The sequence below is a fragment of the Dipodomys merriami genome, unplaced genomic scaffold (assembly GCF_024711535.1).
Source record: "Dipodomys merriami isolate MVZ:Mamm:240054 unplaced genomic scaffold, mDipMer1.0.p SCAF_28, whole genome shotgun sequence".
Classification (NCBI taxonomy): Eukaryota; Metazoa; Chordata; class Mammalia; order Rodentia; family Heteromyidae; genus Dipodomys; species Dipodomys merriami.
This window is the reverse complement of record NW_027204270.1, coordinates 12,109,114-12,178,722: the sequence shown is the minus strand read 5'-3', so window position 1 is coordinate 12,178,722 and position 69,609 is coordinate 12,109,114. Positions and strand designations below refer to the sequence as shown.

The following is a 69,609-nucleotide window of genomic DNA, read 5'->3' as shown; positions in this document are numbered from 1 at the left end:
TGACTGGACCCAAAAAAAAAAAATGTAAACATAAAGTATTTTGTTTAAAACAGTAAACCTTCTCTGGGTACCAATGGTTTACACATATATTCTAGCTACTCAGGAGGTTCAGATCTGAGTTTGGCAAATCTAAGAGATACTTATCTCCAATTAGCAAAAAACTAGAACTGGAGATGCTGCTCAACTGGGGGCAAGCCAATCATGAGCAAAAAAGCTGAGCTAAAATAGGAGGCCCTGGGCTTGGAAGGTGGTTCAGTGGTTGAGCGCTTGCCTTGCATGCATGAGGCCCTGGGTTCCATTCCTCAGCACCACATAAGCAGAAGAAAAAAAAAAGCCAGAAGTGGTGCTGTGGCTCAAGTGGTATCGCTGAGGAACAGCGCCCAGGCCCAGAGTTCAGGCCCCAGGACTGGACCCAAAAAACAAAAACAACAACAACAACAAAAAGGGAGGCCCTGAGTTTAATCCCTAGCACACACATACATTAATTAACACCTTCTTGGCATTCAGTAGCTGAGGCAGGAGAATCCCTAGTTCAAGGCAAGCATGAGAGAGACCCTGACTCAAAAGAAAAGAAACTTACGTAAGTAAACTAAAAAAATGCAAAGGCCTTGCCTTTTCTGCTGATACATCTGCACTGTTTTTCTGTATATTTACATACTGAAGAGAATGTAATATATAAATAAATATGAAGAGATTTTGTACATATTGCTTTTTGCCTTGCTGTTTTCAGACAGCGTATTTGAGTAAACACAGCATAAACACCTTATATCTTTTTTTGGGGGGAGGGCCCAATCCTGGGGCTTGAACTAACAGCCTGGGCACTGTCCCTGAACCTCTTTGTGCTCAAGGCTGCTGTACCACTTGAACCACAGCTCCACTCCGGCTTTACTTTTTAGTAGTTTATTGGCCATAAAGTCTAACTGGAGGGGGCGGGGGGGCGAGGAAGGAGGTAGTTGGAAATGTGGCTTCTTGGTAGAGTGCTTGCCTAGCATATATGAAACCCTAGGTTCAATTCCTCTGTACCACATAAACAGAAAAAACCAGAAGTGGTGCTGTGGCTCAAGTGGTAGAGTGCTAGCCTTGAGCAAAAGAAGCTCAAGGACAGTGCACAGGCTCTGAGTTCAAGCCCCAGGACTGGCAAAAAAAAAGTCTCATGGGGACTTTTCTGCTTCAGCTGGCTTTGAACTGTGATTCTCAGAGCTCAGCCTCCTGAGTAGCAAGGATTACAGGTGTGAGCCACCAGTGCCTGGCTAAACACTTTATATTTTATATCTTTAGAGGTAATATTCCAAACCAGGCACCTGTTACAAAAGTGTAGGCCCTAGGGGCTGGGAAGGTGGCTCAGCGGTAGAGTGCTTGCCTTGCATGCATGAGGCCCTGGGTTCGATTCCTCAGCACCACGTAAGCAGAAAAAGCTGGAAGTGGCGCTGTAGCTCAAGTGGTAGAGCTCTAGCCTTGAGCTGAAAAGCTGAGGGACAGTACCCAGGCCCAGAGTTCAGGTCCCACGACTGGCAAAAAAAAAAAAAAAAGTGTAGGCCCTGAGATCAAATTCCAGTATCATATAACTCTCCCAGAATATGGATACCCAAAATCCGTTTAATCCTCTGCTGAGTAAGTGTTTGGTTTATGCCTATGTTTAGAATAATCATAGGGCTGGAAGGTGGCTCAGTAGTAGAGTGCTTGCCTTGAATGCATGAGGCTCTGGGTTCCATTCCTCAGCATCACATAAGCAGAAAAAGCTGGAAGTGGTGCTGTGGCTCAAGTGGTAGAGCACTAGCCTTGAGCTGAAGAGCTCAGGAACAGCACCCAGGCCCAGAATTCAGGCCCCATAACAGACAAAAATAATAATAAGCCGGGCGCCGGTGGCTCACGCCTGTAATCCTAGCTGCTCAGGAGGCTGAGATCTGAGAATCGCGGTTCAAAGCCAGCCCAGGCAGGAAAGACCGTGAGACTCCTATCTCCAATAAACCACTAGAAAACCGGACGTGGCGCTGTAGCTCAAGTGGTAGAGCGCTCGCCTTGAGCTGAAGAGCTGAGGGACAGCGCCCAGGCCCAGAGTTCAAGCCCCATGACCGACAAAAATAATAATAATAATAAATTTTTATAGCATTTATCTTAAGTTACAAATGTACATTCAGTTAAAAAATTAAGAAAATAGGGCTGGGAAGGTGGCTCAGTGGTTAAAGCGCTTGCCTTGCATGCCTGAGGCCCTGGGTTCGATTCCTCAGCACCACATAAGCAAAAAGCCGGAAGTGGCGCTGTGGCTCAAGTGGTAGAGCACTAGCTTTGAGCTGAAGAGCTGAGGGACAGTGCCCAAGCCCAGAGTTCAGGCCCCATGACCGGACCCAAAAAAAAAAAAAAAAATTAAGAAAATATTGGGGCTGGGAAGGTGGCTCAGTAGTAGAGCGCTTGCCTTGCATGCATGAGGCCCTGGGTTCGATTCCTCAGGACCACATAAGCAAAAAAAAAAAAAAAAAAAAAAGCCAGAAGTGGCGCTATGGCTCAAATGGTAGAGCGCTAGCCTTGAGCTGAAGAGCTGAGGGACAGCGCCCAGGCCCAGAGTTCAGGCCCCACAACTGGACCAAAAAAAAAAAAAAAAAAAATTAAGAAAATATTGATAAAAGCAGAAAACCTTGGTAAAAACAATGTCTGCGATATCCTGGCTAGGTAGATGTAGGAATGTGTAAGCTACACACCATGGAGTTCTTACTGTAGCCAGATATCACATTAATTCATGGAATGGAAAGCTGAGGTTTGTCATAACAAGTGTTGCTGTAAGAGCTAGAAAGCGGCCTACCCAGGAGCTGGGCTTAACTTCATCTGGTCCCAGAGCTCTGCTGGCCTTTTACTATTAACACTCTGGTGGATTTCCTTCCAATCTTGTTCTATACAACAGGACACAAATATTTATGTGTAAATATTCATGGTTTTTCCTCTTCCAGACTTAGATCTAAGAGGGCTTGTAAAGGGGGCAGAGGGGAAGGGATAGGCCTTAGCAAAAGCCTATATTGAACGGAAAGAATTTCCTCCCAGCCGCACTCAGGAAAAGCTGCAGCAAAAAGAGAAGTGAGCACTGAGTCTGGTGATCAGGAGTTTGGAGGAGAGAAAGCAAGCTGGGCTGTGGAGAGATGCTCACTTTGAGGAAGACTTAGAAGGATTTTCAGGATCTTGCTGTGAGCTGAGCTGTGTGAGCCCTTTAACATACCCTGCAGAGACCTTTAGTAAAGGCTTTGCTTCCTGTAGTGGTTTTTTGGAGTTAGACTAGCTTCAAGAAGAGAGAAAATGACCAGCTTTATGAGTTTATATACATTTTGAGTATTTTCTTTCATGAAAATTCCACATTGCGCTGGATGCCAGTGGTTCAGTAATCGTAGCTACTGGGAGGCTGAGATCTGAGGATTGTGGTTCAAAGCCAACCCAGGAAGAGTCTCCGTGAGACTCTTTATCTTCCAATTAATGAAGAAAATACCAGACAGGAGGTGTGGCTCATGTGGTAGAGCACTAGCCTTGATCGAAAAAAAGCCAAGTGAGAATGTCAGTCCCTGAGTTCAAGCCCAAAAGAAAGGAAGGGAGGGAGGAAGAAAGGAAGATTGAGAAGAAAGAAAGAAAAAGAGAAAGAGAAAAAAAAAGAGTATCTTCCCTGCTTTGTACACTCCTGAAACACCCAGCCTTTCCTAGCTTTCCTCATTTTCCCATCTTTTCTCCTCCACCTCTGTCCCTCTCCTTCCCTCCCTTCTCTTGCCCCAGCCCCTTTCCACTTCTTCAGAAGAGCCAAACCAGAATCAGTGAGTGGTATGCTGGTGGGCTGCATTAGGTGAACGTTCTACTACTACTATATTTATTTATTTATTTTGCCCTGAGCTTCTAATGTTCAAGGTTAGTCCTCTACCACTTGAGCCACAGGGCCACTTCTAGCTTTTCTTATTGGAGGTAAGAGTCTCATGGACTTATCTGCCCAGGCTGGCTTTGAATCGTGATCCTCAGCTCTCAGACTTCTGAGTAGCTAGGATTACAGGCATGGGCCACCAGTGCCCAGCTTACAATGCCGTTTTCACACTTAACAATATAAATTCCCTAAAATAATTTCATACTAGTATATGTACAAATTCCTTCCTTCCTTCCTTCCTTCCTTCCTTCCATCCTTCCTCCCTCCCTTCCTTCCTCCCTTCCTTCTCTTTCTTTCTTTTTGTGTCAGTACTAGGCTTGAATTCAGGGATTTAGCACTATCCCCAAGCTTTTGTGCTCAAAGCTAGCCCTATACCACTTAAGCTACAGTTCCATTTCCTTCTACCTTTTAGGTAGTTAATTTGAGATACGAGTCTCATAGACTTTCCTGCCCAGGTAGCTTTGAACTGCAATCCTCAGATCTCAGCCTCCTGAGTAGACAGGATTATAGGAATGAGCCACCAGCATCCTGCCAAATTTCTTTTCTTTTCTTTCCCTCCCTCTCCCCCCCCATCTCTCTTTCTTTTTGTCGTTTTATTTCTTTTTGTCAGTCATGGGGCTTGAACTCTGGGCCTGGGTGCTGTCCCTCAGCTTTTCAGCTCAAGGCTAGTGCTCTACCACTTGAGCCACAGCACCACTTCCAGTTTTCTAGTGGTTTATTGGAGATAAGAGTCTCACAGACTTTCCTGCCTGGGCTGGCTTTGAATTGAGATCCTCAGATCTCAGCCTCCTGAGTAGCTAGGATTATAGGCGTGAGCCACCAAGGTTGAACTCAGGGTCTAGGTGCTGTCCCTGAGCCTCATAGTGCTCAAGCCTAGTACTCTACACTTGAGCCATAGCGCTGCTTCCACTTTTTGAGTAATTAATTGGAGATAAGAGTCTCATGAGGACCTTTCTTCTTGGGCTGGCTTCAAACTGCAATCCTTTGATTTCAGCCTCCAGAGTTGCTAGGGTTACAGGCTTAAACAACTGGCCCCCAGCTAGATTTCTTTAATAGTCATTTTTTTCCAATTAGGATTCAAATAAGGTTCACACACTTCATTTGGTCTTCTATTTTGGCAGTTCACACACACGTATGTATAAAATTTATTTTATGGAGCTGGGAAGGTGGCTCAGTGGTAGAGTGCTTGCCTTGCATGCATGAGGCCCTGGGTTCGATTCCTCAGCACCACATAAGTGGAAAAAGTCGGAAGTGGTGCTGTGGCTCAAGTGGTAGTGCGCTAACCTTGAGCTAAAGAGCTGAGGGACAGCGCCCAGGCCCAGAGTTCAAGCCCCATGACCAACAACAACAACAAAAAATTATTTTTACCCCATTTGTCTTGTAAAAGTTTCTATATCCTATGGGGCTGAGAAGGTGGCTCAGTGGTGGAGCGCTTGCCTTGCATGCCTAAGGCCCTGGGTTCGATTCCTCAGCATCACATAAGCAAAAAGAAAAAAGCCAGAATTGGCACTGTGGCTCAAGTGGTAGAGTGCTAGCCTTGAGCTGAAGAGCTGAGGGACAGCGCCCAGGCCCAGAGTTCAGGCCCCATGACCGGACCAAAAAAAAGTTTCTACATCCTACGAGAATTAGCTGGTTGTTTCCTGGTAGTACAGTACAACTTGCTCTTCTGTTCCTTTTATTTCCAGTAAACTTGAAGTTAGATCTAGAGACCTGATTAGACTCATGTTTACTAGCTTTTACAAGAATACCTTATTTGTGGTGGTGATGTGTACTTAGTGTGTACATCATGTCTAAAGGCACATAATGTCTAGCTGAAATAATTTCACTGGTTTATCAGTGAGTTTAATGTTGTCTTCATTATAAAATTCCCCAATAGCCTTTCACCTGTTTTGTTGTTGTTGTTGCTTCTTCTTCTTCTTCTTCTTTTTTTTTTTTTTTGCAATATTTGGATTGGATTTGAATTCAGGTCCTTATTCCTACTGGACAGGCATTTTAATACGTGAGCTTAGCTTCTAGCTCTATCTGTTGGTTAATTTTATCTGTTTATGGCAATACTGGGGTTTGAACTCAGGTGCTTACACTTGCTAGCAAGTGCTCTACCACTTGAGCCACTTTTCTAACCCCCAATCCATTAGTTTTTTGGTGTTTTTGTTTGTTTGCCAGTCATGGGGTTTGAACTCAAGGCCTGGGGGCACTGTCCATGCACTTCTTTTGCTCAAGGCTAGCATTCTACCATTTAAGCCACAGTGCCACTTCTGGCATTTTTGTGTATATGATACTGAGAAATTGAACCCAGGGCTTCATGCATGCTAGGCAAGCACTCTACCACTAAGCCACATTCCTAGCCACCAATCTATTAGTTTTAACATTCACTAATAAGCCATTATGTTATTAGGTAATCAAAAATGGTTGCCTTTCTAACTTTATCATTCTCTTTACATTCATTACCTGGAATTCTTCCACAAAGGACTGTTTCTTATTCATTACTTTATTCTCCTGAAATACAGTTTATATAAGGCAGATTGATTCATTCTTCTCTCTCTTCCTCTTTTCTTTTTTCTTCTTTTCCCCTTTCGTTCCCCTCCCACTTTCCCCTCCCTTCCTCTCCCCTTCCACCTTTCCCTTTCTCTCTCCTCTTTCTGAGGCAAAAAAGGTCTGCCTCTAGCTTGTAGCTCAAGCTGGCCTGGACACTATGCCACCACATTTGGCTTCCTCCTGCCTATTTTTATCATTTGTTTTTTTTAAAAAAAAAGCTCAAGGACAATGCTCAGACTCTGAGTTCAAACCCCAGTACTGACACAAAAATAAAACAACAACCAAAAGAAAAGAATGGGCTGGAAGTGAGGCTCAATGGTAGCGTGCTTGCCAGCATGCATGAAGCCCTGGGTTTGATTCTTCAGTACCACATAAACAGAAAAAGCCTGAAGTGTTGCTGTGGCCCAAGTAGTAGAGTGCTAGCCTTGAGCAAAAGAGGCTCAGGGACCGTGCCCAGGCCCAGAGTTCAAGGCCCAGGACTGGGGGGAAAAAAAGAGTAATGCCAAAAATATCAACATTTTGTATAAACACAGACCTGACCTTACAATTGTATAACTGGACTCTATTGCCCCACTCTATCACGCACTGGTCCTGGAGTTTGAACTCGGGGCTTAAACACTGTTCTTGAGCTTTTTTGCTCAAGACTAGTACTCATTTGATCAATAGCTCCACTTCTAGCTTTTGGGTGGTTAATTGAAGATAAAAGTCTCCCGAACTTGGCTGTTGCCAATGGCTCTTGCCTATAATCCTAGCTATTCATGCAGCTGAGATTTGAGGACCATTGTTCAAAGCCAGCTGGGGAAGGAAACTCTGTAAGACTCTTATCTCTAATAAACAACACAAAGAAACCAGAAGTGTAAGCCAGGCATTGGTGGCTCACGGCTGTAATCCTAGCTACTCAGGAGGCTGAGATCTGAGGATCATGGTTCAAAGCCAGCCCAGGCAGGAAACTCCAGGAAACTCTTACCTCCAACAAACCACTCAGAAAACTGAAGTGGCACTGTGGCTCAAGTGTAGAGTGCTCGCATTTAGCTGAAGAGCTGAGGGATAGTGCCCAGGCCCAGAGTTCAAGCCCCATGACCAACCAAAAAAAAAAAAAAAGAAGAAGCAGCAGCCAGAAGTGGCACTGTGGTTCAAGTGGTAGTGCTCTCCTTGGAGGAAAAAAAAAAAAAAAAGCTGAGGGACAGCATCTAGGCCCAGAGCTCAAGCCCTAGGACTGGCAAAAAATAAAAATAAAGAGTCTCATGGACTTTGCTGCCTGGGCTGGCTTCAAACTTTGATCCTCAGATCTCAGCCTCCTGAGTAGTTAGGATTACAGGCATGAGCTACTGGTGCTTGGCTCACATCTTGGGTCATAAACATGGCCAGCTGGGCCCTCACCCTTACTTGATTCACCTCTGCCACGGGGCCATCAGTTTCTGAATGGGGCTCTATTTAAGATAATCCCAAAGGTCCTTTCAACAGCTAACATCCCTACTTTCCAGTTCTAGCTCCCCAAGTTATTTCATCTGTAAGGTCTGTCTGGGTAAGTCAGGCCATTTTTCTAAGTCACTGTTTTATGGGTCCCTTGGAAATAGGATCATAACCATACTTAACTCAGGATAATTTCTGGGAAGCAGATGTGTGAAGGTTTGTTTGTCTTTGTGGGGATACTTAGCTTTGAGATTAGGGCCTCATGCTTGCTCAGCAGCTGTGCTACCACTTGGTCTTTCTGACAGCCCCTTTTTGCCTGGATTATTTATAGGGGAGGGGCAGCATTGGGGCTTAAATTCACTGCCTCATGTACTCTTTTGGCCTTTTCACTCACTGCTGGCACTCTACTATTTGAGTCATACCTTCAGCCTGGGATTTTGCTTATTTATTGGAGAGCTAGGATTCTCTACCAGAGCTGGCTTTACACCTCAATCCTTAGATCTAGCCTCATAAGTAGGTGGGATTATAGGTGTGAGCCATCAGCACCTGACATATATTGGTTATTTTTTAGTTTAGTTTTATTTTTTGGTTATAGGTCTTGAACTCAGGGGCTGGGCGCTGTCCTTTAACTTTTCTGCTCAAGGCTAGTGCTCTACTACTTTGAGTCACCGCCTCATTCCTTTTTCTTTCTTTTTTCCAGTTATGGGGCTTGAACTCTGGGCTTGGGCGCTGTCCCCCAGCTCTTCAGCTCAAGGTGAGTGCTCTACCGCTTGAGCTACAGCACCACTTCCGGTTTTCTAGTGGTTTATTGGAGGTAAAAGTCTCATGGACTATCCTGCCCGGGCTGGCTTCGAAGCATGATCCTCAGATCTCAGCCTCTTGAGTAGCTAGGATTCTAGGCATGGGCCATCAGCACCCAACTAAATTGTTTTTGTTTTTTGTCAGTATGGGGCTTGAACTCTGGGCCTGGGCGCTGTCCCTCAGCTCTTCAGCTCAAGGTTAGCACTCTACCACTTGAGCCACAGGACCACTTCCAATTTTCTGGTGGTTTATTGGAGATAAGAGTGTCACAGAGTTTCTTGATGGAGCTGGCTTTGAACCACGATCCTCAGATCTCAGCCTCCTTAGTAGCTAGGATTACAGGCGTGAGCCACCGGTACCTGGCTTTAAATTGTTTTTTTTTTGTTGTTGTTGTTTGTTTTTTGTCGGTTGTGGGGCTTGAACTCTGGGCTTGGGCGCTGTCCCTATGCTCTTCAGCACCACTTCCGGTTTTCTAGTGGTTTATTGGAAGTAAGAGTCTCACGGACTTTCCTGCCCGGGCTGGCTTTGAACCGAGATCCTCAGATCTCAGCCTCCTGAGTAGCTAGGATTACAGGTGTGAGCCACCGGCGCCGGGCTAAATTGGTTATTTTTGAGATAGTTCTTTTTTTTTTTTGCCAGTCATGGTGCCTGAACTCTGGGTCTGGGCACTGCCCCTCAGCTCTTCAGCTCAAGGCTAATGCTCTACCACTTGAGCCACAGCACCATTTCCAGCTTTTTTTTGCTTATGTGGTGCTGAGGAATCGAACCCAGGGCCTCATGGATGCAAGGCAAGCACTCTACCACTGAGCCACCTTCCCAGCCCTTGAGATAGTTCTTGCCCTGGATCATGATCCTCCTATTTGTGCTTCCCTGTCTTACCAGGACAGGTGTGTGCCTCCATGCACAGCTATTGATTCATATGGAGTCTCATAAAATATCTGTGTTGACCTTGAACCATGATCCACCATTTCCACTTCACAAGAAACTAGGATTATAGATGTGAACAATCACTCTCAGCTTCTTTTTGTAAAGAGGGAGACACTCCCAGGTGACAGATAGAGAGGTAGCAGGCCTTGATGACAAAGGCAGTGATGTTCCTCTGAAGTCACAGAAGTTGCCCAGATTTGAGGTGTGGGGGAGGGAAAGGCATAATTTTTTCCTTCTAGGAAAAGATTAGATCATCTTGACCCAGAGGCAGGAGGCTGGTCACAGTGACCCAGGCTGCTCTGCTGCCCTAGTAAAGCCTGCAGCCAGGACCATTTCCCTTCCAGGCAAAGGGAACAGAGGAGCAGGGTAAGAGGGGAAGCTAAGCACAGGGACTTGAGCTCACCTGCTTAGCTGACTGTCTCCCTCAATGACAATACCAGTTCCTAGACCAGGGGTGATACAGACACACTTCGTTACTAAAGAGCCAGCAAGTAAATATTTTAGGCTTTTGCAGGCCATATGGTCTGTGTTGCAACTACGCAATTCTGCTGTTGTGGTGAGAAAGCAGCATAGACGATACGTAAACGGAGCATGGCCGTGTTCCAATAAAACTTTATTTATGGATACTGGGACCTGAATTTCACACAACTCTCCCATGTCATGAATACTCTTTTCATTTTTGAGATTATTTTAGCTGGCTGGTCTACAGAACAGTAGGCCAGCTGTGACCGGTTGTCCATTTGCTCCTACCCTAGAGGGCAGGGCTGAATTTCCAGTGCCTAGGATGGTGCCTGGTGCTGGTTCCCAGAATTTGTTGATGACCAGCTGTTCCAGCTTTTACCTTCTTTCCAAACTCCTTCCTCTCCCTCCCCCCTCCCCCGCCCCCGTCTCTTTTTCTCTCTCTTTTTGTGTGCATGTGTCAGTACTGGGGTTTGAACTTAGGGCCTTATGCTCTTGCTTGGCTTTTTTGGCCAAGGTTGCTTTGTTTTACTTGAGGCATGCCTCTACTCTAGTCCTGGCTTTTTGCCCAAGCTAGCTTTGAACCATGACCCTCAGATTTCAGCCTCCTAAGTAGCTAGGATTACAGGGGTGAACCACCAGTGTCTGGTAAGTTTGTCATTTCGATGATCACCTCCTGGGGCTTGAACTCAGGGCGTGGGCATTGTACCTGACTTTCTTTTGCTCAAGGCTAGCATTCTACCACTTGAGCCACAGTGCCACTTCTGGCTTTTTCTGTTTATGTGGTATTAAGGAATCAAACTTAGGGCTTCATGCATGCTAGGCAAGCACTCTATCACTAAGCCATATTACCAGCCACCTTCTGTCTTTTATTAATGGCAGTGAGGAGATAGTGTCTCCTTGCATCTGCCAGGTCAGTGGTACTACCCTAGGGAGGAACCTGCTGGCTGATTTTACTGTTTTGCTCTCCTTGATCAGACTGTAGTGAGGCTCCTGTTCCTGCTCTTCCTCTCTGATCTTTTCTTTGGCCTCTGTCTTTATCACCCGTGTGGTTATAGTCATAGTCCCTCCAAACCGAAGTTTCATCCCTCTTCATCCCACAATAACAACTCTCCATGAACCCAGTCCCAGGCTCGTGCCCTTTGCGGGAAGAATTCAGAAGAAAAGAGTCTTGAATGACTACCACCATTGCTATTGAGCACCTGCCATGTGCTAGGCACTGCACAGATTTTTTGTTTTGGTTTGGTTTTTGGTTTTGATCAGTCATTGGGTTTGAACTCTGGGCCTGGGTGCTGTCCCTGAGCATTTCAGCCCAAGGCAAACGCTCTACCACTTGAGCCACAGTGCCACTTCTGGTTTTCTGGTGGTTAACTGGAGGTAAAAGTCTCATGGACTTTTCTGCCCGGGCTGGCTTTGAACCGAGGTCCTCAGATCTCAGCCTCCTGAGTAGCTAGGATTACAGGCATGAGCCACCAGCGCCCGGCTTTCATGGGGACTTTTCTGTCTAGCTGGCTTGGAACTCCAATCCTCAGATCTTAGTTTCCTGAATAGCTAGAATTATAGGCATGAGCCACCAGTGCCTGGTGCAGTATTTTTTTTTTTTTAATTTCACTTAATACTCATAACCACCCCTAGTTAAAAGGGGTTAGTTAACCTTTCTGATTTTCAGAAAATTTAACTGAAATATTCAGAGTTACACAGCTAAGAGGTAGCCAGTATTGGAACTCAGGTTTAGCCGGGTACCAGTGGCTCAAGCTTGTAATCCTAGCTACAAAAGAGGCTGAGATCTGAGAATTGCAGTTCAAAGCCAGCCTGAAAGGAAAGTCTGTGAGAGTCTTATCTCCAGTTAGCTACCAAAAAGAATGGAGCTGTGGCTCAAGTAGTAAAGTTCCAGCCTTGAGCAAAAAAACAAACAACTCAGGGAGAGCACCCAGGCCCTGAGTCAAGCCCAAGTACTAACCAAAACAACAACAAACAATAGCAACAACAACAAAAACCCTTAGAAGGGGCTGGGAAGGTGGCTCAGTGGTAGAGCGCTTGCCTTGCATGCCTGAGGCCCTGGGTTCGATTCCATTCCTCAGCACCACATAAGCAAAAAGAAAAAAGCCAAAAGTGGCTCTGTGGCTCAAGTGGTAGAGCGTTAGCCTTGAGCTAAAGAGCTGAGGGACAGCGCCCAGGCCCAGAGTTCAGGCCCTACGACTGGACGCCCCCCCAAAAAAGTTAGGGGTTGGGAAGGTGGCTCAGTGGTAGAGTGCTTGCCTTGCATTAACGAGGCACTAGATTCGATTCCTCATCACCACATAAGCAGAAAAAACCAGAAGTGGTGCTGTGGCTCAAGTGGTAGAGCGCTAGACTTGTTCTGAAGAGCTGAGGGACAGCGCCCAGGCCCACAGTTCAGGCCCCACAACCGGACCCCAAAAAAACAAAAAAACAAAAAAACCAACCCTTAGAAGTCAGGTTTGTGTAAATCCATTCACAGGTATATTTTGGAGGCCTGTAATATATCAGGCATATCCAGGTCTATAGCAGTGAGCAAAAGTGATCAGCACTACGTCCCAGAGTTTTATTGTACCAGGAAGCAAACAGCTACAAATGTGCAGTAGGACTGTTAGAGGACAAGCATGCCACAAAAAAAGAACAAGCCTGGTAGCCCCTTGCTGAGTAGTTGTTTTAGACACAGGAAAGTCCTCTGTGGAGGTGACATTGGAGCAGAGGCATGGCAACATGAGGGCCAGAAAGCTGAGACTGAGGAAGAATGTTCTGGGTGGCAGGCACAGCAGGAGCAAGCCCAGGTAAGAGCTTACCTGGCATGTACAGTGAGCAGGAGGGCAGCAGGCCAGGACGAATGGCAGGAGAGGAGGTGCAGAGGGAGCAGGGACCAGTCCTGTGGGGCTTTGCCAGCTTGGCAGAGGCTTTAGGTTTTGTTTGAAGTGCATAATGAGGGAACCATGGGAGGATTTCAAGCCAGGGAAGGACACAATCCTTTCCCTCAGACCTAGAAGTGGTAGTCAAGAGACACCCTCCCCCTCCTCCCTCCCCCTCCCTGAACCTTCATTTTTCTTACCTGGAAAATGACACTAAGTTCTGCCCCATGCAGAACCCTGTGGCTCACACTTGCAATTCCAGCTACTCAGGAAGCTGAGCTCTGAGAATTGTTTGTTTTGTTTTGTTTTGCCAATCTTAGGGCTTGAACTCAGGGCCTGGACACTGTTCCTGAGCTTCTTTTGCTCAAGGCAAGCTTGAATTATAGCTCACTTCTGGCTTTTTCTGTGTATGTGGTACTGAGGAATGGAACCCAGTGCTTCATGCATGCTAGGAAAGTACTCTACCACTATGCCACATTCCCAGCCCCTGAGGAATGTTGTTTGAAGCCATCTTGGGAAGAAAAGTTCATGAGACTTTTTTTTGCCAATTAATCAGTAAAAAGCCCAAAATGGAGTTGTGGCTCAGTAGTAGAACATCAAGCTCTGAGTGAAAAAAGCCAAGAGAAAGCTAGGATCTGAATTAAAAACCCCGGTACACACACACACACACACACACACACACACACACACACACACACGCACGCACGCACGCACGCACGCATCCACGAGCTTCATGGTCTTACTGGAGTCATTAGATGAGCTCTAGCTTGGAAAATAGTCAGCTCTGGCCAGGCCACATGGGGTTGGGGATGCCAGTGGAAGCTAGAGCACTTGCCTTGCCTGCATGAAGCCCTGGATTTACTCTCCAGTGCCTGCCTGTCTGTCTGTCTCAGCCTCTCACATACTCCTCCCAGTAACTCAATAAGGCCTCCTGATTGTGGTGAATATGTAAATGCTTAGCCTTTTCCTGGTGCCTGTAGTCAGTCATTAGAGGTAATTGCTACTAGAAGGGGATATGTGGATCACGTAGTAGAGTGCCAGCCTTGAGTGAAAAAGACAACTGAGAACACGAGGACTGAGTTCAAGACCCAATACTGGCACAAAACACAACAAAAGAGAACTCCCCGCTGGGCGCCAGTGGCTCACGCCTGTAATCCTAGCTACTCAGGAGGCTGAGATCTGAGGGTCATGGTTCAAAGCCAGCCAAGGCAGGAAAGTCCATAAGACTCTTATCTCCAATAAACCACTAGAAAACCGGAAGTGGTGCTGTGGCTCAAGTGGAAGAACGCAGGGACAGCGCCCAAGCCGAGTGCAAGCCCCACGACCAACAAAAAAAAAAAAAAAAAAAGAGAGAGAACTGCCACCATGATTCTTCGCTGTGTTCCACTTGCTACCAGAAGGTGCATACATGAGACCCTCCTCTTCCTAGAGACCAAGAAAGAATAATCCCAGATTGGCTCCCCCAGCAGTGCCCATCCCAGGCTGCAGAGACCCAAAACCAGCTTCGCCAGTCCGTTACTTCAGCCTCTGATCCCTGCCAAAGTAACTTCTTCAATAAGGTACAGCAAACCTTTCTCATTCATGAGTCACTCATTTAACAAACACCTCAGCTCACTGCCCAGAACAGCCTGTTCTAACCCCCGTGTTATTACTATTATTAATATCCAGCACTCCAAGTAGAGCATCTTAAAATATGAGGTTAGTCTGCCTAGGTCTGAATCACAGGTATGTAATGTCACTGCTGGGTGATAGAGGTCATACTGTATTCTGTGTGTGTGTGCCAGGCGGTATATACTAAGCACATATTCTTCCACTGAGGTACATCTCCAGCCTCTAACTTAGCCACTTTGAGTATCTATGTGCCAGGGACACAATGAGGAGCCAAGAAGACCCACTGCTGCCCGCTCAGAGTTCTAATTGAAGAACTAGCTGTTAATCAAATAATCCCATAGATAACAGTGAAAGTCCAATACAGTGCAGTACTGTGGAACAGTGTCTGTTGCTGTATATGTGTGTGTGAGAGAGACAAGGAGATGAGGGAAGATAGCCTGAAAGAAATCATCACAAGCCGGGCACTGGTGGCTCACGCCTGTAATCCTAGCTACTCAGGAGGCTGAGATCTGAGGATCGCGGTTCAAAGCCAGCCCGAGCAGGAGAGACCGTGAGACTCCTACCTCCAATAAACCACCAGAAAACCGGAAATGGCGCTGTGGCTCAAGTGGTAGAGCGCTCGCCTTGAGCTGAAGAGCTGAGGGACAGTGCCCAGGCCCAGAGTTCAAGCCCCACGACCAAAAAAAAAAAAAACAAAAAAAACAAGAAATCATCACAGAGCTGAGCTGCCTTCAAAGAGGAAGAGAAAACCGTCTCCAGTATAAGCAGCAGCATGTGCAAAAGACCTGTGGCAAGAAAAAAGAAGGAAAGTATAGATGGATAGAATCACGTGTGAACTGAGGTAAGCTGCAGCTGCACTGGTGCATTGAGGGCTATGGTTTGCGGGTAGAGCTCTCTGCTGAGTGACTGCTATCCTTTCTCCCCTTATTGGGGACAGGTGAAAGAGAGTGGGTGTGGCCTTGGAGGGACCCTCCTCCTCCTCCTTCTTTTTTGTTGTTGGTCGTGGGGCTTGAACTCTGGGCCTGGGCACTGTCCCTCAGCTCTTCAGCTCAAGGCTAGCACTTGAGCCACAGCACCACTTCCGCTTTTCTGAGTGGTTTATTGGAGATAAGAGTCTCACAGCCTTTCCTGATCTTCAGATCTCAGCCTCCAGAGTAGCTAGGATTACAACCATGCCCAGCTTGGAGATGCTTCACTTATTATCTGTATACTGGGGCCATACCAACACCCGCCTCAAACAGTTGTGAGAATTACATTATATTGGATGCAGAAGTGCTTAGAACAGTGTCTGGTTCACAGTAAATTAAACTGTAATTATTTAATAACATCAGACTGCATACAAACTTCATAACAGCAAGGACCCTGATTCTTCCCATTATCATGTAGAAGACATGACTTACTTTTATGAGTGGGTTTTTTTTAGGGGGGGGTGCCAGTCCTAGGGCTTGAACTCAGGGCCTCAGCTTTTTTTTGCTCAAGGTTGGTGCCCTGCCACTTGAGCCACATCTCCATGTTTGGCTTTTTGGTGGTTAATTGGAGATAAAAGTCTCATGGAGCTGGGCGCTGGTGGCTCATGCTTGTAATCCTAGCTACTGAGGAGGCTGAGATCTGAGGATCACAGTTCAAAGCCAGCCTAGGCAGAAAAGTCCGTGAGACTCTTATCTCCAATTAACCACTAGAAAACCAGAAGTGGTGCTGTGGCTCAAGCAGTAGAGTACTTGCCTTGAGCTGAAGAGCCCAGGGATAGTGCCCAAGCCCAGAGTTCAAGCCCCACCACCGACCAAAAAAAAAAAAAAAAAAAATCTAATGGGCTTACCTTCCCTGGCTGGCTTCAAACCAAGAACCTCAGATCTCAGCCTCCAATTGGGGTAGAGTGCTAGCCTTGAGCAAAAAAAGAAGCTCAGGAACAGTGCCCAGGCCCTGAGTTCAAGCCCCAAGACTGGCAAAAAAAAAAAAAAAAATAAAAATAAAAAAAATATATATATATATATACATACATACATACTGAATTACATGAACTCAGTCCTTACTATATATCTACAAGATTGAGATAATTCCCATTTTGCAGACAGGAACTGAGCTTAAAGGCTTGAGTGTTAAGGAGGTAGCAAAGCTGGGATCCATATCTATATTTGTTGTATTCCAAAGTCCTTTGTACTCAAAACTCAGTTCGGGGTCTGTGGATGTGGTTTAAGTAGTAGAAACCTTATCTTTGCCCACCAAGTGTGGGGATCTGAGTTCAATCCCTAGAACTGCAAAACCAAAATACTCAGCTCAGGTTACAGTTAAAGTCCTTCTTTGGGGAAGTCTTCTTTGATACACACACGTGTGTTCCAGTCCTGAGGCTTGAACTCAGTGCCTAGGCTTCTTTTGCTCAATGCTGGCACTTTACCAGTCGAGCCACAGCTTTACTTCTGGCTTTTTTTTTGGTAGTTTTATTGGAGATAAGAGTCCCACAGACTTTCCTACTGGGGCTGACTTTGAACTACAATCTTCAGATTTCAGCTTCCTGAGTAGCTAGGATAACAGGCATGAGCCACCAGCATCCTGCTCCTTTTATTAAAAAAAAAAAAGAATTGTGTTTGTTTGTTTTTTTTTGGGGGGGGGGCGGTCATGGGACCTGAACTCTGGGCCTGGGCGCTGTCCCTCAGCTCTTCAGCACAAGTCTAGCGCTCTACCACTTGAGCCACAGCACCACTTCTGGCTTTTTCTGCTTATGTGGTGATGAGGAATCGAATCTAGTGCCTCGTTAATGCAAGGCAAGCACTCTACCACTGAGCCACCTTCCCAACCCCTAACTTTTTTGGGGGGGCGTCCAGTCGTAGGGCCTGAACTCTGGGCCTGGGCGCTGTCCCTCAGCTCTTTAGCTCAAGGCTAGCGCTCTACCACTTGAGCCACAGCGCCACTTCTGGCTCTTTTCTTTTTGCTTATGTGGTGCTGGGGAATCGAACCCAGGGCCTCATGCATGCAAGGCAAGAGCTCTACCACCGAGCCACCTTTCCAGTCCACTTTTTTTTTTTTGTAATAAAAAAATAATTTGTTGGGTGCTGGTGGTTCATGCCTATAATCCTAGCTACTTGGGAGGCTGAGATCTAAGGATCACAGTCTGACATCAGCCCAGGAAGGAAAGTCTGTGAAAGACTCTTTTTTTTTTTTTGGTCCTGGGCTCTGTCCCTGAGCCTCTCTTGCTCAAGGCTAGCGCTCTACCACTTGACCCACAGTGCCACTTCCAACCTTTTCTGTTTATGTGGTACTGAAGAATTGAACACAGGGCTTCATACATGCTAGGCAAGCACTCTACCACAAAGCCTCTGTGAGATTCTTTTTTTTTTTTTTTTTTTTCCCAGGGCTGAGGACCAAACCCAGGGCCTTCAGTGTGCCGGCCGGGCGCCCTTCCGCTGGGCTAAACCCCCAGCCCTGTGAGATTCTTTATTTCCAATTAACCACCAAAAAGCCAGAAGAGGAGCTGTGGCTCAAGTGGTAGAGGACTGGCCCTGAGCACAAATGCTCCAGGGACAGCACCTAGGCCCCGAGTTCAAGCCCCAGGATGAACACCAAAAACAAAAAATATTTTATTTTCTTTTTTCCTGAGAAAAGGCTTTGCTATGTATCCTAGGCTGGCCTTGACTTCCTGATCATCCTGCTTTTGACTCCTGAGTTAAATCTATTTTTATTTGCATTTATTTATTGGCACTCAGGATTAAACCAAGGACCCCACACATGCTAAGCAAGTGCTTTTTTTTTTTTTGCCGGTCATGGGACCTGAACTCTGGCCTAGGCACTGTCCCTCAACTCTTCAGCTCAAGGCTAGTGCTCTAGCTCTAGAGCCACAGTGCCATTTCCAGCTTTTTCTGCTTATGTGGTGCTGAGTAAATGAACCCAGGGCCTCAAGCATGCAAGACAAGCACTCTACCACTACTGAGCCACCTTCCCAGCCCCAGAAAGTGCTCTTTTATTGAGCCTAAGCCCCCAAGCTTAATTAAGCCCCTATTATAATCCCCCCCCTTCTGGGGCTTGAACTCAGGGTCTAGGCACTGTCCCTGAGCTTCTTTTGCTCAAGGTTAGCACTTTTCCACTTGACCCACAGCACCACTTCTGGCTTTTTCTGTGTAGGTGGTACTGAGGAATGGAACCCAGGGCTTCATGCATGCTAGGCAAGCACTAAGCCACATTCCCAGCCCTCATTATGATTTTCTTTTAAGGTCCTGCTGTGTGACCTTGGGTAAGTCACTTTATCGTTCAGATCCTGTTTTATGATTTGTAAATTAGGTAGTGGTAAGGATTCAAGGAATTGACTTGGATAGAGGGTGTAGCTCTGGGCTGCAAACAATTCTTAGGAAGCAAAGGCCTTGGATTCCATGCCTAGCATCAAAACAAAAACAAAACAAAACAAAAAAGGAAATCCGCACGCATGTTGGTGGCGCCCAGTTTACAGGAGGCTTTGGATAAATATTCCTTCCCATCCTCCTCCTTAGAGCAGCTTTGTAAAGAACTGACCAGTCTGCGTGAAACCAGCAAGCTCCCTCTCCTGAGCCCTTACCTGCGAAGAAATCCCACCACACCTGGACCCCTGACCTCTTTAAGTGGAGGCTGAGTGTCGTCAGGGGGAACCCCTCTCCTCGGCCGTTTACTCCAAATCCCAGCAAGTCTGGAGAAGCCATGATCCTGCAGTCCTCACTACCACAGGAGTGCTGGGCCCATCGCTCAGGGGATTCCAGACCTGGCTTGAAAAGAGGGCCCTCCAAAGCCAGGCACAGCACACAGGGCGCAGAATGTGTGCTAAGAAATCACCCCGGGGGCGGTGTGGGTCGGGACGGCGGTGGGACCGGGGCGTGATCACCTGGGGAGCCCAGTGAGGGCTTCGCCGCTGGGCAGGAGCCGGTAGAAGGGATCTCCAGGGAGGCGAAGACTTGGGGACCGCAGGGCCCGGGTTCCTCCCAAGCCTGCGCCGGGATCTGACCCAGGCCACCCTGCGTGCTTGTAGGCGGGCTGGGAAGCCTCTCCCGCGGGAGGGAGAAGGAACGTTCGGGTTGGAATTCCAAGGGAGCCTAGAACTGAAGGAGGGCGGCTCCGGCGTGACCCGCGCCCGGGGACCCCCGCCAGAGAGGTGTGGGCCAGCGGGGGCTCCGCGGGCGGGGCCGGGCGCGGGCGAGGGGGCTCGCGGTGGAGGCGGGCCCGGGCCCCGGACGCGGCGGGGGGCGGGGGTCCGCGCCGGGAATGCCGCGCCGCGGGGGCTGGGGGCGGGGCTTCCGCGGCCCCGCCCCCAGCCCAGGTAGCCAATGGGTGCGGCGGCGCGGGGTGACGGAGGGAGCCGGAGTGCGAGTGCCGCGGAGGCTGCGGCGGCGGACGGCCCAGCTTGAGCTCGAGGGTCTTGGGGGCGCGCCGGGATCGGGGTGCAGAGCCTGGGAGTCCCCCGAGCCGGGAGGCAGCGCAGCCGAGGCCGCCGGAGGAGTGCGGGCGGCCCGGCGGCGGCGCGATGCCGCTCGCCCAGCTCAAGGAGCCCTGGCCGCATATGGAGCTGGTGCCGCTGGACCCGGAGGTGAGTGCGCGGGGCGGGGGGGACGGGCGCCCGCGGCCGGCGAGCCCGGATCCGCACAGGGGCGGGGCGGCGCGGGCGCGCCGCGGCAGCCCTGCGAGTGCCCTCGGTGCTCCTGCCACACTGCCCGGCTCCACCCCCCTGTGCTCCGGGTGTGCGTGTGCACGGGACAGTTCCGCCCAGCCCCGAGTACCTCCGTGCCCGTGCCGGGAGAGGGGACCCCACCGGACGCCGAGATCCGGCCCCTTCACTCCACACCTTTAGGACCTGACTCGCCTGGCATCTTTTGGGAGCTGTCATAGATCCTCCATCCGTGCAGACAGGCCAGGCTTGGCTCAGATGTCTGGAATTCTAGTAGGGACAAGGATCATAGGACACCCTCCCACGCTGTCCCAGCCCTCTGCGCCCCCCCCCCCCGAGATAACCTCGTTTCCTCACTGCTGACCCTTAGCGGAGGCTGCCCCTCTGGATCCCTGGCAGTTGTGGAACGTGAGATGACACCACCCCTGTGGAGCTAAAACTCCTAGTTTCCTTTGCCCTACCTATGGCTAGCGCTAGAGGACACCTAGTATCCCCTGCCCCAGGCTATGCTGAAGAGAGTGGCCCCAAAGCCTGCAGACATTTTGAAGATTAGTTCTGGTGGGGGGACACCTTGTGTTTGCCTCCCTCTCTGTCTCCCCTCCTATAGTGAGGGCTGGACCCCTGGGGAGTGTGGCCTCTGCCACTTCATTTCTCCCAGAGGCAGCTCCTGTCTTCCTCTGGGGATTCTGTAGTGAAAGGCCCTGAGCCTATGGAAGGTCAGTTTTTCCAGTGCCCTGTGACCCCAGGGTCAAGGTCAAGTCATGAATTGGCAGGTTGAAAACTTTCCCCAGGCCTCATCCTGGGAAGGTAGCTGGTGAACCTATCCCGAAGGGAAGCTGTTGGGGGCAAGGGGAGTAGAAAGAGGTGGGCACCTCGTTGACCCTGGTGCCTAGGTGATGTTTCTCCTGCTTGAGCTCCTGGCCTTTGCCTCTGTCCCCTCTTCTGTTCTGCCACAGGTGGAGATGGGTGGCATGAATACCTAGTTTGCCAGCACCTGGGGTGTGCTGCCCCTTTAAAGGGATGGCCAACACTGGCTATTGTAGGGTGGGCGCGGCAGGATTAGGTAACCAACCTGAAGGCACAATTTGGAGTAAATTGCTCTGGGATTCTTGCCATGGGGTTTTTACAGGCCCTACATGACTGCTCAGAGGTTCTCTCGCTGACTCACCCTTTTAGGTGAGGAACACTGCCCTCCGCAGCCCCTCCTCACCACCCCCCTCCCCAGCACATATACACCAAGACTGGGTGCAAGGCCTGGGGGTGGTGGCAGGAGGCTCAGAAGTGTCTTCCTTTGCCCAGGCATGCTTCTGCGACCTAGGCTTCGAGAAGAGCCTAGGGATGAGAATGTCTAGGGAGGGATTTTGCTCTGTGCTTCCCCTCGGTTTCACTAGTAATAAGAGTAGACAGACACCCAGAAGCGCCTTCATTCTCCGGGACACTACTTCCTGCTTCCCTTTGTGAAATCCTGAGGGGCCAGCCTTACCAGGGGCCAGGTTAAACCGGAAACTCATCCCAGTTTGAGTAGAGGACACCTGAATTCTGTAAGAAGAGACTGGTGAGTTCCAGAGTAGGGGGAAGATTTTTCTAGGAGCTTTACTTGGGAAGTGCTGTGTGATCCTTAGGCAGTCCTCAGCCTGTCTGGGCTTGTACTAACTTTTAGTTCTGTTCCTTGGGCCTGGGAGGGTGCTGAACTTGGGTCCTGCTGTCTATGTCCCTTCCTCCCTTCTGTGGAGGTGCCAGGGACTGGGTGGTATTGTTTGGGTAACAGGAGACTTGGGGCAGCCAGGGCTCCGGTTGGGCTGTTCTCACTGGAAAACAGGGCCTTGCTGTTCTTAGCCCAGGTGACATGTAAGTGATACAGCAGCCTGACCTGCAGGTACAGGCGCCATCGCCGGAGGCTCCTGGCTAGGAAGGAGGCAGGTGAGGTACTGGCAAGGACATTTGGCAGAGGCCTGGGATCTGTACTCCTCTGTACTGCGATGTTACTGAAAATAGGCTGCTGGGAGGCAGGGCCTGGCCTAGGGTGTGGCCAAGGTGAAGTAAACCCATTGCAAGTGTGGGTGAGGATTCTGCTTCTACCTAGGCTTTCCCTGGCCTTGTCCCCAGGCTTGGTCCTGTCACACAGCTCTACTGTCTGCCACCTCACTACACCTTCACCTATTGACGTGTGTGTGTGTGTGTGTGTGTGTGTGTGTGTGTGTATGCGCGCCTGCACATGCGCCTATGCAATGCACTGGGTCTTGAACTCAGGGTTGGGCATTCATTATTCCTTTTTTTTTTTGCTCAAGGGTGGCACTTTACCACTTGAGCCACAGCTGTACTTCTGCCTTTTTGGATCATTGGAGTTATAAGAGTCTCAATTTGCTAGGCTCGGGTGGCTCATGCCTATAATCCTAGCTACTTAGGAGGCTGAGATCTGAGAATTGAGGTTCAAAGCCAGCCTGGGCAATGTCCATGAGACTATCTCCAGTTAACTACCAGAAAACCAGAAGTGGCGCTGTGGCTCAAGTGGTAGAGTGCTCACCTTGAGCTGAAGAGCTGAGGGACAGCATCTAGGCCCAGAGTTCAAGCCTCATGACTGGAAAAAAAAAAAAAAAAAGAGTCTCAAATTTGTCTGCCTATTCTTGATTCAAATCTTGATCCTCAGATCTCAGACTCTTGGATAGCCAGGATTATAGATTTGAGCCAACAGCACCTAGCTCTGTTACTTTAATTTTCACAACAACTTCTAAAGATAGGGATTATTACTACATTTTCAGATGGGAAAATTCAACTTAGAGAACTGGCATGTGCATTCATATCAGAGCCAGGATTAGAACCTGTATTTCTTACTATCTTCCACCCAAACAAGGAAGCTCCCGGATGGGCATAGACTAGGTTCAAATTGGTCCAGGTGGAAGGCACTCCAAGTGCAGCTCCGGATGTTGGCAGACTCTTCATCTTGCAGGGCTCTTGTCCAGCCTTTGCTGAGGGCTGGCAGTGCCCTGGCACCAGGCCCCCAGCCGGGCACAGGGCTGCCAGTGCTGGGCTTAGAACCCAGGTCCTGGGGCTGCATCCTGCCTGTGTGACACGTGCTGCCTTTCTCCATCTGCTCTGCTGCTTAGCTTTTGCAGCCACTGTCCTGGACCCTTCTTCTCAACATGGAGCTAACCCACAAAAAGGGGGACAGCAGTTTCAGGGGTCCTGGGAAGCTGTCCTCATGAGTAGTACTGTATCAGGTTTTTTAGTTTTTGCCAGTCTAAGGATTGAACACAGGGCTTTGCATTGCATACTTAGGCTTGTACTCTACCTCCGAGCTATATCTTAAGCTATGTCCACAGCCCTAAACATTTTTTTTTTTTTTTGCAGGGGGGGGTGTTGGTCGTGGGGCCTGAACTCTGGGCCTGGGTGCTATCCCTCAGGTCTTTAGCTCAAGGCTAGTGCTCTACCACTTGAAGCCACAGTGTCACTTCTGGCCTTTTCTACTTATGTGGTGCTGAGGAATTGAACCCAGGGCCTCATACATGCAAGGCAAGCAGTACCACTGAGCTACCTTCCCAGCCCCAGCCCTAAACATTTTTAGAAAAGGACTTCATTCTGCAAGGCCAGCACTTCTGACCCATTCATTTATTCATTCCTTCACTCAACACTTACTGGATGAATATTATTCTAAGCAATACAGTGCAGCTGCTAGGAAGACAGACTTGCCCTTATAGTTCCAGAGAGGAAACTGAGGCTCTGCAGTGTAATGTGACAGACTCAAGGCCAAAGCAAATGCCTGGCAGAGCCTCAGTAGCTGTGTCTTTATGGTTGCACCCTCAAATATGAGTTCTTCCTTCCATTAAACCTGAAGGAAATATGACTCTTAACCTCTTGGTACTCAGGCTCTTCTGTAGTCCTCTCTGTTCCCTTCCGTCCTTTCTCCATGCTGCCCACTCTCCTCATAAGAGAGTTGGTACAGGGCTGGGAAGGTGGCTCAGTGGTAGAGCGCTTGCCTTGCATACCTGAGGCCCTGGGTTCGATTCCTCAGCACCACATAAGCACAAAGAAAAAGCCGGAAGTGGCGCTATGGCTCAAGTGGTAGAGCGCTAGCCTTGAGCTGAAGAGCTGAGGGACAGCGCCCAGGCCCAGAGTTCAGGCCCCAAGACCGGACCCAAAAAAAAAAAAAAAAAAGGGAGTTGGTACATCAGCTGTTAGAGGTATGGAGCTCTGTGAAGATGGCACCCAGGCCAGTGATCCTGCCAAACAGGAACTGGGGCAGGGACCCCTGAATCATCCAGGCTCAAGAGACAGGCACCTCTGGGTACACACACCTCTTCCTTTCCCTCAACAGGGATCTAAGCTTGCAGCCACATGACTAGTTATGCTCCCATGGCTGTTACCTGCTAGCTCAGGGACCTTAGGTGACTCCCTTAAGTGAAGATGGGAGGGAGTAACAGAATATGCGCTGTCCTTCTGGCGGTCTTTGCTGGGTTGACGTTTTACTTTACTTTACTTTTTATTTTATTTTATTTTATTGGTCATGGGGCTTGAACTCTGGGCTTGGGTGCTTCCTTGAGCTCTTTAGCTCAAAGCGAGCACTGTAGCACTTGAGCTACAGTGTCACTCTGGTTTTCTGGTGGTTTATTGGAGGTAAGAATCTCATGGACTTTCCTGCCCTGGCTGACTTTGAACCTTGATCCTTAGATCTCAGCCTCCTGAGTAGTTAGGATTGATTACAGGTGTGAGCCACTGGCTCCCAGCTTTTTTTTTTTTTTTTTTCATGCCAGTCCTCAGGGAACGCAGGGCCTGGGCACTGTCCCTGAGCTGTTTTTTTTGTACTCTACTACTTGAGCCACAGTACCACTTCTGGCTTTTTTTGTGTATGTGGTACTGAGGAATCGAATCTAGGGCTTCATGCATGCTAGGCAAGCACTCTACCACTGAGCCACATTCTCAGCCATGGCAAGGCTCTTGTTTAAGTCACTTTGGGGTGTGAAACAAATGGCTCTAATCAAGGCCTCAGTTCAGTAAGTTTAGCTAAAAAACCAGGACCCAGTAACAATAATGGCTACTATTTGTAGACCAGTTAGAGTCCTTATGTTTATAGGCATTCTTTAGTTTACTCTAGCAGCCATTTCATGCATACATCACTTTTTCATTTTCATTTCATTTTATTTTTTGTCTGTTGTGGGGCTTGAACTCTGGGCCTGGGCGCTGTCCCTCTGCAATTCAGCTCAAGGCTAGTGTTCTACCACTGAAGCCACAGTGCCACTTCCAGCTTTCTGAGTGGTTTACTGGAGATAAGAGTCTCATGGACTTTCCTGCCCCGGCTGGCTTTGAACCAGGATCCTCAGATCTCAGCCTCCTGAGTAGCTATGATTACAGGTGTGAGCCATCGGTGCCTGGCTTTTTTTTTTTTTTTTTGGGTCCGGTTGTGGGGCCTGAACCCTGGACCTGGGTGCTGTCCCTCAGCTCTTCAGCTCAAGGCTAGCGCTCTACCACTTGAGCCACAGCGCCACTTCCGGCTTTTTTTCTTTTTTTGCTTATGTGGTGCTGGGGAATCGAACCCAGGGCCTCATGCATTGCTAGGCAAGCGCTCTACCACTGAGCCACCTTCCCAGCCCGTCGGTGCCTGGCTTTTATTTATTTATTTTTGGTGCCAATTCTGGGGCTTGAACTCAGCTCTTGCCTAGCTTTTTCACTCAAGGCTGGTTGATACATTACTACTTGAGTTACACCTTCACTTGTAGCTTTTTCCTGATTAACTGGGCTAACTTTGAACTGCAGTCCTCAGGTTTCAGCTTCCTGACTAGCTAGGATTACAGATGTGAGCCACTGGTGCTCGGGCTCCATTGAGGCTCTTAATACATATTGAGTGTGGAGTAGAGTATAACAGACACTCTTGATTTGTAGAAGGATTAGGGTTGGGAGTGGGAAGAGACCGATGGATAGTCTGTGATCATTGTTTGGAACAGTTCCCATGTCAAGAGTCTAGAATGGCTGGGTGCTAGTGGCTCACGCCTGTAATCCTGGCTACTCAGGAGGCTGAGATCTGAGGATCGAGGTTCAAAGCCAGCCCCAGCAGGAAAGTCCATGAGACTCTTATCTCCAATAAACCACCAGAAAACCAGAAGTGGCACTGTGGCTCAAGTGGTAGAGTGCTTGCCTTGAGCTGAAGAGCTGAAGAGCTGAGGACAGCACCCAAGCCCAGAGTTCAAGCCCCACGACCAACCAAAAAAAAAAAAAAAAAAAAGTCTAGAATGCTAGGTGGACTGGAACTCAGTTTACAAAAGCATTCCTGACCAACCTATCTGTTCACCCCAGGCTGCTGAGACATAGCTCTGTGTGTGTGTGTGTGTGTGTGTGTGTGTGTGTGTGTGTGTGTGTGTGTGTGTGTGTGTGTGTGTGTGTGTGTGTGTGTTGTCTGAAGAGATCCACAGAAGACTTGGCTCTTGGGGAGAATTAGTGGCATTGAAGGGACTCAGGGGGACAGGAAGGATGTTCTGGAGTAACAATGGGGAGCTGCCCAGGGGCAGGGAGATTATGTAATAGGCAGAGCACAGCTGTGCCTACTGCTGCCAAGCAAGGCCACAGCTGCCCTGTGGACCCAGCTCGTGGCTCCAAAGTCCTGTCCTGCCCTGGGCTGGGTCTTCTAACTGTTGGAAACCTTCTTTTTGTCTTACCACACACTCCATGCCAGGAGGCTTTGTGATAGTTACTCATCATTCTGGCACACAGGAACAGATAATCTAGGTTTGGTACACCCCTGGATTTTAGTTCCTACCTGGGTTGAAATCTGGAAGAAACAGGATTACTGGGAGAGGGCTGCAGTGCCTGCCTCTCCCTGCAGGTAGCTCTCTGGCTGGGATGAGGGCGTTCCCAAGCAGAACTTCAATGAGCACTCCTTGGATTTTGGACCACTTTGAATTCCCATTTTTCAGTTGTATGATCTTAGGTACCATCACTGCTCACCTCTGAGCCTTAGTTTCCTTCTCTGCCAATGGGGCCAAGACCTATCCCCACCCTCCCCACCCCCAGGGTTGATATGAGGATTAAATGATGCCACAGGTATGAGGCTCTGAGCCCAACTTGGCATGCAGCAGAGGCTCAGAAGAGAAGCTGTTAGCACCAAGCCCTCGTCTCTGCCCTCACGGGACTCCCCGTTTATTGGGAAGGGTAGAACTGTGTGTAAATAGTCCCTTCAGTAAGGCAAGTGGTACAGTAAAGCAACGCTGAGATCCAGTAGAGGCCACCATCACCACCGGACAAAGGGAGGGAAGAGGTCCCAGAGTGAGGCAAAACCAGGGCAGCCATTGTCTCTGGGCTGGACAGGCCAAGACTTTGAATCCTTCTGCCTTTGTTAGAAACTCTGTGGGAGTCAAATTAACCACCCCTATGTTACAGATTGGTAAATTGAGGCCTCTCATAATTGGTTAATTTGCAAAAGAGTTGCCCAGTCTGTCTTGTTATACTTTACTTATTCTTTCTTTATTTGTTTACTTGTTTTTTGGTGTGAGTCTTAGGGCTTGAACTCTAGGCTTGGGCACTGTCCCTGCGCTCTTCAGCTCAAGGCAAGCGCTCTACCTCTTGAGCCACAGTGTCACTTCCGCTTTTCTAGTGGTTTATTGGAGATCAGAGACTTACAGACTTTTCTGCCTGAGCTGGCTTTGAACTGTGATCCTCAGAGCTCAGCCTCCTGAGTAGCTAGGATTACAGGAGTGAGCCACCGGTGCCCGGCTTCTTCTTCTTCTTCTTCTTTTTTTTTTTTTTTTTTTAATTTATTGGAGATGAAGAGTTTCATGGACTTACCTGCCTGGTCTGGCTTTGAACCTCGATCTTCAGATCTCAGTTTCCTGAGTAGCTAGGATTATAGATAGGTGTGAGTCACCAGCACCCAGCTGTCTTAGTTCTTTCAAGATGAGGCAGTTCTTTGTGCTAGGCAGAAAGTAAGAAGGGGAGAAGGTTGGTCATGGGACTGTTCTGCCTGATTTGTGAGCAGTTACCAGAGGTCTTGGTACTGCACCCTCACTGTGAAAGCAGAGGTGGGGAGAGGGGACCCAACTAGAACTCCTGATCCTACCTTGGAAACAGCCAAGGAGGGGTGTCCCCGCTATACAACTTTCCCCAGGTTGGTAAGTTCTTTCTATTTTCCTTTCCAGAATGGACAGGCATCAGGAGAAGAAGCTGGACTTCAGCCATCCAAGGTGAGGATCAAGGCCAGGTTCCTGGGCTAGTGATATGGAGGTACTGTTTGCATGACCTTGGTGGAGAAAGGCCTGTCCTTGCTCCACCTGGACACAGAGACCCTGGCCTCTCATCTCTGTGTACAGCTCAGCCTTCCTGCTCTGATTCCACCTAATCCTAGTGGCATCTGTGGGCATAGAACCCAATTGTTCCATTCTTCCCATTTCATGGGCTAGAGACCAGGGGTCTGGAGCAGGGTCCAGGCTGGAATTCTGGCTACTTGTCACCCACACTGGTACAGACACTTCCTAGATTTACTTACTCATGGGGTTTGGGTAGCTCTTAAGAGAGGGCCTCCATTAAGCTTCTTGGAGGATTGGGCATGACAAAGGCCTTAGAAGCATCTGGACCCATGAGCTGGAATGCTAGTGCGAGGGGAACCTACCAGCTTCTGTAGTCTAACCAGGCCCAGTCCCTGGCAAGTGGCTCATAGGATGAGGAACAACCCCTCTCCCTCTTTCTCTGCTTCCCCCAGGTCTTTCCTACAGCCTCTCAGACCATGTTGCTGGTTTTATGTGTTACTAAAAGCACCCAAGGCTAGGTGACAGTTGTATGTATGACCTTAGATGAATCCCCTGTTCTCTCTGGGCCTTGGCTTTCTCATCTCTGTTACTGGAAACCACTGGGCAGAAGCCAAACGTGGGCAAACCTGGGTTTAAGTCCTGGCTCCATCTCCATCATTTGCCCAGAAGCTCTTCTCCTTTCTGAGTCTTTGTCCTTCTCTGTCAGTTGAGAAAAGATAGTCCACAGGGGTGATGCGAAGGACAAATGAGATGGTAATTCCTTTGCACACGGTGGCTTCAGCACCAGCAGGGTGATTGCATGTACAGTACATTGCTCAGCTCTACTTCCTGCCACCAGCCCTGCCTTCTCGCTAGAGCCTGCCGAGCCCAGACTCACCACAGCTTGACCTTTGAGATGGAATCTGGGTGGGTCCTTCTGTTTACCTTGACTCAACTTCCTAAGATAAGGTAACTGGGCTGAGTGGGGTGGGACAAGGTAGGAAATAGAGCTTTCCCATCCCCTCTTCTGCTGGTTACCTTGGCAACAGAGCCATGGGTATGGGGTCAGTAAACCATGTAGCCTGGACCCCTTGGTTTATTCCTGTCCATGTCTGGAGACTCATTTCTCCATGTACATGCCCTTGGCTTGTTTCCTTCCTTCCTTCCTTCCTTCCTTCCTTCCTTCCTTCCTTCCTTCCTTCCTTCCTTCCTTCCTTCCTTCCCATCATGGGGCTTGAACTCTGGGCCTGGGCACTGTCTCTGAGCTCTTCAGCTCAAGGTGAGTACTTTACTACTTGTGCCACAGCCCCACTTCCGGTTTTCTGGTGGTTAATTGGAGATAAGAGCCTCATAGACTTTCCTGCCATGACTGGCTTTGAACCATGATCCTCAGATCTCAGTCTCCTGAGTAGCTAAGATTACAGGTGTGAGCCACCAGTGCCTGGTACCCTTGGTTTTCTAGTAATAAAGTAAAGGGGTTGTGGGTCCTAGTAAAGAGCCAGGGGTTCAGATCTTTGGGCTGTTGTTTTGAAGGTTATAGAGGAGTTGATAGCTTTTGAGGAGCTGGTGGTGAGTGTAACTTCTCACTGCCGGCCTCAGAGAGGCTTTCCAGTTCCTGGGAGAGGGCAGGAGCGTGCCCAGCCTGGGAACCTCCGCTCACTGCCCAGGTTATGGCTCCTGTCCTGGAGCAAAAGATCCTTGAGTAGGAAGGGAGACAAGGCTGGAAATGGTAAGGCAGCAAGAATCTGCCACAAAGGAAGAAAGGGGAACTCTCACCTAGCACCATACCACAAGCTTTGCATTTAGTTCCCACTATGCCCACATTCTTTCCTGAAGAGGAGGATCATGGCTACTATGACTTGAAGTTCCAGCCCCTGGCACCAACCAGCTCATTCATCTCTTGCACCAGACCAGTATCCCTCAGTTCTCACTTCTGGGCTTAATACACCAGGGGGCGCTCAGGATCTCATAGCTGTGTATTGGCATGAGCTAGCATTTTACCCTTCATTAGACGTTCAATGCACTTTGTTGTGGAACTGAGGGACCCTTACATGAAGTCAACATTCCCTAGCTATAGGGAACCCTCATTCTTGGAGGGAAGGTGGAAATAGGAAAGCCATGTGGCAAGTATTATGGCAAGAGAAAAACATAGTCCTGGGCATATAGAACCTCTGTTCTGGGCAGAGATATGTACCAACTTCTAGGTGCCCACGTTTCTCTCAGTTGCATGATGAGATTAGCACATCCAAGTCCCAGCTGGTGGCATCTGAGCACCAGGCTGAGCATGGACCAGACAGATGGTCACTGCTGTGTGTGGCAGAAGAGTTGGGTAGCTGTTGGGCCCCTGACTATCCGCCCTGCAGGGCTAGCAGTTGGCTGGCATTTGGATGGTTGGATTTGGGTAGCAGGAAAAAGAGAAGGTAGCTTTTCAGGTGGAGAGGAGATGGGGCGGGGGGTGGGGGGTGGGGGTGGTGCTGGGGAGGGCAGCATCCTGAGTTTAAAAGCTTTCCTCTTTGTCTTATTTGCTTCTAACCTGGGGTAAGTAATTGTGTCTCCAAGCTCAGACTCTTCCTATAAAAGAAGACTAGAACTTACCTCTTAGAGCCACCTGGAAGACATATAAGATATGTATACATTAAAAGTTTCCAACAATGCCGGGCGCTGGTGGCTCACGCCTGTAATCCTAGCTACTCAGGAGGCTGAGATCTGAGGATCGCGGTTCAAAGCCAGCCCGCGCAGGAGAGACCGTGAGACTCCTATCTCCAATAAACCACCAGAAAACCGGAAGTGGCGCTGTAGCTCAAGTGGTAGAGCACTCGCCTTGAGCTGAAGAGCTGAGGGACAGCGCCCAGGCCCAGAGTTCAAGCCCCACGACCGACAAAAAAAAAAGTTTCCAACAAGGTTTATGGCACAGTATTGTTTAATGCTTGTTTATTTTGTCCATTTCAAGCAAAAAGGGGGCTCGGGGTTTTGGCAACTATAGCGTAGACAGCCAGTGCAGCGCAAGCGCTCCTGGGATGCCATCCACACCTGGGCATTCCTGGTATCTTCAGGCACACTGGAGCTCCACACAGCCTCCCTCCCTTCCTGGGAGTGGACTGGGCATCCCGGGCCCCCTCTTCCAGCTATCTCCGGAGCTGGACCCCTTTGAAGCGCCTTCAGGTCTATTTTGAGAGCAGAGCGTCTCCCCCCTCCCCTCCTCTCTTCCTGTTTATGAAACCCTGATCCCTCTCAGATCCCTCATGCTCCCCTGGCCCGAGCTCAGGCAGGATGTGACTGTGGACTTTGGGGAACCTCAGGTATTAGGAGAAACTTCCCTTGAACGGCAGAGTAGGTTAGCCTACCCTTCCAGTACCTGGGACCTTTGCCTGTGCTTTGGCCTCTCAGCCTGTCCAGAGGAGACCCTGTGGCAGGGAGAAGGTCTGTATATAATGCCTCTTTGTCTCCATGGCATACTTTGCTCCTAAAAACAATCTTCTGTGGGTGGAGCATGTAGTTTGAACCTTCATTTTACTGAGAAGGAAACTAAGGTTCAGATAGGGAGAGAGATTTGTCCAGAAGCATCCAGCTGGTGAAGACCAGGCACATAAGCCTTGAGCCCCTTGCTCACTGGTCCTTCTTTGTTTGGACTGTTTTTCCTGTTTCTGCCTGGTCAGTATCTATGTATTCTCAGGACCCCAGCTGACTGCCTCCTGCCCAGGTTTCTCCAGGTCTCTCTTGCTGGATAGTCTCTCCTTCTCCTTCCCCTTCTCTTTCTCCTTCTCCTTCTTCTTCTCTTTTTGTTTTTTTTTTTGTCAGTTGTGAGGCTTGAACTCAGGGCCTTGGCGCTGTCCCCCAGCTCTTCAGCTCAAGGCAAGTGCTCTACCACTTGAGCCACAGCACCGCTTCCAGTTTTCTGGTAGTTTATTGGAGAAAAGAGTCTCACAGACTTCCTTGCCTGGGCTGGGTTTGAACTGCGATTCTCAGATCTCAGCCTCCTGAGTAGCTAGGATTACAGGCGTGAGCCACTGGTGCCAGCTGATAGTCATCACTTCTGGGCAGCCATAGCACCTTGATTACAGCGTCATTCTGTCCCAGAACAGTTGTGTTATCAAGTATTTACTTTCGGTGCTACCGGAAGTCAAATCCTGCTTTGGCTTGGCTATACCAGGGGCAGGAGCTGTCAGGGATGTCCAGTGGAAAGGCATGACGCTGGTGTCTAATGTGGGCAGAGAGGCCTTGCAGGAAGCCATGATGAACCAGATGAGTGTCGGCATGGAAAGCAGTCAGACTCCAGCTTTGCTCTTAGCACTCCCACTTGTTCCTTGTGGCCTCGGGCAAGTCACTTTGTCTCTGAGGCGAGTTTTCTCATCTCTGAAATGGGGATTGTCACATCTCTCCTTGGAGCTGAAACACAGGCTCCTCATCCCAATGCCAAGCACAGGCCTGGTGGACCGCAGTGCATCAGTGCCTGACCATGTGCACTAAATGCCCATTCAGCCCAAGGCATAGTTTTCATTATTGCTCCACGCCAGGCCTGACTCAGGAACTGTCAATCTGGCCTCACTGCTCAGAGGCATGCTGGGAGATGCACCTAGAGACAACCCTTGGGAAGGCCCACATACTGCCATCTAGGGAAGGGACGGCTGGTGTCTATTAGGGCCAAAGGCTGTCAGATGGGCTTGACCACAGCTGGAAGAGGGGAGCCCACAGTGGGGATTCTTAAGAGCAATGTTGTGGGGCCCTGGGCTTCTGTCCCAGCTGTGGGAGGAAGTAAATAAAGAGGAAGTATCTGTGGGGTGAACTGGGCAGGGACTCAGGGATGTGGGCTAGTAGCCGTCCTTCTCCCTCCTGCTACCAGAGCCTCAGGCCCCCACACCCTTCAGCGAAGGCAGTTCTGAGACTGTTTCCTTCCTCTTGTCACTTCTGGTAGCCTGCTAGCCACAGCCGTTCTTCCCTTGCTTCTGAGGGACTAAGAGGTTGGGGAGAGAGCTGGCACTGGTGCTCACCCAGAGAGCTTTGGGCTCCTGGGGCAGCTGCCCCTGCCCAAGAAAGCCACAGGAGCCTCAGTCTAAGGGAGACACCTTTCCCAGCCTCTGTAGGCCATGCTACCGATAGCTGTCATAAGCCCTGCAAAGGACAGGACGTCCTTGTGTACATGGAGGCGTGTTATTTCTGCACAGGATTGTCTAAGGAAAAGGTTTCCGATGATCAGAGCACGTGTCAGTTCCTGTGGGTAAGGGGGTGGAGGGATGCGGCCACATGGAAGGGGGAAGGGCCTGGCTAACCTCTCCCTTCAGCAGCCGTGCCTTCTCTTGGACCTTCTACCCTCTTGCCCACCCCAGGCACTGAGACTGGCTTCTTCAGGGAAGACATTGAGAGGGGGCAAGCCTGGATTTGATCCACTTGACTGCCATTCTTGGGAGCCCACAGCCATGGCAGGGATGCTGTCAGGAAAGGCGTGGCTGAGCTCCACTTCATCATCGTACAGCTTCTGTGTTCCTTAGAGACAGGGCAGGAGGGGAGGGGGTTGTTTGCTGTCCCTGGGTCATAGGCTTGGGTATCTGTAGTATCCCCTCTTCAGCAAGGCAGCCTGTACCATCTTCAGTCCCTCCCTGCTGAGGGGGAAGTGAGAAGGAGGGGGCCAGGGACCAAGAAAGCTAAAAAAAAAGCAGAAGTATGAGGAGTAACGGGGCCCTCTGGCCACTAGCTTGAGCCCCACCATGCAGACCCCGGCAGAGTTCCCCAGAGTTGAGAGAGACCCAGTCTCCTGTCTCAGAAAGGTGAGCCAAAGAATGACCTGCCTCCAGCAGTGTCCGTCACAAGACTCTGGGCAAGTTATAGATGGGGGGATGGGGGGGTGGGAAGGGTGGCTCTGTCCTCTGGGGTTTCCGGGTGGCTGCATCTGTCTCCAGGGAGTTTTCTGTCCGAGGCAGGCAAGACAAGCAGAGTTGCAGATCTTGGGGTAGTCTGGGCAGGGATTGCTGTGTGGCTTTAAACTATCTCAGTCTCTCTGAGCCATCATTTCTGTCTGTCTAGAAAGTTACACATCAGCCAGGGATCTAATTTGCCTGTTTTTTTGTTATTTCATGGGGCTGCTAAACCTAATCCCCTATTGTCAGAGAGAGTCTCCTGAAGGCAGAGTTGTCTCTGAGGGTCAAGCTCTGGAGTGGGAAGTTCCATACTGGTCTTAGGACTTAGGGAAAGGATGGCTTGGGTAGACAGGAAGGGAGGGGCTTACCCTTCCCTGGCACTATGAGTCTTAGCTCCAGCCAGGCAGGGTCCAGAGGAGGAACTTGGCTCAAGTTGTTTCATCGATTGGTTGGCTTTGGACGGTGCTATTCTCTGTGCCTCAGTTTTCTGTTCCCCAAAAGGGGTTAACAGGGTTTTTTTAAAATCAGAGTCAAAATCATCAAAATGCTAGCAGAGATGGTACTCTTGAGCAGTACTGGAGCCCTAGACCCCGTTTAGGTAAAACCCAGGGAAACAGAAGACCTTAGAGATGGGTTGGCCACAAACACCGGAGTGCTGAGGGCTGACAGCCGCGTTCCCTCGTGCCTCTCCACAGCCCTGCTATACCAACAAGAATGCGCAGAGCTGCCCTTCACTCTTTTCCCGGCGATCTCTGTCCTGTCACCTGCCCGTGTCTGCTCTGGCATTTGTCAGTCTGCGCAGACCTCACTTACTCTGGTTGTGTTGCTGCCTACCTCTCTGCGTTGTTGAGTTTCAGATCCTGTCTCTCTTTGATAAGTGCCTGTTGTCACTTATTGAGTACATGCCACATGTTAGGCACCCATTGGTACCTAATTGTCTTTGCCTTCTGTCTTTGCCTGTTGGGTTGGTATTTCCATCTGTTGCTACCTGATATGTTCATATCCCTTCTGTCTACATGTTGGGACAAGGGTCTTGTCTACCTCGGTTAGACCTGAGTTTCCATCTCTCTCTGCTGTTAAGTGAAGATCTCCATCTATCTCTGCCTGTTGGGCATAAGTCCTTTTACTTCCCTTCTGTTGGAGGCATATATATTTGTATTTGTGTATGTGTATATATATATATATATATATATATATATATACATATACATATATACACATATATATATATACTTACAAGTGATGTGTATCTCCCTCGTCCTGCCTGTTGGATGCTTATCTTTTTATATCTCTACCTGTTGAATGCCTGCCTCTGCCTGTTGGTGTCCCCTTCTCTGCCTATACGCACTAGGCACCTGTTTCTGCCTGCTGGGTACCAATCTACTCAGCAGCTGGGTCCGCCTGAGGTTTTCCCTCTGTAAGCCCACAGGAGGATGGGGGGAGGGCCAGAGGGTAGCCTCTTCAGGCACTGGGGAGGTGGGGTGGAGAGAAGGGAGCAGGCTGAGGGTGGAGGCCTGGAGCTAGGAAACCACAGGCCCTGAATGATTGGTTGCCCTGGGCCGGGCCCAGCCCCTGTGCCCTCACCCTGCACATCCGCCTTGGGCCTGGCCACCTCCGCAGCAGCCCTTGACACTGCCTGCTCCTGCCATGGTGCTGGCCCTGCTGGGCGGATGGAGCAGGATCCCAAGCCGCCCCGTCTGCGGCTCTGGGCCCTGCTCCCCTGGCTACCCAGGAAGCAGCGGCCCAGGATCGTTCAGTCCTCTCTGCCTGCCCCTGGCCCTGGTTCTGGCCCTCAGCGGGACTCGGTGAGTGTGCCCGGATGTCTGGTCCTAGTCTGGCATAGCCCTTGGAAACAGGTGCCTGAGTAGCCACTAGGGCTTAATCTGGCTTTGGACTCTCCTAGCCCATGTCTGGCCCTGCGGGGTGGTTGGACCCTGCTCAGGCTTGCTTCCTGGGGAAATGAGGTGGTGACACCTCAGGGTATCAGGGCAAGGCTGACAGATTGGGGAGGGGCAGAAAGCCCCTAGAACAGCTGGGACCTGACCAAGGGTTTCCAAGAGAAGTTTGGGCAGGTGAGCCATGGAGTTTCTGGCGTTAACTCCCACCGAGCTCAGGCTGATACTTAGTGGGTTGAAGGGGGGTGTCTGGGTGACACTTAAGCTTCTGTGTACCTTAACTCTCTCCATATACCCAGAGCGAACTCCCCATCTCATCCTTACCAGCAACAAAGGCCAATTCTACCTCCCCATTGTGAGCTCAAATGTTACTTCCTATTGTAGCAAAACCAAAACAGCAGGGGGAGGGGAGTCCTACTGGCAAACCTTATAGGTCCCTGCACCTCAGCCAGAGTCTAGGGTCAGCTCTTCCTGGCCATGCTGGGCCATCCCTTGGGGCCTGACTAGGTCAGAGCCCGCAGGGTGACCAGAGCCGGGCCTTTCCTGAACCAGCACCTTGGTGATTTGGCATTGCAGCCTTTGAAGCCCCATTGGGACCCATGAGTCTTAGAGCCGGCCCATCAGGAACATGGTCTGTTGGGTCTGCTAAGGTCTGGTGGTACGGCTTGGATGGGCGCCATCCCCTGCTCTCTGAGCAGGGCCCTGTGCCTACCACCAGCTCTGCTCCTCTGTCCAGGATGAGGGCGTCCTCAAGGAGATCTCCATCACGCACCATGTCAAGGCAGGCTCCGAGAAAGCAGATCCATCTCATTTCGAGCTCCTCAAGGTTCTGGGCCAAGGATCCTTTGGCAAAGTGAGTCATGAGTCCGGGCTGGGAGGATAGCACCAGTCATGTCCAAGGTGGGGGCTAGGTGTCTTGACCAGAGAGTCAGAGGGCAAAGGTGAGAAGTTCATCTTGGGGCTCAGGGAAGCCAGACTCAACAGAGACCATGGAAGATGAGAGCCATTCGGCTCAGCCTCCTCCCAGCTCCTCCCTGGAGTTTTCTGCCTCTACTTTCTCAGGTCTTCCTGGTGCGGAAGGTCACCCGGCCTGACAATGGGCATCTGTATGCCATGAAGGTACTGAAGAAGGCAACATTGAAAGGTGAGTCTGGGCACCTTCCTGGGCAGAACTCACTCTGGGCCCGGGGTTAAGGGAGAAGCCCAGGTCTCACAGGTCTTGGGGCTGATGAAAGAAGTGGCTCTATCTTCAGGAGCACCTAGTATGGAGGTGGAAAACAGACCTATACCCAATCTCCCCTCTCCCCTTCCTCGTTCTCAAAGAGGCTGGCCATGACTGGCTGAAGGTGAATATTTGGAATGAGGTAGTGGGGAGAATGCAATGTACTTCGGCAAAATGATTCAAGTCAGTAATCCTAGCTACTTGGGAGGCAGAGATAGGAAGATAATGGTTCAAGGCTAGACTGGGCATAAATGTTGCAAGACTCTATCTCAATCAATGGCTGGGCATCTGTCATCCCAAGCACCTGGCTGGGCATAGTGGCATGGACCTGTCATTTCAGTGACAAAGAAAAACACAAAATAGGAGGATTGCAGTTCAGGCCAATCCATACATAAAGTGAGACCCGCCGGGCGCTGGTGGCTCACGCCTGTAATCCTAGCTACTCAGGAGGCTGAGATCTGAGGATTGCGGTTCAAAGCCAACCCCGGGCAGGAGAGACCGTGAGATTCCTATCTCCAATAAAACCACCAGAAAACCTGAAGTGGCGCTGTAGCTCAAGTGGTAGAGCGCTCCCCTTGAGCTGAAGAGCTGAGGGACAGAGCCCAGGACAAGCCCCATGACCGACAAAAAAAAAAAAAAAAAAAGAAAAGAAAAGAAAGTGAGACCCTATCTTGAAAGTAGCCTGCACAAAAAGGAACTGACTGGCTCATGTGGTAGAGCACCTGTTTAGCAAGCATGAGGCCCTGAGTTCAAACCCTAGTACTGCAAAAAAAAAAAACAAAAAAAACCAAAAAAAACACCAAACTGGTATCTGGTCAGCAGAGTTGTTTTATAACGCTAGCAGAATCTGAGGGAAGCAGGGTGCTGGTGGCTCACACTTGCAATCCTAGCTACTCAGGAGGCTGAGATCTGAGGATCTCAGTTCAAAGCCAGCCTGGGCAAGAAAGTCCATTAGGGGGCTGGGAAGGTGGCTCAGTGGTAGAGCGCTTGCCTTGCAGCATGAGGCCCTGAGTTCGATTCCTCAGCACCACATAAGCAAAAAGAAAAAAGCCGGAAGTGGCACTGTGGCTCAAGTGGTAGAGTGCTAGCCTTGAGCTGAAGAGCTGAGGGACAGCGCCCAGGCCCAGAGTTCAGGCCCCACGACCGGACCAAAAAAAAAAAAAAGTCCATTAGACTCTTATCTCCAATTAACTACTTGAAAACTGGAGGTGGCACTGTGGCTCAAGGGCTAGAGCACTTGTCTTGAGCTGAAGAGCTCAGAGTTCAAGCCCCACGACTGATTTTAAAAAAAGGGCGGGGGGGGGGTGGCTGGGAAGGTGGCTCAGTGGTAGAGCGCTTGCCTTGCATGCATGAGGCTCTGGGTTCAATTCCTTAGCACCACATAAGCAAAAAGAAAAAAAGCCAAAGTGGTGCTGTGGCTCAAGTGGTAGAGCACTAGCCTTGAGCTGAAGAGCTGAGAGACAGTGCCCAGGCCCAGAGTTCAGGCCCACTGAGGGACAGTGAGCTCACAGGCCCAGAGTTCAGACCCCACGACTGGACCCAAAACAAACAAACAAACAAAAAGAATCTGAGGGAGATTTCTCTGGCTCTAGGGTACAGAAGAGTGTGAAAGAAGTGGAGGGGGGGGTAGATTGGCTTAGAGGGTGGGTGGAGACAGGGCTACAGAGGTGAGTGGAAGAGAGGTTCTGAAGGAGGAGGATCTAAGCCAAGGTCTGAAATTCTAGGAACTTAAAAAGGATGTGAAGGTAGTGGATTCAGGGTCAGATGTTGACTGTGACTGGCCTGCAAAGTCAGTGTGTCCACTGATCATATGCAGTCTAAGCCAAGCCTTGATTGGAGTGTAGGGGAAGTGGGAAAGTTCAGCCTTAGGAATGGATGGCTTCTATGGCCCATGAGGGATCTGCAAGGTGAAGGTAGTTTTTGTGCAGCCTGATGGACAGGGGTCACTCCCCAGAGCCATAGAGAGTGATGAAAAGACATCTCATATGAACAGGTCTCACAGGCTGGATGCAAGAGGCTATCTATAGGGCTGGGAAGGTGGCTCAATGGTACAGTGCTTGCCTTGCATACATGAGGCCCTGGGTTCGATTCCTCAGCACCACATAAGCAACATAAGCCAGAAGTGTTGCTGTAGCTCAAGTGGTAGAGTGCTAGCCTTCAGCTGAAGAGCTGAGGAACAGCACCCAGGCCCAGAGTTTAGGCCTTATAACGGACCAAAAAAAGGTTATCTATACATGCCCTGCAAATGCCATGCAATGGTCCTGTGATGCTTGTGTATGGCTGTCTTAAGACTGTGGAACACTGTGGGCTGAGATGCAGCCTTTCAGAAACTGCTGAGAGGTCACGGATACATCTGAAGAGAAGCCGATACGCCTTGAGGAATGGATTAGGAGTTATCTTGACCAAGGTGATAGAGAAAGGGCATCTGGGAAGGAGGAGCTGTTTGCCTGAGGTGGTTGGAAATATAAGGTGTGTTGGAAACAGCTGGGGTAGTTAATTACCTCCTACCACCTGCTGCATCTGGTAAGGGGAATACAAGAATTGAAGCAAAGAAAAAGTGCTCTGGAGGGGAAGCCCAGCACTGGGAACCCGGAAGTCCCCATCCAAGGGTTCAAGGGCAAAGCGGCCTCCAGTGGGGAAGAAAGCCAGACCTGAATCACATCAGCCAAGAGCCTGCTGATAGAATTACTGGGCAATGTTTTTTCTTCCTTTTTGTTAAGCGCTTTTGTTTGTTTTGTTTAGTTTTTTTGGTCTGGGGCTTGGGCGCTGTCCCTCAGCTCTTCAGCTCAAGGGTAGCACTTTACCACTTGAGCCACAGTGCCCCTTCTGGTTTTCTGAGTGATTTATTGGAGGTAAGAGTCTCACGGACTTTCCTACCCAGGCTGGCTTTGAACTCTGAGTAGCTAGGATTACAGGCGTGAGCCACCGGCGCCCAGCAATACTAGGGAATTTTTATGTCTGATGAAGAGGAGGCTGTTAAAGGTACATAGAGTCAAAGTCTAAGGACCTCAGAAAATAGGGCACAGTGGAGTTCTAGTTGCTCAGTGGCTCTTGATATGAGATACGGTGGGAGAGAGGGCTGGAGTTCTGGGTGAAGTACTGAGTCCTGACATTGGGCTTTGCCATGAGAGGCAGAAGTAGAGGTCAGGCCCAGAACTGAGAAAGCCAGAATGGTCTGGGGAGGAAGAAGGAAATTGATTATCCGCAGGGCTGTGGTTGGGAGAATCTGAGAAGCACAGGCTTGGAGGAATAACTGAAAAGGGAGCCTGTAGTTGGGCTGGGAGAGTGGCTATGTTGGTGACTTCCTTTCTCTTCTGGCCAGTGCGTGACCGCGTTCGGACCAAGATGGAGAGAGACATCCTGGCTGATGTCAACCATCCATTTGTGGTGAAGCTACATTATGGTGAGACACAGATCCCGCCCAGGAATCCCACAGATTCCTGTCCCTCTCAGCTTCGACCCTTTCCCATGGTCTGCTGCCTTCTCTGTACCTTGTCCTACTTCCCACCTGTCTGGCCAAAGGGCCAGAGCTGGAGGAACAGTTCACAACTCAGGTGACACCAGCATGGATCTTCCCCTTTCTCAGCCTTCCAGACAGAGGGCAAGCTCTATCTCATTCTGGACTTCCTACGTGGTGGTGACCTCTTCACTCGGCTCTCAAAAGAGGTGAGCTGACATTCATCCTGCCAGAGGGTCCCAGGATGGAGCTGGGGACACAACAGTCTTCTATTCCAGGGCCTTGTGAAGAATATATCTGATGTGGCCTGGTGCTATGACTAACTGTCCAGCCCGTCCTGGCGGCCTCTGACCCTGGAAACGTCACCTGCCCTAGTACAGAGGCCAACCCTAGAAAGCCTCTAGATCTGATGCCACCTTGATTTTGCAGAGCTAAGGGTGCCCCGTACCACATCCATGCTGCCAGTGCTGTGCTAAGCAGGACATGAGCACAGGGGAGAAGTCCAAATGTCCCCAGAAAGCTATAGACTAGCGTTCTTGTCCTGCATGTTATACAAAAATAGTTGAACTACGCTCGGCATCGGTGGCTCACCCTTGTAATCCTAGCTACTCAGGAAGCTAAGATCTGAGGATTGCAGTTCAAAGCCAGCCTGGGCAGGAAAGTCTGTGAGACTCTTATCTCCAACAAACCACTCAGAAAACCAGAAGTGGCACTGTGGCTCAAGTGGTAGAGTACTCATCTTGAGCACTGAGGGACAGCACTCAGGCCCAGAGTTCAGGCCCCACGACCAACAACAACAACAACAAAAAGACTTCCAGGGGCTGGGAATGTGCCTTAGTGGTAGATGGCAGAGGGCTTGCCTAGCATGCATGAGGCCCTGGGTTTGATTCTTCAGTACCACATAAACAATAAATAAATAAGTAAAACAGTAAAAATTATTTTTAAAAAATCTTCAAGGTGGGCTGGGAAGGTGGCTCAGTGGTAGAGTGCTTGCCTTGCATGCCTGAGGCCCTGGGTTCGATTCCTCAGTACCACATAAGCAAAAAGAAAAAAGCCGGAAGTGGCGCTGTGACTCAAGTAGAGCGCTAGCCTTGAGCTGAAGAGCTGAGGGACAGTGCCCAGGCCCAGAGTTCAGGCCCCACGACTGGACCCCCCCCCAAAAAAAATCTTCAAGGCGGGATGCTGGTAGTTCACACTCTTCAGGAGGCTAAGGTGTGACAATGGTGGTTCGAAGCCAGCTTGAGCCAGAAAGTCCATAAGACTTTTAACTCCAAATTAATCACCAAAAAAAAAAAACCCAATAATTTTGTTTTTTGCTCAAGCACTAGTCTTGAGTGAAAAAGCTCAGGTACAGCACCCAGGCCCTAAGTTCAAGCCCCAGGACTGTCACATACACACAAAAAAGCAGTCTTCCTCTTTTTTCATCTCATTCCCTTCTATCTCCCTACCTCTAGGTAAAGCATTTCCACTGGTTTCTTTCACATTGGTTTCCCATGTGCCTTTTGCAAATAATGTTCTGAATCTTTACCTCCACCTTCTTGGGTAAAATGTATCATTCTGTATATACTGTGTCCCATTACCCCCTTCACTCCCCGCCCCCCCACACCTGCTTTTTAGTGCCAGTCCTGGGTCATGAACTCGGCCTGGACATTATCCCTGATCTTCCTTTGCTCAAGGCTACTATTCTACTACTTGAGCCACTTCTGGAATTTTCTAAGTGGTTTGTTGGAGATAGAAGTCTCATATACTTTCTGTCTGGGCTGGCTCTGAACTGAGATTCTCAGATCTCAAAGACTCCTAAATAGCTAGGATTACAGGCATGAGCCCCATGCCTTTTTAAGACTGTCATAAATCACTCCATATAAGAACTAAATTTGTTCTAGTTTATGTCTGCAGAGCCCTCCGTTATGTGGAGAGAGTCTGGTTTATTCTAGTTCTCTACTCCTTTTGTTATTACCAAACAATGCCACAGTGAGTGGCTTGGATGTTAGTCACTTCCTACTTCACACCCCTTTGGTGTCTGGTGCCTAGAGTGGACCCCTAGAAGCTGCTGACTGCCTAGTGGCCCAGCTCCAGAGAAAGAGGGTGTTCCAGCTAGAGGCGCCTCCTCACTTTGGCCCCTGGCCCATTGCAGGTTATGTTCACGGAAGAGGATGTGAAGTTTTACCTGGCAGAGCTGGCTCTGGGCCTGGACCACTTGCACAGCCTGGGCATCATTTACAGAGACCTCAAGCCTGAGAAGTGAGTAGAGCTCTGCCCTCCCTGCCCTGCCTCCTTAGTGAACTAAGTGCCCCAGGCCTCTTCTAGAATACAGCTACCTGATGGAGGTTGGGTGCTGTTCTTTCCAGGAGCTGCCCCCTTCTGGGGCTCTCTGAAAAATGGGCAGGGTTGAACAGGGTGACAGCAGCCTGCTACCTTTGGTGATTAGAGGCTACCTAATCACCTTGCTGCCATTACCAAGACCTGATACCTTCCAGGTAGCTGTGTTGTCCACTTTTGATTGCTAAGTCAACATGACACCTGAGATTCTACCATTAAAGATCATCCCTTGAGGGGCTTGGAATGTGGCTTAGTGGCAGAGTGCTTGCCTCCCATGTATGAAGCCCTGGGTTCGATTCCTCAGTACCACATAAACAGAAAAAGCTGAAAGTAGCACTGTGGCTCAAGTGGTAGAGTTTTAGCCTTGAGCAAAAGAAGCTCAAGCCAGATGCCAGTGGCTTACAGCTGTAATCCTAGCTACTCAGGAGGCTGAGATCTGAGGATCGCAGTTCAAAGCCAGCCTGGATAGGAAAGTCCATGAAACTTTTTTTTTTTTTTTTTTTTTGGTTGGTCATGGGGCCTGAACTCTGGGCCTGGGCGCTGTCCCTCAGCTCTTCAGCTCAAGGCTTACACTCTACCACTTGAGCCACAGCACCACTTCCAGCTTTTTCTGCTTATGTGGTGCTGAGGAATCAAACCCAGGGCCTCAGGCATGCAAGGCAAGCACTCTACCCCTGAGCCACTTTCCTAGCCCTGCATGAAACTTTTGTCTCCAATAAACCACCAGAAAACTGGAAGTTGGCATTGTGGCTCAAGTGGTAGAGCACTCTCGCCTTGAGCTGAAGAGTTGAGGGACAGCACCCAGGACCAGAGTTCAAGCCCCACAAACAAACAAAGAAAAAAGAAAAAGAAGAAGGAGCTCAAGCAGGGCACCAGTGGCCCACGCCTGTAATCCTAGCTACTCAGGAGGCTGAGATCTGAGGATCATGGTATAAAGCCAGCTCTGCCAGGAAAGTCTGCACTGTGGCTCAAATGATAGAGCACTCACCTTGCGCTGAAGTGCTCAGGGACAGCAACCAGGCCCAGAGTTCAAACCCCAGAACCAGCAAAAATAAATAGTGAGGTACATCTGAATTTAAATTCTGTCTCCAACAGCTACTAGCTTTGAGACTATGGAGAGATGCTTATTAACTTTCCTGAATTGTAGTTTCAGGAAATTTATGAAATGGGGCTGTAATAGGCCTTTCCTCACAGTTGTTGCAAGAATTAGCAGAAAAGGTAGACCCACCTGCATGGCATTGCTGGGACCCTGCTCCACCACCCATTTCTCCAGTCTGGGTGCAGTACCTCATATGGGCAGGCCCAAGTTCCTCTGCCCCATGGTGCCAGCAGAACTCAGAGTTTTTTGCCTGGGCACCTGCCACTGAGGGACCCTGACTCCTCTGACTCCTGTTTCTTCACTCTTAGTATCCTTCTGGATGAGGAGGGCCACATCAAACTCACTGGTGAGTGGTGGGGCCCAGCCCCCTAGGGCTACAGGGGAAGATGGAAGGAGCTTCTGAGAGGTCTCAGCTGAGGTCTGGGGGCTCATTTTTCCTAAGAGATGGTACCAAGCTGGGTGCTGGTGGCTCACGCCTGTAATCCTAGCTATTCAGGAAGCTGAGATCTGAGGATTGAGGTTCAAAGCCAGGCCAGGCAGGAAAGTCTGTGAAACCGTTATCTTCAATTAACCGCCAGAAAACTGGAAGTGGCACTGTGGCTCAAGTGGTAGAGCACTAGCCTTGAGCTGAAGAGCTGAGGGACAGCGCCCAGGCCAAGAGCTCAAGACCCACAACCAAAGAAAAAAAAAAAAAGAGAGAGAGAGATGGTACCAGCTACTCAAAAGGGTCAGATCCCTGGCAGGCTCCAGACTTGGAACATCCCAGTCTTGGAATCCTTGTTCTTCCATCTGTAACCTTGGGCAGGTCACCTAACCTCTCTGAGCTTCAGCTTCCTACTAAGTATCATGGAAGTGATGCCCTCCGGCCTCTCGAGTGGGCAGTTGAGTAAGGGGTGGCAGCAAGGAGAGCCAGGGTTCGAAAGATGTGACCTCTGCCCCCTCCTGGCTGCAGACTTTGGCCTGAGCAAGGAGGCCATTGATCATGAGAAGAAAGCCTACTCGTTCTGCGGGACCGTGGAATACATGGCTCCGGAGGTTGTCAACCGCCAGGGCCACACCCACAGTGCAGATTGGTGGTCCTATGGCGTGTTAATGGTGAGTGCCCAGGAAGGGGTGAAGAATCCTTGGACTCTGACCTCAGTGTCCCCCTCTGGACAGCACGGGAGTTGGCTTATCTCAAAGCTTTCCTCTTGTCTTCTCACAGCCTGGCTCTCCTGCATTCTGTCACAATTTCCTTCCTTGGAAAGCTCCCAGGATCGGCCCCACCTGAGGGACCCCCTTCCCCACTTCCAAACCTGGCTCAGGGCCTTTCCTTGGTTTCTGGCACCTAACGCTGTCACTGGAGGTTTGGGTTGGCAGAGGGGAGAGGTGGACTTGGAGCTGGAATTCTGGCGTTGGAGCAGGGTGGCTGGAGGAGGAGGAGGAAGGGGGGCGTGGCAGATGGAGCAAAGCCTAAATGAACTTGTCCTCTGCAGTTTGAGATGCTGACGGGCTCCCTGCCCTTCCAGGGGAAGGACCGAAAGGAAACCATGACCTTGATTTTGAAGTAAGCACCAGTCTCATGCTGGGCCCTCAGGAACTCCCCCAACAACACCCAGGTTTGGAGGCCTGCCCTCATTGCCTCCATGATCCTTTTTTTTTTTCTTCTTCTTCTTCTTCCAGGGCTTGTGGGAGGGATCCTTGAAGTCCTTGGGAGGTGAGGTAGTGGCCAGCTTGTCTTGACTGAGCTGGGAACAAGCCTTGGAAGAGGGGGAGGAGAGCTTGGGCTCCTGGGGCAGGATTCAGCCCTGATGAGATGTGGGGGCTGTTTCAGGGCGAAGCTAGGCATGCCCCAGTTTCTGAGCACGGAAGCCCAGAGCCTCCTGCGGGCCCTGTTCAAGAGGAACCCTGCCAACCGGCTCGGTAAGCAGCCACAGCACAGAGGAAGGGACTTGGTGGTAGGGAGCAGGGTACAGCTGCAACTTAGGCCATGGGGTCACATCTGGGGCTGAAAGGGACCGTTGTCCTTTGTGTGAGCAGACAATGCCACGGGCCGCTCTGTTTTCTGCTCCATGTGTGGTGTTGGAGGGGGGTGATGACCTGTGTGTAGGGGGGAAGGCAGGAACTGAGTCATCTCCACTCTGAGGACAAGGACAGAGGCCCCCACATAGTTTCCCTGCCAAGGTTGCTGGCTCAAGAGCAGGCCCATGAGCTCAGGAATGACAAGGCTCAGGCCCAGCCCCAGCGGTGTCAGTCCCCACTGCCTGGCTCACGGCAGACCTTCGTAAATATTTGCTGAATGAATAAGTACCATGTATGAGCCATGTGACCATGGCAGGTGACCTCACCTCTCCGAGCTCTGAGTTTCTTGTCTCAGTGGAGCTGAGGATCCCAGGCTGGCACAGGGCTCTGCCAATTAAGTGAAGTCTCATGGATGTGCCTGACACGTAGTAGGTGTTCAATAGGTGTCTGCTTCCTTGGCTCGTGGGTTCACCTGGTTCCATGATCAGCTTCTTAAGGTGTCATCGATGCTGAGAAGGGCACTAGGATAAGAGGAGCAGAGATGGGGTGTGGCTCAGGAGGGTGTAAGGGGCCTCTGTCCCTCCCAGAATAAATCCAGCTTCCGTCCTGACTGTGTGACTTTGACAAGGTCTTGGACATCTCTGGGCCTCCTCCTTCTGTGTATACATTGCCGCTTGATCATCAAAAGCTCCATAAAGTAGAAAAGACGAAGTGGTCAACAGTCTTAGGCACATTCAGAGCAGCGTGAGCCTATCCCCTGCTCCCTGTCCTAGCATCTGGTCACAGAGCTCTGTGCAGCTCCTTGGCTGATGGGTTGGTTGCCTGGGGTTGGGCCTTCTGGAGCAAACCCTTCATTTGGGCTCTTTTAGGTTCTGGCCCCGACGGGGCAGAAGAAATCAAGCGGCACATCTTCTACTCCACCATTGACTGGAACGTGAGTGGCCATCCATGCCTGGCTCCCCCAGGGCCGGCCATAGGAAGGGGATGGAGTGCAGGGGAGGGGGGGAGAAGGGGGCATGGGAGGGGGCTCTGAGGACGGTGGCCACAGAAGTAGCAGTAGAGGATGATGACCGGTCTTGAAGACTTCAGCGTAGGGCCAGCCTCCCTCAGGCAAGCAGTCCTGCTGTTGTCTGCTGGGCATTGGGACCTCTGCTCCTAGCTGGGGCTCCCAGTGGGCAGTGGGAGTACCGTGGTGATCAGAAACCGCACCCCCCATCTTGTAGAAGCTCTACCGTCGCGAGATCAAGCCACCCTTCAAGCCCGCTGTAGCTCAGCCCGATGACACCTTCTACTTTGACACTGAGTTCACCTCCCGCACGCCAAGAGGTACATCCCTTGTCTGATTTTGTCTGTCCAGGGCTGGTACAAGAGCAAAACAGGGAGACTGGGGCACCTGGGGACACAGGGATGGTCAGGAACTCTGGCAGGCCGGGCCTGAGTGTGTGGGTAGACAGGCGGTGAGTGTCTGGCCTGTGTCAGGCTGCTTGATTCTCTTACTCTGGGGCTCTGTGGGCTTCTTTGTGTCTGGGTGAGAGGGTGAGGTGTGTGGGTGGATTGGGCCACAATGGGAGAGTCAGGACCCCTGCTGTGGGCGTCACCCAGCCCACTGGGAAGACTAAACACAGCAGGCCTGTAGTCAGGTCAGGACTAAGGAATCTGACCCAGCAAAACCACGGTAGAGAGAGTCTGGTAGAGCAGGGTTGACAGTATTCATAGGTCAAGAGCAAGCGTGGGAATCTGTCTTTGGGGCTTTCTAACTGCTGGGCCCTCAGTGTACTCATCTGGAACATGGGCACAGCCACTGTCCCACTCACTCCTAGGAGTTACTTCAAGAAGCCAATGGGAGGGGCTGGGAAGGTGGCCCAGTGGTAGAGTGTTTGCCTTGCATGCATGAGGCCCTGGGTTCGATTCCTCAGCACCACAGAAGCAGAAAAAGCTGGAAGTGGCGCTGTGGCGCAAGTGGTAGAGTGCTAGCCTTGAGCTCAAGAGCTGAGGGACAGCGCCCAGGCCAAGTTCACGACCAACAAAAAATAAAAATAAAAGGAAGTCAATGAAGGCCTTCTGGGCGGAAGCTTGGTAATTCCAAACATTTTGGCTAGGTTTTTGCCTGTGGGTGGCGAGTAGCATGTTAGGACTGAGATGCCTCTGGAGAGGCACATGTTAGCAAAGCATGTGCTTTGCTCACTGTATCCTGCACACCTCTGGTGACTGAGCGTTCAGCACTTTATGAACAATCTGTCTACACCTTATTTATCAGCTAACTACATACCAAGTCACTATTGTGTCCCAGCCATAAGGGGCAATAATGGTTAATAAGATGGTCCCTTGGGGACTGGGAATGTGGCTTAGTGGTAGAGTGCTTGTCTAGTATGCATGAAGCCCTGGGTTTGATTTCTCAGTACCACAAAAACAGAAAAGGTCAGAGGGGCTGGGAAGGTGGCTCAGTGGTAGAGTGCTTGCTTTGCATGCATGAGGTGCTAGGTTCGATTCCTCAGCACCACATAAACAGAAAAAGCCGGAAGTAGCGTTGTGGCTCAAGTGGTAGAGCACTAGCCTTGAGCTGAAGAGCTGAGGGACAGCGCCCAGGCCCAGAGTTCAGGCCCTACAACGACAAAAAAAAAAAAAAGAAAAAAGAAAAAAGAAAAAGCCAGAAATGGAGCTGTGGCTCAAATGGTAGAGTGCTAGCCTTGAGCAAAGAATCTCAGGGAAGCCAGGCGCCAGTGGCTCACACCTATAATCGTAGGAGGCCAAGAGCTGAGGGTCCTGATTCAAAGCCAGCCCAGGCAAAGTCCAATAGACTCATTTCCAATCAAACACCAGAAAACCAGAAGTAGCTCTGTGGCTCAAAGTAGTAGAGCGCTAGCCTTGAGTGAAAAAGCTTAGGGACAGTGCCCAGGCCTCGAGTTCAAGCCCCATGACTGACAACAACAAAGCTGGGCCCCAGTGACTCACACCTATAATCCTAGCTACTCAGGAAGCTGAGATCTGAGGATCGTGGTTCAAAGCCAGGCCAGGCAGGAAAGTCCATGAGACTCTGATCTCCAATTAACCTCCAGAAAACTGGAAGTGGTGTTGTGACTCAAGCAGTAGAGCACTAACTTTGAGCTGAAATGCTCAGGGACAGCGCCCAAGCCCAGAGTTCAAACCCCACAACTGACAAAAAAAAAAAAACAACAAGGTCCTGAAGAGTCACTCCTGAGTCAGGGAGGCCAGGGAGAAAGTAGGACTCTTAGTCTGAATGGAACTTGGACTGGAAACCAAATGTGGGAATTGAGCATTCTTCATGTGGCAGGGCTGGGTTGATCTAAACATGTAGGAGCAGATAGGCGAAGGCCTAGAATAGAGGCCCCACTGTGGTCAGATGCTGAGGCAGGCTGGGACCTCCTGGGTCCTCTTTGCTGGGCTGTGTGGGGATGAAGGGCACCTCTCCAGGCTCATGTCACCTCCTGTCCCTACAGATTCCCCAGGCATCCCCCCCAGCGCTGGAGCCCATCAGCTATTCCGTGGCTTCAGCTTCGTGGCCACTGGCCTCATGGAGGATGATGGGAAGCCTCGGACCACACAGGCGCCCTTGAATTCAGTGGTACAGGTGAGTGAGGCAGGGCACTGCTGCTCACTTATACTTTTCCACCCGGAAGCCTCAAGGCGAAACAAAGAAGAACACAGGCTCTAGAGGCAGATGGGCCTTGGATAAACCCTAAGGGAGCCTCCAAGCTCCTGGACCCTCACCTATCCCATGCATAAAGCGGGATGATGCCTGTCTCACCCCTGACGACTAGATGAGAATAAAGGTGTAAACTCCCTGGAACAGAGCCAGGGTGTGTGTAAATGCCAGTGAATGCTCAGGAGGTAGAGTGAGGGAGTGGCTGCCCAGTCAGGAGTGGGTGGCGGAAGACTATAAGTTCTCACATTCGTCCCTTGTTTGTATACTGCCGTGCTCCAAGGAAAGTTTAGAGAGGAGAGGCAAGAATGTAGGCTGGGAAGGTGGCTCAGTGGTAGAGCGCTTGCCTTGCATGCTCGAGGCCCTGGGTTCAATTCCTCAGCACCACATAAGCAAAAAGAAAAAAGCCGGAAGTGGCGCTGTGGCTCAAAAGTGGTAGAGCACTAGCCTTGAGCTGAAGAGCTGAGGGACAGCGCCCAGGCCCAGAGTTCAGGCCCCACGACCGACCCCCCCCCCCCCAAAAAAAAGAATGTAGACTCCAGAGCTTGTTGCCTGGGTTTAGAGCTCCCAGGGTAAAAGTGACTTTGGATAAGACACCTTCCCTGTGCCTCAGTTTCCTTATCTGCAAATTAGGATCATGATAACCTCTATAGAGTTGTGAGGGTTATCTGAGTTACTATGATTATAGCTAAGGTGATTATGTAATTTGTTGTCCCAACTGGGCCATCTTTGTCCAGGACAAATATTAAACCAGACTAAAGCCAGGCGCCGGTGGCTCATGCCTGAAATCCTAGCTACTCAGGAGGCTAAGATCTGAGGATCTCAGTTCAAAGCCATCCCGGCAGGAAAGTCTGTGAGACTCTTGTCTCCAATTAACTACCAGAAAACCAGAAGTGACACTGTAGCTGAAGTGGTAGAGGGCTAGGCTTGAGCTGAAGAGCTGAGGGATAGCGCCCAGGCCCAGAGTTCAGGCCCCATGACAATAACAACAACAACAAAAACAGACTAGATGCAAGGACAATAGACAATAGTCACAAACCAAATTGACATGTGGCCACCTTACAGAAGTGCTTAAATGTATGCCTCATCCTGCTCACACTAAGCACCCTATGAGCATCTTCATAGTTAATCTCAGAACCTTGAGACACCCCATAAAGGGCAAGTAGTCAGGGGTCCTGCATCTCTCTGAGATTTGCCCAGGCTTCTCAGAACCATACTTGTAATCCTAGCTACTCAGAAGGCTGAGATCTGAGGATCACTGTTTGAAGCCATCATGGACAAGAAAGTTCATGGGATTCTTTTTTTTTTTTTTTTGGGGGGGGGTCTGGTCATGGGGCCTGAACTCTGGGCCTGGGCACTGTCCCTCAGCTCTTCAGCTCAAGGCTAGCGCTCTACCACTTGAGCCACAGCGCCACTTCTGGCTTTTTTCTTTTGTGGTGCTGAGGAATCGAACCCAGGGCCTCATGCATGCAAGGCAAGCACTCTACCACTGAGCCACCTTCCCAGCCCCTGTTCATGGGATTCTTTTTTTTTTTTTTTTTTCCCGGGTCCGGTCATGGGGCCTGAACTCTGGGCCTGGGTGCTGTCCCTCAGCTCTTCAGCTCAAGGCTAGCGCTCTACCACTTGAGCCACAGCGCCACTTCCGGCTTTTTTCTTTTTGATTATGTGGTGCTGAGGAATCGAACCCAGGGCCTCAGACATGTGAGGCAAGCGCTCTACCACTGAGCCACCTTCCCAGCCCCACGGGATTCTTATGTTCAGTTAACCACAAAAAAATTTGGAGGTGGAGCTGTGGCTCAAGTGGTAGAGCACCAGCCTTGAGCAAAAAGAGCCAAGTGAGGAAGCCCTAATACTGGCACAAAGAGAAAAAAATGTAGGGGCTGGGAAGATGGCTCAGTGGTAGAGCGCTTGCCTTGCATGCAGGAGGCCCTGGGTTCGATTCCTCAACACCACATTAGCAAAACGAAAAAAGCCGGAAGTGGCGCTATGGCTCAAGTGGTAGAACTCTAGCCTTGAGCTGAAGAGCTGAGGGACAGTGCCCAGGCCCAGAGTTCAGGCCCCACGACCGGACCCGAAAAAAAGAAAAAGTGTAATGCACCCTCTGACCAGCAGACTGCAGCCCAGGCCAGCAGGGAACTAGTGAATGTGCTGGTGATATTGAGTAGAAAATCGAGATTCAGAGAGGGGCTGGTTCTTGCCTGGGGTCACACAGCCATCACTATCCAGGCTTCCTGACTCTTTCCCAGCACCATCTCCATTGAGTTGAGGTTCTGGGGATGACGGCTGGCACTTGTGTGCCCACAGTAAACCCCATTTCTCGGTCTCCTGTAGCAACTCCATGGGAAGAACCTGGTGTTTAGTGATGGCTACGTGGTAAAGGAGACGATCGGTGTAGGCTCCTACTCTGTGTGCAAGCGCTGTGTCCACAAGGCCACCAACATGGAGTACGCTGTCAAGGTGGGCCCCCCGACCATGGCTTGGCAAAGCCTGTTGGGCCGTGGGTGAGGCTGATTAGTGTGGCCCTTTGGTGGGGAGGGCTGGGGCCCGAGGCTCTGTAGATGGTGAGAGGGATGTGTCTGAGACTCCCAGGGCCTGCAGTACGGGCTCTATGGCAGCAAAGGACCTGGAGTCCCCAGCGCTGCTCTGTGCACCCACTTTCTTCAGGTCATCGACAAGAGCAAGCGGGATCCTTCAGAAGAGATTGAGATTCTTCTGCGGTATGGGCAGCACCCCAACATCATCACCCTGAAAGATGTGAGTGGGCGGGTCCTGGAGACCAGGACTGAGGCAGGCTCCCAACTCTAGTCTTAAGCCATGTCTTTAACTTCTGAGTGCTTGAGTGGAGGAACGCACCCTGGGTTCCCCCTGCCCTGGACACACCTTAGCTTCTCCCCTTCAGACTCAGGCCTTCTCCAAGAGCTCCTCTGCCTGTGGGGGATCACGACAGTTCCCTTGTGCAGGAAGACAGGAGCCCGGTTGGGTGATGGCCCAGCCCAGGGCCACTAAAGCACAGAGCAGGAAATAGACCTGAGGCTCATGGGGAGGCTGGTTGGTAACTGAGGTCCAGGCCTGACAGCGAGGTTGCCGGCAGGTGTACGATGATGGCAAACACGTGTACCTGGTGACAGAACTGATGCGGGGCGGGGAGCTGCTAGACAAGATCCTGCGGCAGAAGTTCTTCTCGGAGCGGGAGGCCAGCTTCGTCCTGCACACCATCAGCAAGACTGTGGAGTATCTGCACTCACAGGGGGTAAGTCCAGGTTAGGAGAAGGGGCAGGATGTGCCCAAGGTCATGCCATCTGCCCCAAGGGAGGACTGTGAGCTGGCCCAGGTGTGGCAGTTTTCAGACAAGGAACATTCAGGGCAGGTGAGTGGGTAAAGGTAGATGGAGTGATGGTCGTGGAGGGAAGGAAGGGAAGGAGGAAGAAAAAGGTGATACAAACGAGAAAGGAGTGTTTATTCAGTGCCTACTGTGTGCCGGGTTTATTTATTTAGTGCCAGTATTGGGGCTTGAATGCGGGGCCCTGGGAGCTTTAGATTTTTCCCCTCAAGGATGGTACTTTACCACTTGAGCCACAGCTCCACTTCTGGCTTTTTGCTAGTTAATGGTGGTAAGTCTTAGACTTTTCTGCTCAGGCAGACACCTCAGCCTCCTGAGTAGCTAGATTATAGACGTAAGTTACCAACACCTGGCCCATGCTTGGTCCTTACATTATCTAAATTGAGTTTCACATCAACCCTGAGTTGGGTGCTGTGAGAAAGCCTACTTTATAAGTAAGAAGAGTAAAACGGGGGCTGGGAATGTGACTTAGTGGTAGAGTGCTTGCCCAGCCACTTCTGGTTTTCTCGTGGTTAATTGGAGTGTTATGGACTTTTCTGCCACAGCTGACTTCAAACCACGATCCTCAGATCTTAGTCTCCTGAGTAGCTAAAATTACAGGTATGAGCCACTGGTGCCCAGCCACAAGTGTATTTTTATAACTGATTTTTTTTTTTTTTGCCAGTCCTAGAGCTTGAACTCTCAGAGCCTGCCACTGTCCCTGAGCTTCTTTTGCTCAAGGCTAGCACTCTACCACTTGAGCCAGTGCCACTTCTTTTTTTGTTTATGTGGAGGAATTTTGTTTATGAGGAATTGAACCCAGAGCTTCATGAATGCTAAGCAGGCACTCTACCACTAAGCCACATTTCCAGTCTCTATAGCTGATTTATTACAATCATAATCTCTGCAAAGTCCACACATTTATTTCATCCATTATTATGTCTCAGAGGTTTTTGTTGTTGTTCTTCAGACAGAATCGTGCTATGTTTCTCAGGCTGGTCTTGAACTTCCAGATTCATGTGATCCTCCTACTTCAGCCTCCTGAGTATCTAAGACTGCCTCACACCTGGCTTAATTAGGTCTGTTGGTGGTAGTGGTGGTAGTAGTGGTTTTTGGAGGTGGCAGGTTCTTAACTATATAGCCCAGGTTGGCCTGGAACTCACTGTGTAGTCCAGGCTGGCCTAAAGCTCATGATCCTTCTCTCTCTACCTCCCAAGCGCTGGGGTGCATAGGGGTGTTCTACCACACACAGCCTTTTCTTTTTAACCTGAAATAGAATTTGCATAGAAATGTTCTGTATACACCCATGTCACCTCCACAGTGAGCCCCTCTGCCTTGGGGAAGAGGTCAGGTGTTCTGTGGAATGTCCCACATTCTGAGTTTGTCTCTACATTTCCGGGCAACATGATTTGCATTCTTTTTTTTTGGGTCCGGTCGTGGGGTCTGAACTCTGGGCCTGGGCACTGTCCTTCAGCTCTTCAGCTCAAGGCTAGCACTCTACCACCTGAGCCACAGCGTCACTTCTGGCTTTTTCTTTTTGCTTATGTGGTGCTGAGGAATCGAACCCAGGGCCTCAGGCATGCAAGGCAAGTGCTCTACCACTGAGCCACCTTCCCAGCCCGATTTGCATTATTTTCTATTGCCCCTATTTCCTGTAAAGTGCAAGGTGCTCTAAAGTCTTTGTTAGATTCAGCTTCAAATTTGTCCTTATCCTGTCTATAGAGGACTGAGGAAGACTCTAGAAAAAGGGCTCATTGGCTGGGTGTTAGTGGCTCACATCTGTAACTCTACCTACTTAGAACACAGATCTGAGGATCAAGGTTTGAAGCCAGCCCTAGCAAGCTTCAAATTCTTATTTCCAATTAACCAGCAAAAAGCTGTTAGTGGAGCACCTGGCTCAAGTGGTAGAGCTCCTCCCCTGAGCAAAAAAAGCTAAAAGACAGTGCCCAGGCTCTGAGTTTAAGCCCTAATATAACAGCACAAAGAGGAGCTGGGGACCGGGGAGGGGGGAGGGGGGAGGTCAGCTCATTGTGACCCTGTCTGACCACTGGCACCTTATTTGGCGTATTGCTGGGGCGGGGGTGGGGAAATCATGATATCATTCCTGGTCCACAGCGGAGGCAGCTTCTCTCCCAGATGTAGAGTTCATGCACTTGTAGGATCTTAAAGTATTTACTTAGAGAAATTAGATCTCTGATTTGTACTTATACAGTAGCTCTACTTTTGCACAACCAATAGTTGTAATTATGTTCAGTGTTGGGCATTCTGCTACTAAACAATAAAAGAGGATATGACAAAACAAAGAAAAAAGAAAGAAAAAAGAAAATGTCAAGTTCCTCCACCCACAATGTCATTTCATCCTGCCTCACATCTGCAGTCCCTGCTTCCTGTTCTGCATTAGATGGTACCAGGCCCCTCTCCTTATTTATTTTATTTTTACTTTTTTGTCAGTTGTGGGGCTTGAACTCTGGGTCTGGACACGGTCGCTGAGCTCTTCAGCTCAAGGCAAGCACTCCACTATTTGAGTCATAGTGCCGTCTCCTTATTTTGAAGACTGTTATCTAGCTGGGTACTGTGCTCATGCCTGTCATACTAGCTACTCAGGTGGCTGAAATCTGAGAATTGTGGTTCAAAGCCATCCAGGAAAGAAAAAATCCATGAGACTCTTATCTCTGATAAGCCATCAAAAAGCCAGAAGTGGAACTGTGCCTTAAATGATAGACTCCAGCCTTGAATGAAAAATCCAAGCACGAGCATAAGGCCCTAAATTCAAGCTCCAGTACTAGCACATACACAAAAAGACCTTCACCTAATAATTTCATCCTGTCAGGATCTTTCGCTCAATTATTTTATTAGAGGCAATGTCTGATTTCATCTAATTTATTAAGGATTATTCTTTTATGAAGAAGAACTTTACCCCTTAGCTGAAGGTTCACTTTGGTTACCACATGTGTTTTTAATGGTCATGTTTCAAGTGCCTTAGGTTTCTGAAGTGGCCAATGCAAACAGACTAATATTTAAACATGTCAGATCAGAGAGCAAATGTGTTTCCTTTTCCTGTTTTGTTCTCAAGTGAGTACTAGTTAAAGTTACTCCTAAGGGATATGACGTCATACCAGAACATTTGTCCAGTATCTGAAAGGTGCTGGGGTCCATCCCTAATACTGGGGAAAAAAAAAAAAAAAAAGAGCCAGACATGGTGGGGGACACCTATAATCCCAGTCCTAATGAGACTGAAGTAGAGTCAGGCAATGGTGGCTCACATCTGTAATCCTAGCTAATCAGGAAGTTGAGATCTGAGGATCACAGTTCAAAGCCAGCCGGGAAGGAACCTCTGTGAGACTCTTCAATAAACCACCAGAAAACCAGAAGTGGCACTGTGACTCAAGTGTTAGAGCACTCGCCTTGAGCTGAAGAGCTCAGCAACAGTGCCCAGACCCAGAGTTCAAGCCCCACAACCGAGAAGACACAGCAGAGTTACTTGAGTTACCAGTGAGTTACCCAAGGCTTAGAGTAAGGAAGAACTTTCTAGAATAGGGAGCTCTCTGCAAAAGTAGTGAGCCCCTCCACAAGGTTGTACAAGCTCAGATGCAGACAGCCACTTGAAGAAAGCCATAAGTTCATACATCACTCATCTTTCTGGCTCTTTCCAAATATCAGGGTCAGTGAGGAGGACATGGGAGCTGCTTGTGGCGGCATGTGGAAGGATTCTCTGGGCTTTCATTCGTGGCACATAGCTATTGTCTATAACCTAGGGATCCAGTAGAAGCTAAGGGCCAGATCCATTGCTCACCCCATTTGTTTCAGTAACATCACAGAATTGGCTTTTAGATCACTAAATGCAGTGTTTCCAGTACCCCAAATTTCCTCTGTCAGGAGAGCCATTAGAAGCTTTTCCCCTTTCCCTTTTTTTTTTTTTTTTTTTTGTGGGGTAGGGGAGTGGGGGGGGTAGTTGTAGGGCTTGAACTCAAGGCCTGGGTGCTTTTCCCTGAGCTCCTTTGCTGAGGGCTAATGCTCTATCACTTTGAGCTACAGCTCCACTTATAGTATTTTGGTGGTTAATTGGAGATAAGAGTCTAATGGGGGCTGGGAATGTAGCTTATTGGTAGAGTGTTTGCCTAGCATGCATGAAGCCCTGGGTTTGATTCCTCAGTACCACATAAACAGAAAAAGCCAGAAGTGGCAGTGTGGCTCAAGTGGTAGAGTGCTAGCCTTGAGCAAAAGAAGCTCAGTGTCAGCACCCAGGCCCTGAGTTCAAGGCCCAGGACTGGCAAAAGAGAGAGAGACAGAGACAGAGAAAGAAAGAAAGAAAGAGAGAGAGAGAGAGAGAAAGAAAGAAAGGGAAAGAGAGAGAGAGAGAGAGAGAGAGAGAGAGAGAGAGAGAGAGAGAGAAAGGGAAAGAAAGAAAGGGAAAGAAAGAGAAAAGAAAAGAAAGTCTCATAGACTTCCTGCCTGGGCTGACTTTGAACTGCAATCCTCAGATCTCAGCTTCCTGAATAGTTAAAATTACAGGCATAAGCCACCAGCACCTTGCTCCTTTTTTTCGTTTAGTAATTTAACAGGTGTGTGTGTGTGTGTGTGTGTGTGTGTGTGTGTGTGTGTGTGTCTGTGTGTCTGTCTGTGTGTCTGTGTGTGTGTGTGTGTCTGTGTGTGTGTGTGTGTGTACTGGGTCTTGCTTGAGATTTCACTTATTTTTTTGCTCAAGGCTGGTGCTCTACCATTTGAGTCACAACTCTCACAGCTCCACTTTTGGCTTTTTGGTGTTAATTGGAGATGAGTTTCATGGACTTTTCTGCCTGGGTTGGCATTGAACCATGATCCTCAGATCTCAGCCTTCTGTGTAGCTAGGACTACAGATGTGAGTCACTAGAGCTGGGCTGGTCACTGTATCTCAACATGCAGTGCTGCACGGGCTTCAGCCCAGGCAGTTGCTGAGACGAGTTGCTATTTCCCAAGCCCTGTGCTGAGTATGTCTGTTCTTTCCTACAACCCTGGGCATTAAGCACAGTTATGAGCCCCTTTTCCAGGTAAGAAGACAGAGGCTTGGAAAGTCATAAAGCCAGGCTCACACTCTAGTCTGGTCTTCTGTGGCTGACATCATAGCTGAGTCAGAGGGCACAGCTTGGTGTGTCTGGTTGCTTTTGGCCTGAGCACCTATTTTGTTTGGCCTGTGAGAGGTGGGGTGTTTTTGTCATGTTGAGTTTAGTTTAATAAAGGTTTGGTGATTTGGTGTTTTTAAAACACCAGGCCTAAGTTGCAGCCTTGTAGCTGTCACCAAGGAGCTTTTGCCCCTTTTAGATTGTTCCCACCCAGCCTGGCTTCACTCTCAGGTGGCCAGCCTGTTGTAACTTTCCATGCAGTGAGTGTGGCAGGTGTGACATCACATCCCCATAACACAGCTGCAGGTCAGGCAGCACCCACACCTGTGCAGCTTTCCTAAGCGGCATCCCTCGCCCATCCCAGGGGTCACGGTTCCCTTCGTCATTAGTCATTTCTCGATGCAGCGTAAGATTGCCACCTTCTCTATCCTTGCTTCCTGCAAGTGTCATCTGTGCCTCAGCAAAGTAGAAAGAATTATTATTATTATAATTTGATACATTGTATATTTAGTGTATAATAATATCAACTCAGTAATAAGCATTTCCATATTAATATGGAATTATGAGCAGTATAAATCCTTTTTTTTTTTTTTCTTGGTTGGTCATGGGGCTTGAACTCGGGGCCTGCGCCTGACCCTGAGCTCTTTTCTTCAAGGTTAGCACTGTACTACGTTAGCCACAGTGACACTTCTGGTTTTCTGGTGGTTAATTGGAGATAAGAGTCTCATGGGGGCTGAGAAGGTGGCTCATGGTAGAGTGCTTGCCTTGCATGCATGAGGCCCTGGGTTCGATTCCTCAGCACCACATAAGCAGAAAAAAACAAAAAACAAAAAACCAACACCAAGGTTGATTATCATTAAATGTTTCAAATTAAAAAAAAAAAAAGTCTCATGGACTTTTCTGTCTAGGCTGGCTTTGGAATAGGATTCTCAGATCTCAGCCTCCTGAGTAGCTAGGATCACAGGCGTGAGTCACTAGTGCCCAGTTTAATCATTTTTATGTGTTGGGAATTTCTTACCTTTCTAGTCATTTTTAGAATATAGTGTTATCCAGGATTACAGGCATGAGCCTCTGGGGCCCAGCCTCTCATACATTGTTTTTAACCAATGGTTATCCTACTGTAGGAAAAAAAAAAAAAACTGAACTAATTCATCCTCCCTAACTGGGCTTTGGTGTCCCTAACTGAATCTTCCCTTCTTAGTCCCCACTTTTTTTTTCTTTCTTTTTGAGATGGAGTTACACTTACTGCCCAGGCTGGCCTTGGAACTTCTGGGCTCAAGTGATCCTCCTGCCAAAGCCTCCAAAGTAGCTGGCACTGTAGGTGCATTCTAACCACCACACCTCACTAGGACTTTCTTCTGAAGAGTGGAAACCGTGGGGGTTTTTAAGCTTGGACAGTATGGCCCGATTTCTAACAGGCTTGCTCTAGCATCTGTTGAGACAAGCTATTGGAGGTGGGAGGGGAAGTAGGAAGACTAATGAGGATAATGGGGACTCAAGAGTTATTGGACTCTGAATATACTTTTAATAGTACACCAACGGAGTTTATTGATAGATTGAGGAAAATGAGAATAAGAAAACAGACCATGCTCCAATGGCTTATGCCTGTAATCCTAGCTACTCAGGCTGAGATCTGAGAATCATAGTTTAAAGCCAGCCCAGGCAGGAAAGTCTGTGAGACTCTTATCTCCAATTAACCAGTAAAAAAAGCTAGAAGTGGAGGTTGTGATTCAAGTGGTAGAGCACCAGCTTTGAGTAGGAAAGGACAGTGCCCAGGCCCTGAGTTCAAGCCCCAGGTCTGGCATGAGGGGGAGGGGTGTGGGAGAGAGAAAGAGAGAACATGGAAAAATAGACCTAAGAAGGATGGAGTTACCTTAGATGAGATTTCACATGACTAGACTGAAGGGAGAAACTAGGAGTTCAGTGTTGGGCAGATTGAGTTAGAGCTACTTAGTAGACACCTACATGGAGATTTCTAGAAGGCTCTATTCGCAGTTGCCTAGCCCCCATTTTAGCCCTTTCTCCTCTGGGATTCCAGGGCTTTCCTCCTCTCTGGGCTTGTCTCATCCCTGACGGTTAGTGGACCTGGCTCCAGCCCCCCTGTCACGGCCTGACCCCAGGTCTCTGGTCCTAGGTTGTCCACAGGGACCTCAAGCCCAGCAACATCCTATACGTGGACGAGTCTGGGAACCCCGAGTGCCTGCGCATCTGTGACTTCGGCTTCGCCAAGCAGCTGCGGGCCGAGAACGGGCTCCTCATGACGCCTTGCTACACAGCCAACTTCGTGGCACCCGAGGTGAGTGGGGGCGACAGGAAGACTTAGTTCCACTCCTAGGGGTCCCACACTATTCAGGGCTGCCGAGTCTGTATGCTTGACCCGGATGCCCAGGAAAGATCAGCGGAGACTCAGCTACTCCTTCCCTTGGGGTGCGGGGGCAGTATGCAGCCCCTTTTGTTGTGTCTCAGAGTGAACACCCTCCCCCCGCTTTCCTGTCAGGTGCTGAAACGCCAGGGCTACGATGAAGGCTGTGACATCTGGAGCCTGGGCATCCTACTGTATACCATGCTGGCCGGGTGAGTTCCCAGCCCCGGCCGCTGCTGTCCCTTCCTCCGGCCCTAGTGATCACCTTAGCAGGCTTGCGTCCAAGGAGGTAAAAGCAGAAGTGAGGAAGGAGATGGGGCTGGTGCTTGCCTGATGGCAGAGACTCAGCCCCGCCCTAGGACATGGCCCTGCTACCACCTCTCCTTGGCTCATGATGGAGGCCAAGACTGTATCGATGGTATGGGTTTGTTTTTTGTTTGTTTCTCCAGATACACTCCATTTGCCAATGGGCCCAGCGATACACCGGAGGAGATCCTGACCCGAATCGGCAGTGGGAAGTTCACTCTCAGTGGGGGGAATTGGAACACAGTTTCGGAAACAGCCAAGGTGAGTCCTGCAGGAGCAGGCCAAGGTCTCTACATTTCCCAAACATTTCTGGCCAGTGGAATATTCCACAGATCCCTGTCTACAAATCCCTCTCATTTGTCTGGGTAGCTTGGCGATCATTCCACCGGCTTTGTGGGAGACAGGCTCCTACTCTGTGGAGACAGTGTGGGGGGAGATACAGGCCTGTGCACAGAGGCCCACAGAGCACCTGCTCATACCTGCACAGCCCTTCTGGAAGGAGATAGCATTTGAGTTTTTCATATTGGCAACAGCTTCGGTTCCTGGGAGCCTCTAAGCCAGACCTGGAACCCATGAGGCAGGTGCTGTTAGCTCCGTTTCTCAGAGAGGAAACAAAGCTCAGAGAATTGAAGTCACTGCTGTTGATGAATGGACTCGGGTTTGAACCTAAGTCTGCCTGACTCCCAGCCCCGAGGCCTTGCCCACCATTTTCCCACATGGCTTTCCGAAGGAGAAACAGGAAGGGCAGCTGGAAGTGCCTGAAGCACCCAAGGCCCGCATTGGGCCATGCCTGGGTTGGATCTGGGGTGGCCTTGGCTGAGTCGGACATGGATTACAGGAGCCAGGGGAAAGGTTCAGACCCCCGTGTCCCACGGCTACCGTGCTGCCCTTCCCCTCACTCCCTTGCCCACTATACCTCCAGGACTTGGTGTCTAAGATGCTCCACGTAGACCCTCACCAGCGCCTCACAGCCAAGCAGGTCCTGCAGCACCCGTGGATCACCCAGAAAGATAAGCTTCCCCAGAGCCAGCTGTCCCATCAGGACCTGCAGCTTGTGAAGGTGGGCACAGGAAGGTGGGAGGGGCAAGCTCAGACAGTGTGGGCGGGACTTGGGGTGGCAGAGCAGAAGATGCTATGACTGGAACAGGACCGAGGAGGTAAGTAAAGGACAGAAACCAGCCGGGCGCTGGTGGCTCACGCCTGTAATCCTAGCTACTCAAGAGGCTGAGATCTGAGGATCGCAGTTCAAAGCCAGCTCGGGCAGGAAAGTCCATGAGACTCTTAACTCCAATAAACCACTCAGAAAACTGGAAGTGGTGCTGTGGCTCAAGAGGTAGAGCGCTTGTCTTGAGCTGAAGAGTGCAGGGACAGCGCTCAGGCCCAGAGTTCAAGCCCCACGGCCAACAACAACAACAAAAAAAGGACAGAAACCATAGTCCTGGCCTCAGGGAGCCCCAGAGGAACGGATGGCAGCATCACGGGGCTCCCTGAGTCCCCTGGGGGACACAGCTGCTCACCTCTGGAGACTCCAGTCTAATAGGGGAGGCAGAAGCAGGAACTGAAGGTTGTGGAGGTTGCACACAGGGCTGGGCATGCGGTGGGACCCCTCTACCCTCTAAACGATTGTGCTCAGACCTCTGTCTTCTCTCTCAGGGAGCCATGGCCGCTACATACTCTGCACTTAACAGCTCCAAGCCCACCCCCCAGCTAAAGCCCATCGAGTCATCGATCCTGGCCCAGCGGCGGGTGAGGAAGCTGCCATCTACCACCCTGTGAGCCGCAGGGCAGTGCTAACTCCATGGAAGCAGCGTCTTTCCCAGAAGGGGCAAGCCTGAGTCCCAGGGCCAAAGTGAGCAGGAGCCCCAAGGGGCCCCGGGAAGCAGCCAGCCCAGATCACCCCAGTGAGGGTGTGAAGTGCCTTCTCCTTCCCCAAGACGGAATCTTCCTGGCTCAGGCGCTGCGGGATGACAGTCACTGTACAAACTCCTTTTTTTTTTTTTTAAGGGAAAAAAAAATGGCATCAACCACTAATGGATTATTACAAGATCCATTTGCCTTTCTGGGAGCACAAATAGCCAGTGCAACCCCAGGAGGGACACTGAGTCACCCTGGGGCTCTCTGTGGCTAAGACTCCTTCTAGCAGCTTTGAGGCCCTGCTCTGGGAACCCCCACAGTTGGGCCTCAGGAGCCATCGGCACACACCTCTCCAGTCAGCGCAGCGTCGCCTTGCAGGGCCGTGGGCTGTTTAGCAGGCCTCAGCTCTGTTCCCCAGCCAGCTCCTTTTCCGTTCTGTTCCACTGAGGGTCTAGAACCACTTTCTGCTAGAGCAGAGGACCCTGCTCCTTCCGGCTCCCCGCTCCAAGCACCAGCATTCACGTCGCCCACCAGTGGGCCCCTGCAGGCGGCCCAGGGAGGTGGACACCCACAGCACTTTCTGGCGGACTTGGGTCATGTCCGCCACTCAACAGTTCACACACCAGGGGGACAGGTCACCAGGGGCAGAGGCTGTTTGCATTTCTTCCTCAGCTGGAAACTCAGGGTTCATCTGTCCATGGCCTTTCTAATAAACTTAGAGCCGAGTCGAAGCACACTCGTCTGTACTTGTACAAACGCTCTTGAATTTGCTTGCTCTCTGCTACCAGGTAGAGAGGACTTGGACAGCCACGGAAAGTGGATCTGGGCCAGTTAGCCCAGCTGCTGGAGAGAGTGCAGGAATCCCACTGGCCCTACCCATTCCTTCCTGCCAGGGCATTCCATTATGGTATTGATGACAGTAATGACAAGTGCCAGGACTGTGCCTGTGCCCCACACGGACCTTATTTAATTTTTTGTAGTGCTGAGAAGCCAATGGAAGGCTTCACCTGTGTAGCTCTACCAACTGAGCTCCACCCTAGACACCTATCTCATTGTATTTATTTATGTTTGTGCCCATGCTGGGGCTAGAACTGAGGGCCTTGGCAGTGTACATTAATAGTTGTTGTTTTTTGCTTAAGGGAAGGTACTACTTTGAGCCACAGCTCCATTTCTGGCTTTTTGCTGGTTAATCAAAGTGTCTTATGGACTTTTCCGCCTGGGCTGTCTTCTAACCATGATCCTCAGATCTCAGCCTCCTGAGTAGCTAGGATTTCAGGCATGAACCACCACCAATACCTGGACTCTGTCTCATTTAATCTTGAACAGTTTTATGAGATAGTTACTACTATGTAGTAATCTCCATCATATGGATGGAGAAATAGGCTCAGAGAGGGAGGGGAATGATGTATTCCCAGGCAAGAAATACCTTCTAAACACCTGGCCAACCCCTGGTCAGACACTGGTGATCTGGGTAGAAAACAAGGTCATGGCTCTTAGCTCTTTGTAAAGGAAATAGAAAATTAACAAACTGTATATAAGACCTTAGCAGAGTTGGGGTGGGAAAGACCACTCTGGGGAGGAATCGCCCAAAAGCTAAGACTGAATGGTGAGAAGGAGCCAGCCAAGAGCAAAAGGTAGAGGCAGGATTAGGACAAAGGCCCTGAAAGGGGAGTAGACAGGGCGTACTCAAGGACCAGAGTGAAGGCTGAGGCTGCTGTGACCTCTCACCCAGGGTTTGCCCAGGATAAGGGTGGAAAGGAAGCAGAATCCAGTCATGTTGAACTTAATGCAAGCTAGGATTAAAGGGCTATGCACATAGTTCAGGTAGAGCATGTGCCTTGCACGCTGGAGGCCCTGGGTTCAATCTCTAACACCATTTTTGTTATTGTTATTGTCATTTGTGGAGCTTGTCAGGGCCTGAGCACTCTACCTGAGCTGTTTCTGTTGGTGTGGTTGTGATCATGGTGCTTGGATTCTGGGCCTGAACACTCCCTGAGCTCTTCTTTGCTCAAAGCTAGTGCTCTACCACTTTGAGCCACAGCACCACTTCCATTTTCCAGTGGTTAACTGGAGATAAAAGGCCCAGAGACTTTCCTGTTTAGGCTGCCTTTGAACCATGATCCTTAGATCTCTTAGTACCTAGGATTATAGACTTGCCACAGTGCCCAGCTGTATTTTTTTTTGGTGGGGGGTGGGGGAGTCCGGTCGTGGGGCCTGAACTCTGGGCCTGGGCGCTGTCCCTCAGCTCTTCAGCTCAAGGCTAGCACTCTACCACTTGAGCCACAGCACCACTTCCGGCTTTTTTCTTTTTGCTTATGTGGTGCTGAGGAATCGAACCCAGGGCCTCATGCATGCAAGGCAAGCGCTCTACCACTGAGCCACCTTCCCAGCCCTGTATTTTGTTTTTTGAGACACTGAATTATCTAGCTTGCTATGTAGTCTAGACTGGCCTCAAATTTGAAATCCTGCCTTATCCTCTCAAGTACAGGGACTCTAGGCATGCACTACCATGGCCAGTGAAGAGGAAGTGAATATGTTCCACCACTGAACTGCACCCCTGATTTGATTTACATTATTAACAGATTGCTGACTGCTACATAGAGTATTGACAGCAGGCACAGTGTGACCGGGTCAGTGGTTGGCTTGGATTGTAGAAGTTGTGGGTAGAGTAGGGTATGCTGTGAAGGTGACAGCACTTACTGGCAGTTTGGATGTAAAAGAGAAGAGAAAGGGGCTGGGAAAGTGGCTCAGTGGTATAGTGCCTGCCTTTCATGCATGAGGCCCTGGGTTCGATTCCTCAGCACCACATAAGCAGAAAATGCCTGAAGTGGCGCTGTGGCTCAAGTAGTAGAGTGCTAGCCTTGAGCTGAAGAGCTGAGGGACAGCGCCCAGGCCCAGAATTCAGGCCCTACTACCAGAGGGAAAAAAGAGAGAGAGAGAGAGAGCGCCAGGTGCTGGTGGCTCATGCCTGTAATCTTAGCTACTCAGGAGGCTGAGATCTGAGGATCACAGTTCAAAGCCAGCCTGGGAAGGAAATTCCGTGAGACTCCAATTTACCACCAGAAGACCAGAAGTGGTGCTGTAGCTCAAGTGGTGGAGCGCTTGCCTTGAGCTAAAGAGCTGAGGGATAGTGTTCAGGCCGGAGTTAACTGACAAAAAAGAAAAAAGAAAAGAAAAGGAAAAAATCAAAATGTGACTCATGGATCTCCTCTAGATTTGGCTGGGAGAAGTCAGGGAAGTGCTGGTCTGGGTGCTAAGCAGAGAAGAACCAACCTGTCTGGGCCCAGGTACAAACAGCCTTAATGGAGACGCAGAGGAGGCACTGGCAAAGGCAACCAAGATATGAAACAGCAAACTTGGGCCTCCAGGCTGACAAGATTCAAAGCTGTAGGAAAGCGGGGCTCTGCCCATTGGCGCTCAGCTCACCACTTTACAGCTGAGAAAGCCAGGGCCTCAGAGGAGATGAAGTCCTGTGGTGGGGAGAGACACAGCAGCTCGGGCTCTGGTGCTGGCCAGGAGCTCAGCAGTTTCCTGAAGTACATACAGGGAGGATTGTGTTGGGGTCCCAAGGGCTCAGGAGCTCTCCTGAACACCTGGTAATGTGTGCTACTGAGACCCTAGCCCACCCCATATATGCCTCAGGCTCAGTTTGTCTGTCTGTAGAGTGAAACCCACATTTCCTGTTCTAACACTTTCCAAGCTTACCCACTGTGGGACCCACATGCCAGTCCGAACTTCAAACCTCGTTCCGTCCGTTCTGTATCCTGATCCCATCAATTCTCTTTACTATGTATTTTGTTTATGTTGCTTTCTTTCCTTTCTTCCTTCCTTCCTTCCTTCCTTCTTTCTTTCCTTCTTTCCTTCTTTCTTTCTTTCTTTCCTTCCTTCTTTCTTTCTTTCTTTCCTTTTTTTCTTTCCTTCTTTCTTTCTTTCTGTCCTTCTTTCTTTCCTTCTTTCTTTCTTTCCTTCTTTCTTTCTTTCTGTCTTTCTTTCTTTCTGTCTTTCTTTCTTTCTGTCTTTCTTTCTGTCTTTCTTTCTTTCTTTCTTTCTTTCTTTCTGTCTTTCTTTCTTTCTTTCTTTCTTTCTGTCTCTTTCTTTCTTTCTTTCTGTCTTTCTTTCTTTCTTTCTGTCTTTCTTTCTTTCTTTCTGTCTTTCTTTCTTTCTTTTTTTGTCAGTTGTGGGGCTTGAACTCTGGGCCTGGGCGCTGTCCCTCAGCTCTTCAGCTCAAGGCACTCTACCACTTGAGCCACAGCACCACTTCGGGTTTTCTAAGTGGTTTATTGGAGATAAGAATCTCATGGACTAGGCTGGGCGCTGGAGGTTCACGCCTGTAATCCTAGCTACTCAGGAGGCTGAGATCTGAGGATCGCGGTTCAAAGCCAGCCTGGGCAGGAGAGACCGTGAGACTCCTATCTCCAATAAACCACCAGAAAACCGGAAGTGGGGCTGTAGCTCAAGTGGTAGAGCACTCACCTTGAGCTGAAGAGCTGAGGGACAGCACCCAGGCCCAGAGTTCAAGCCCCACGACCGACAAAAAAAAAGAATCTCATGGACTTTCCTGCCTAGGCTGGCTTTGAACTGCGATTCTCAAATCTCTGCCTCCTGAGTAGCTAGGATTACAGGCATGAACCACTGATGCTCGGCTTGTTTTATTTTTTTGTGCTGGGACTAGAGTTTTAATTCAAAGCTTCCAACTCTGCTTGTTTTGGGGGGGGAGAGGAGGGGTTGCTCAATGCTGGCACTCTACCACTTGAACCACGACTCCACTTTCTGTTTTCTATGTATTTGGGGTATCCGTCACTACCTCTCCATTATCCCTCTCTCTCCTCTTCATATTTTTGTTCTTTGCAATAATCTGCCCATGCTTACCAGTATTTGTGTCCCTCCACATTCTCTCTTTAAGACCACAAATCTAAACCAGCACTTCCCCTGACATGACCCATCGCTGTCCACAAAATAATGAGGTACCCAGCCTGCTCTCTATGTCCTTTGTCATCTGCTGAGCCTCCACTGTTAGCATTTCTATCTGTCCCTAAATGGCTCACAAGACCTGAACCTGTCATGTTCCTGCCGCTGCTGTCGTCCCTGCCACATGACCTGGCTAACAGCTACTCTTCCCTGAGGAGAATTCTAATGACACCTCTAAGAAGCCCACTTGGATAGCTCAGGCTGTATTGGTGACATGTTCTATCTCCCTGCAGGCCATGTTCTTTTGGAAGCAACTAAGGATGTTTTCTCCCCACCAGACTTCAAACCCAAGGACATGGGCTGGGCTTTGCTCACTCCAGAGGCCCTGCACCTGGAACACAGTATCCTGTTCCTCAGCTAGTCGTTATTGAATGAATGAGTGAAAGAGAAGGCACTGTGCACCAAGCACTGGTGGCTCACACCTGTGATCCTAGCTACTTAGAACTGAGATATGAGGATCACTATTCAAAGCTAACCCAGGAAGAAAAGGCTATAAAAATACTATCTCCCATTAATCACCAAAAAGCCAGAAGGAAAGATAAGGCTCAAAAGGTAGAGCATCAACCTTTAGTGAAAAAGACAAGTGCTGGGCGCCAGTGGCTCAGGCCTGTAATCCTGGCTACTCAGGAGGCTGAGATTTGAGGATTGTGATTGGAAATCAGTCCAGGCAGGAAAGTCTGTGAGATTCTTCTCTGTAGTTAATCACAAGAAAACGAAATGGTGCTGTGACTCAAATTGTAGAGTACTAGCCAATAGTGCTAAGGGAAGCACAGCAGTCAAACCCTAACCAAAGTACTAGAATGCCCCAGGCTTCAGTTCCTTGCCTACTAAATGGAGATTACCACTGATTATCCCTTGGCATTAAATGATTGGGTGAATATGAACACATTGAGGAAAACATCAAGTTTGTATAATTAAGCTTATTCTAGTTTTTTAGGAGATTAAGACAGCCCTTTAAGAATTCACCGAATGGGCTGGGAAGGTGGCTCAGTAGTAGAGTGCTTGCCTTGCATGCATGAGGCCCTAGGTTCAATTCCTCAGTACCCCATAAGCAGAAAAAGCTGGAGGTGGCGCTGTGGCTCAAGTGGTAGAGCGCTTGCCTTGAGCTGAAGAGCTGAGGGACAATGCCCAGGCCGAGTTCAGGCCCCACGGCTGACCCCCCCCCACCCCCCCAAAAAAATTCACTGAACTCCAGAAACCACTCACAGGCCCCAGTGTCTCTGACAACAATTTTCCTCTCTGAGCAGCCACTCCCTGGCCCAAACCTCACCCCCACCAGCAAGGCCCAGCCGAGGGAAACACATTGACAGACAACATGCCTTTTTTTTTTTTTTTTTTTTTCTGTAGCCATAACAAGATACCTGAATCCAAGTAACTTGTAAAGTACAGAGTTTTATTTGGCTCATGGTTCTGGAGACTGAGAAACCCAAGAGGGCTTCATAACATGGCAAAGAGAATCAGTGGTGATAGGAAGGATGCTGGCTTTCATCTCTCTTCATCTGATCCTAATTACCTAATTACCTCCTCAACTCCCCACCTCCAGATACTATTAACATACACATTTAGGGATTAAGTTTCCAAAGCATGAATTTCTAGGGGACACATTTAAGCCATTACTGTGCTGAGATTTAAACCCAGGACCTTGCACATGCTAGGTGAGTGCTGTGCCATTGAGCTACACCCCTAGCTTCGCTCTGCTTTATAATGCCCAGGTAATTCCTGAGCACCTGTAGAACGTCCTCTAAGCAATTGTTCATTTTGTGTGAGTACTGAGCACCAAGCACCTCCCTTGCTCCGTTTCATTCGATCTTCCTGTGGACAAGATCTGATCAATCCTATTTCCCCCACCATAAAATTGAGGTTTAGAGGGCTGGG

At 49.8% G+C, this 69,609-nt stretch overlaps 1 protein-coding gene across 4 annotated transcripts; it reads left to right on the top strand.

Moving 5' to 3' along the window:
• The first annotated feature begins 19,808 nt into the window (after window positions 1-19,808).
• On the top strand, window positions 19,809-63,531 carry Rps6ka1 (ribosomal protein S6 kinase A1). Of its 4 annotated transcripts, none has more exons than XM_070037554.1 (22): window positions 19,809-20,035; window positions 28,234-28,278; window positions 36,804-36,920; window positions 37,130-37,211; window positions 40,612-40,692; window positions 40,876-40,955; window positions 42,881-42,987; window positions 44,473-44,510; window positions 45,117-45,259; window positions 45,640-45,710; window positions 45,978-46,066; window positions 47,035-47,099; window positions 47,389-47,491; window positions 49,624-49,754; window positions 52,158-52,283; window positions 52,491-52,580; window positions 52,918-53,076; window positions 60,379-60,540; window positions 60,742-60,818; window positions 61,056-61,173; window positions 61,835-61,972; window positions 62,566-63,531. In XM_070037554.1, the coding sequence occupies exons 1-22, from the start codon at window positions 19,973-19,975 to the stop codon at window positions 62,686-62,688; spliced, it is 2,208 nt and encodes a 735-aa protein (XP_069893655.1). In that variant the 5' UTR covers window positions 19,809-19,972; the 3' UTR covers window positions 62,689-63,531. The 4 variants fall into 4 exon arrangements, with proteins under 4 accessions (XP_069893655.1, XP_069893657.1, XP_069893656.1 ...); XM_070037556.1 differs by lacking the exon at window positions 19,809-20,035 and adding an exon at window positions 21,496-21,668 and having other exon boundaries at window positions 62,566-63,530; XM_070037555.1 differs by lacking the exons at window positions 19,809-20,035; window positions 28,234-28,278 and adding an exon at window positions 33,865-34,082 and having other exon boundaries at window positions 62,566-63,530.
• The last annotated feature ends 6,078 nt before the right edge of the window (window positions 63,532-69,609 follow it).

Excerpts from the sequence above, each read along its gene's own strand:
- Rps6ka1 (XM_070037553.1), top strand. The coding sequence starts at position 35,843 with ATGGAGCAGGATCCCAAGCCGCCCCGTCTGCGGCTCTGGGCCCTGCTC. Across the intron at positions 40,693-40,875 it reads TGTGGTGAAGCTACATTATG|CCTTCCAGACAGAGGGCAAG; the intron begins GTGAGACACAGA and ends CCCCTTTCTCAG. Across the intron at positions 60,819-61,055 it reads CTGTATACCATGCTGGCCGG|ATACACTCCATTTGCCAATG; the intron begins GTGAGTTCCCAG and ends TTGTTTCTCCAG.